At 46.0% G+C, this 72,089-nt stretch overlaps 2 protein-coding genes across 5 annotated transcripts; one reads left to right on the top strand and one right to left on the bottom strand.

Annotated features, from left to right (window-relative positions):
• Positions 1-42,582: 42,582 nt before the first annotated feature.
• On the top strand, positions 42,583-44,141 carry LOC147976333 (peroxidase A2-like). The gene is made up of 3 exons (XM_087518707.1): positions 42,583-42,955; positions 43,049-43,403; positions 43,525-44,141. Exons 1-3 carry the CDS (start codon positions 42,725-42,727, stop codon positions 43,953-43,955), a joined length of 1,017 nt encoding a protein of 338 aa, XP_087374833.1. The 5' UTR covers positions 42,583-42,724; the 3' UTR covers positions 43,956-44,141.
• A 390-nt stretch (positions 44,142-44,531) lies between these two features.
• On the bottom strand, positions 44,532-58,924 carry LOC125552386 (uncharacterized). Of its 4 annotated transcripts, XM_087518704.1 has the most exons (14): positions 58,611-58,924; positions 57,602-57,678; positions 57,468-57,516; positions 56,730-56,806; positions 56,596-56,644; positions 55,966-56,024; positions 55,832-55,880; positions 52,712-52,860; positions 52,580-52,628; positions 51,744-51,827; positions 51,054-51,173; positions 45,816-45,878; positions 45,221-45,297; positions 44,532-44,916 (listed from the first exon to the last, which is right to left on the bottom strand). In XM_087518704.1, exons 1-14 carry the CDS (start codon positions 58,728-58,730, stop codon positions 44,823-44,825), a joined length of 1,116 nt encoding a protein of 371 aa, XP_087374830.1. In that variant the 5' UTR covers positions 58,731-58,924; the 3' UTR covers positions 44,532-44,822. The 4 variants fall into 4 exon arrangements, with proteins under 4 accessions (XP_087374830.1, XP_048571876.2, XP_048571877.2 ...); XM_048715919.2 differs by lacking the exons at positions 55,832-55,880; positions 55,966-56,024; positions 56,596-56,644; ... (2 more) ...; positions 57,602-57,678; positions 58,611-58,924 and adding an exon at positions 53,297-53,859; XM_048715920.2 differs by lacking the exons at positions 45,816-45,878; positions 55,832-55,880; positions 55,966-56,024; ... (3 more) ...; positions 57,602-57,678; positions 58,611-58,924 and adding an exon at positions 53,297-53,860.
• Between the last annotated feature and the right edge of the window lie 13,165 nt (positions 58,925-72,089).

The following is a 72,089-nucleotide window of genomic DNA, read 5'->3' as shown; positions in this document are numbered from 1 at the left end:
TGCTACTTTGAAGCACAAGTGTGGTAAAAGGATAGTAGCATTGTCCCTTCTCTCTTCTATACCTACCATTAAAGGGATTAAGGCTTCTTCCTCTATAAATTTCGTCCGTCAAAAGTGAATTTCGTTCGTCCGTCGTTAGACCTTTTGTTTCCTCCGAACGTAAATTTCGTGGTTGCTTCGATCCGAGTTACACGCCCAACGCGTATGCATAGTGGGATTCTCGGCCCAACTTGGCGCTGTGGCCCAAGAAAGCAAGCGCACATAAGCAAGGCAAAAATATCTGCTCTTGTAGGGAATTGAACTTGCAGCCTCCGCCTCACAGATCCATTGATGCAACCAATTGAGCTATCCCAATGTTTTGTGTAGGAAAAATTCACATACGCACAGTGGGATTCTCGGCCCAACTTGGCCCTGTGGCCCAAGAAAGCAAGCCCATATAAGCAAGGCAAAAATATTTGCTCTTGTAGGTAATTAAACTTGCAACCTCCCTCTCACAAATCCATCGATGCAACCAATTGAGCTATCCCAGTGTTTTGTGTAGAAAAAATTGTTCTGTCTACTCCCTTCGTTTCTAAATGTAAGTCTTTTTAGAGATTTCACTACAAACTACATACAGATGTATATAGACATATTTTAGAGTGTAAATTCACTCGTTTTGCTCCGTATGTAGTCCATAGTGAAATCTCTAAAAAAGACTTATATTTAGGAACAAAGGGAGTATTAAATAGCATAGTTTCACCTGGCCTTCTTTTGTCCAATCCTCTCAATTTATATACGTTTTAAGCTTCAATGTATCAAGGAGATATCTCGGGAATAAATAAACAAAGGAAGGAAAGAGAACGACATGCATAGAAAGAATGGAAGGAAATAAGAGGACGATATGCATAGAAAGAAAGGAAGGAAGGAAATAAGATGCCGGCGTGTGAGAGAAATAAGGAAAGAAATGAATTGAGTTCTCGTGACAGAGTAAGAAAAGAAAGGAAAGCAATAAGCAAGGAAGGAAAGAGGACGACATGCATAAAATGCAAGGAAGGGAAATAATGATTTCAACCGACGTGCAGAGAAATAAGGAAGGATGGGCAGCCTTTCTAATCCTCAATTTCACAGACAAAATAAAGATCAACTTTGAGTCTATGCACGTTGTGATTTTTTTAGGATGTCTATGCACGTTGTGATTGGTGGTTGTGTATAATGCATGGGAGTATGGGCCTACATAATAGTCCAGCGGATATTGCTTAGAGCTCCAACTGCGTGGGATTATGGAATGGCTTATGCTGTGAATGTTCTCTTTCAGTAAGTATGTGGTTACAAACACCCCTGACAATAGCTGAATTGGTGAAAAAGATTGGTGGTCTGCTTTTGCTTATCAGCTCACAACGCATGGTTTAGTGTTTGCCTGATTATTCAAGTTGCGGCCATGTGTTACATTAGGATCAAATAGCTAACAGAAAGTTAAATTATCAAAGGTGGACACTGCTATGATTTCTTAAGCTCTCCCTTTATATGTGATAAAATCTGTACTGTATTCAGTATGATGCCCCTTACTCATATTCATATTTCTAATTTCATTTCTAAAATGGAGTTTTTGTGTTAACCGTGTAGTTCTTTCTAAAGAATACTTCTATATTCTTTTCTTCTTTCCACCACAACTCAGAATATATTGGTGTGCTGAATAATATGTGTCTCAATCCGAAACTTTCTATCTCAGTGTTAACAGCTAATAAAAGTTTTGTTAACTTAAAAATATTTCTTAATCTCTTCTCTATCTCTACTACCTAAAAGAAACGGAACGTTCCATTTCCCCTCTTACGTCGCAGGCTTCGTCCGACCTCCTTTGATATCCCCGCCCCCCGCACCCTTACGGTTTTTTTTCACCCCTTCCATCTCTGGTTTTCCTTTCACATGTTTTCTATAAAACCAGCCTTAAATTACGCTCTAATTTGTCTCCCTGATTGCCTTGGGTTGGGTGAGCCATACTAGGGTTTCCCGTCGCCGTCGTCTAGCCTAGCTAACTCCTGCCGCATAGATCTGGAGCCACCCTCCCCTAGAAGCGCAAAGGCCATGTGGAGAGTTCCAGGACGGCAACATCTTCCTGCGGTTGGACCTTCGATCGTGCGCTCCAATTCTCTGCCGGATGTTAGCACAGCCTCGACCTTCATGACGCTGCCCGCCGCCGAGTTCTTCCGGCGGGTACGCGCACGTACAATGCTTAGGCCAAACCAAGCTACTGGATCGATCTTTGGAGTTCACGTAGGAAAGCTAGCTAGCTAAACCAGCCATCGGATACGTCCAACGGCCGCCCAGGAAACTCAGGTACACGAGATCGTATTCTTCCCACCACCCCTCTGCCGCCATGATCTTGATTGTCGCTCCATGCAGTCGCAGCTCATACCTGTCGATGAGAACTTGGCTCAGATGCCATGCCACACTTGGTCTCCTGTTCGGGCTTACTCCTCCTCACGCCATTGACCTCCTCATTGCCTAGATGAACATATACATACCTTCAGTTTGTGTCATCAAATTGTTACATAGTAGATCCGAGGATATGCCCAGAGCAGGCACCAGAAGGTTACAAACGATTCGAATGCCCACTGCAGCCTTTAGGAAAATTCGAAGTATTCTCACTTACCATTTTCTGTTGTTGTTTTTAATGTGCCGACAGCAAGAACTTTTTCTTCTTCAAACATGCCCATTTGTTTGTGTGTTTCTTGATTGATTTCCATGGTTAATATTATTTTGATGTTGTTTCCATGGTTAGTATTATTTGTTGCATAGAAAGTAATGAGTTATGATTTTGTTCCATGCAAGAGCAAGGAGGCAAAAGCAACCCCCAAAAGCAAGCAGAGTCTGAACATTTGGTTCCTGACCAGCTGAACTTCTTTGTGATATCCTAATTGACGTTGTACAGGTTTGCTTCTCCTATGTTATGAGCCAAATCGAAATGCCATGTGGTCAATGTCGACGATTCCTTTATATAGTTCAAGTAAGTAGCACCTTGCTAGATAGAATAACTTCTACATGGGTGCGCAAGTAGTGAGAAAGCATTTAACACCAACCATTTGGAATTTCAGATAACACTCTTTAAGATCACTACTGTTGAAACTTATGAAATTATAAACGAGATGGTCACAGTCTCACAGATTCAGTTTGTAAAGGTATATATGAAGATTTTAAAGGTAAATGTACATAATTGATGTACATAACTGGGCATGAAGATTTTAAAGGTAAATGTACATAATTAATGTTGAACCATTCGAATATATATGCCCCATTGCAACGCATGGGCAATTACCTAGTATAGCCAAAATTTAGCTAGCATAGACCACATAATTTGGCTTGTTAATTGCAACAAACTATTAGGTACATATTTATCAGTTTACATGTATTCTGTTTTTTAGAAGGAGTGTGGGGAACAAGATCAATTGCTACTAGAGGGGCTTGCGAAATCAATTTTATCTCGTTTGTCGTGAATAGGTGGAGAATATGACCATGGTGGCGAAGAGAGTAGTAAGACGGGTGGGTCGCTTGGAGCATGCGACGATTTGCTTTTCCCGTCGCAACGCACTGGCCTATGTGCTAGTTTTCTCTCTCATATATATATATATATATATATTATTTGAGCCTTTTCCCTTCTTTTTATGGCCTCTTTTTTGGGGGCTTCTTTGGCCTCTTTTTTTATTTTTATTTTTTTATTTTTTGTCCGGAGTCTCATCCCGACTTGTGGGGGAATCATAGGCTCCATCATCCTTTCCTCACTTGGGACAATGCTCTAAAAATGATGATCATCACACTTTTATTTACTTACAACTCAACAATTACAACTTGATACCTAGAACAAAATATATGACTCTATGTGAATGCCTCCGGCGGTGTACCGGGATATGCAATGAATCAAGAGTGACATGTATGAAAGAATTATGAACGGTGACTTTGCCACAAATACAATGTCGACTACATGATCATGCAAAGCAATATGACAATAATGAAGTGTGTCATAATAAATGGAATGGTGGAAAGTTGCATGGCAATATATCTCGGAATGGCTAAGGAAATGCCATGATACGTAGGTATGGTGGCTGTTTTGAGGAAGGTATATGGTGGGTGTATGGTACCGGCGAAAGTTGCGCGGTACTAGAGAGGCTAGCAAAGATGGAAGGGTGAGAGTGCGTATAATCCATGGACTCAACATTAGTCATAAAGAACTCACATACTTATTGCAAAAATCTACAAGTTATCAAAGCAAAGTATTACGCGCATGCTCCTAGGGGGGTAGATTGGTAGGAAAAGACCATCGCTCGTCCCCGACCGCCACTCATAAGGAAGACAATCAATAAATAAATCATGCTCCGACTTCATCACATAACGGTTCACCATACGTGCATGCTACGGGAATCACAAACTTCAACACAAGCATTTCTCAAATTCGCAACTACTCAACTAGCACAACTCTAATATCATCATCTTCATATCTCAAAACAATTATCAAGTTTCAAACTTCTCTTAGTATTCAACACACTCATAAGAAAGTTTTACTAATATTCTATACCTAGCATATTAGGATTATTTCAGAAAATTACCATGCTATTTAAGACTCTCAAAATAATCTAAGTGAAGCATGAGAGATCAATAGTTTCTATAAAACAAATCCACCGACGTGCTCTAAAAGATATAAGTGAAGCACTAGAGCAAAAACAGTTTAACTCAAAAGATATAAGTGAAGCACATAGAGTATTCTAATAATTTTCGAATCATGTGTGTCTCTTTCAAAAGGTGTGTGCAGCAAAGATGATTGTGGAAAACTAACAAATAAAGACTCAAATCATACAAGACGCTCCAAGCAAAACACATATCATGTGGTGAATAAAAATATAGCTCCAAGTAAAGTTACCGATAGAAGTAGACGAAAGAGGGGATGCCTTCCGGGGCATACCCAAGATTTGGCTTTTAGGTGTCCTTAGATTATCTTGGGGGTGCCATGGGCATCCTCAAGCTTAGGCTCTTGCCACTCCTTGTTCCATAATCCATCAAATCTTTACCAAAAAATTGAAAACTTCACAACACAAAACTTAAAGTAGAAAATCTCGTGAGCTCCGTTAGCGAAAGAAAACAAAAGACCACTAAAAGGTACTGTAATGAACTCATTCTTTATTTATATTGGTGTTAAAACTAATTTATTTCAACTTCTATATGGTTTATAAACTATTTTACTAGCCATAGATTCATCAAAATAAGCAAACAACACATAAAAAACAGAATCTATCAAAAACAGAACAGTCTGTAGTAATTTGTAGCTAGCGCAAGATCTGGAACCCCAAAAATTCTAAAATAAATTTGTCGGTGTACTAGAGTAGGGGTACCCTAGTATCCCGAACTTGTGCACGGGCAGTCGCAGCATCCCGCGGCAAGACTTGCCGGGTGACCGCCAAGGTCCTCCGTGGTTCCTTTGGAGCCATTCAAGAACAAAGTATCCAAGTCAAGACCCCGGCAAGAGGAGCTTGCCGGGAAGGCCAACCAAGGCACCTCAAGACCCCGACAAGAGGAGCTTGCCGGGAAGGCAACCCAAGGCATCTCAAGGAACTTGCCGCGGCGCGCCACACGTCCCGACAAGGCCCGGTGAGCGACAAGCTCCCGGACACGACAAGACAACGACCGCGGCAAGGCGCTTGCCGCGGCAAGCCACCACTCTGTGCCCGCGCTCCAGCACATCCACCAACGTGTCGCTCTGGGACCCTTCCAGGCGTGCGTGGCAGGAGGCTGTGCAGCCAGCGGTGAGCGGTGGCAAGCGGCGCTGACAAGATTGCCATCATGGCGAGCGGTGGCGTCCCTGACGGTCCCTTTTACACTGTTTAGGCGACGCAGACGGGCATTTAAGGCCCTTGTCCCCTGCCGTCAGGGTTAGGTATGATACACTGTAGCAGGTAGCTGTACCTACCGCATCACCTTTTTCATTTTTACCCTTTGTCTCCGTTGCCACCTGTCGGTGACCCCTTGAGCATATAAAAGGAGGCCCATGCGCAACGTAGGGAAGGGTTAGGGAAAACAGAACACTGACGCTCGGTCTCGTTAGCTGCTGGTGTGTACTGTAGCACTCGGCACTCCCGAGCAAGAACTCAATACAAACCACAAAGTAGGAGTAGGGTTTTACGCATCCGTGCGGCCCGAACCTGGGTAAACTGCTCGTGTGCTTCGCCTCGATCCGCTCTTTGCACGACCTCCGCCCCTGCCGAACCGAAAGGGACTCGGTCCGCCGGTCCCATAGGTGTTCGTGGATTAGTCCCCCGACATCTTTGGCGCGCCAGGTAGGGGCGTCGAGGTTGTGTGAACCAGATCCGGCGTTCACACGAGCTAGATCTCCATCATCTTCATCGACATGCCGCCAAAGAAGAAGGCTTCGGAGGCGGCTGCTCCGTCCGCCCCGCTACCACCGAAGCAAACGGCTGATGGGGCGGACGCCGGCGGAAGAACGGGCGTCGACGAGGGAGCTCACGGTGCTGCCAGGTCCAAGGACAAGGCTGCGCTGCCCATCGGCGGTGTAGCCGGCTCCCACAACGACCGGGCGCACTCCAAGACCTCGGCGTCCGTACATGCACCGCGCCCACCTCATGAGGCGCGGGACCGGCAGCGTCACGGTGCTCACAGTACCATGCGTTTGCTGGACCAAGATCGAGCTGGTGGATCTCGGAGTGCTCAAGACCACCATGCACGCCAACCTGCTGGCGCGAGCGAGACACGGTCGCCTGGACGGGATACTGCTCCTTCTAACATAGTTAGAAGTCCGAGCATATCCCGCTCCTCGCACCGTTCGCCACCACCACCCGCCACTGCAGCAGAAGCTTTGGCGCGAGCTCAACTGCTCCTGGACTACCCTCCGACGGCAGACAAGATCGACGACTGGAGGGCCACCATTCAGAATCTCATCGGCTTCGCCAACGGCGACACTCAGCGGCAGCCGAGCACGTCGCAGCCGCGGCAAGTCAGCCAGGCACGAGCCGGTGGCGACAAGACCGGTGGGGGTGCAACTACTGTGCACTCTCCGCCCCGAAGGCCAAGATCGCCGACTCGCCGGATCCACCTCGACAGCGACTCCACCGCGTCATCAGATCCACGAGCTCGTCGAGATCAGCGCCAAGTTCTTCACGAACGACAGCAAGAAGACGCTCGTACTCGCATCGAGTGCCGAAGAGAAGCGCGACGTCAATCAGACCAGCGCGCTGGGCCCTCTGTTGACATGCATGCGCTAGGGGAACTAGGCGACTTGCCGTATGCGGTAGGTTGCCCTGCGTTTACTCGTGAGCTGCGGCAAGTCCAGTGGCCCAGCATGAAGAATATCAAGCCAGACGTACCAGAGAAGTACGATGGCAAGTCGCATCCGTCGGAGTTCCTCAGCATCTACACCATCGCGGTGCATGCTGCCGGGGGGGCGGGACGACAAGATCCTTGCCAACTACTTCCCGCTGGTGCTCAAGCCAAACGTCAGGTCCTGGCTCATGCACTTGCCGGACAACTCCATATCCTCCTGGGCAGACCTATGCCATCAGTTTGTCGGCGCCTTTACAGGCGGCCACAAACGTCATGGCCAAGAGAGTGACCTTCATCTACTTGCCCAGAAGGAAGGAGAGCCCCTGCGCAAGTATATTCAGAGATTCAGCCGTGTGCAGCACAACATCCCAGATGTCCACCCTGCCGCGGTCATCAGCGCGTTCCATCAGAACGTGCGTAACCGCAGGATGCGGGAGGAGATGGCGATGTGCAAGATCAGAGACGTCAGTGAGCTGTATGCCCTGGCCGACAAGTGTGCACGTCCTGAGGAAGGGAGGAAACTCCCTGGAGAGAATACAGGAGCAGGAGGATCTGACAGTGAGGATGCTGCCCCGGCAAAGAAAAACCGGCGGCGGAACGGAAGAAGAAAGGCAAAGATGTGCTAGTCGTTGAGCAGTCCGGCAACGAAGGTGGCGCCAAGAAAGCCAAAGTTGGTAGCTCCGGCAAGGAGATTGCCGCATGCACCAACTGCCAGGCTGTGGCGGTCGCCGACAAGCAGGACGGCACCGACAAGCAGTACTGCAAGATCCACCGCACCAAGGGCCACGACCTCCAGAGCTGCAAGAAGGTCGAGCAGCTTGTCCAGCAGCAAAAGGCTGAATACGAGCGACGCGACAAGGAGAGGGCCCAAGAAGGCGCTAGAGAATCTGGCAAGAAGCGCGCCGGCCGGGGAGGACGCCGCGGCAAGGCCAAGCAGCGGCAAGGAGACAAACCTCCCCGCGGCCGCGACAAGGATGAAGACGACGACGCCGACGAAGACATGGATGATGTTGAGACCAGTGAGCAGGAGTTCCAGAAAGCCACAGAGGTCTTGTGCGTTGACGGCGGTGCTTCTTTGCATACTTCGCACCGCCAACTCAAGCAGTGGGTGCGGGAAGTCAATGCAGCGGAACCACCTGTCGACTCGCGCAAGCTTCTGAAATGGTCCAGCACGCCTATCATCTTTGATATTGAGGACCACCCTGATCGCACAACTGCGGTCGGGTGCTTGCCGATGTTGGTTTCACCAACTATCTGCAACCTCAAGGTCACTAAGATGCTAGTTGACGGCGGGGCCGGCTTGAACCTGATCTCCTCCGCTGTACTCCAGAAACTCCAGATCCCTGACAGCGAGCTCGAAGAGACCGGCACATTCCAAGGAATCAACCCGGGAAGGAGTAAGCCGAAGGGGAAGGTCACGTTGCCAGTAACATTTGGCAGCGAGCTGAACTTCAGGACTGAGAGGGTCACTTTTGATGTTGCCGATATTCCATTGCCTTACAATGGGATACTTGGCCGTCCAGCACTCGCCAAGTTCATGGCAGCCTCTCACTACGCATACAACATGCTGAAGATGCCAGGCCCGATAAGCGTCATCTCTGTCCCCGGCGACAAGAAGGATGCTCTTATCTGCGCCGACAAGATCTACCGGGAAGCGGCAGCCGCAACAGACCGCAAGTCACTTGCCGTTGAAGCTCCCGGGGGAAAGAAGAAGACCGAGTCCGGCAAGAGTTCTGATGCCCACTCCGGCAAGCGCACCTCTTCGGAGTGGTGCGCTGCCGTCGAGGACGCACCATCGAGCTCCACCGGCAAGTGTAAGAAGACAATGGCAGCTCCGCCAGAGACCAAGAAGGTGTCCGCCAAGGAGGACGACACTGGTGGTACCTTCACCATCAGTGCCACTCTCGACCCCAAATAGGAAAGCGCGCTCATTGCTTTCCTGCGGGCGAATGTCGACGTCTTTGCGTGGCAACCGTCTGACATCCCCGGTGTTCCCAGGAAAGTAATTGAGCATCACCTTGCCATTTGTCCTCATGCGCGGCCCGTCAAGCAGAAGGTCAGGAAGCAAGCAGTGGAGCACCAAGAATTCATTGCAGAAGAGATCAAGAAGTTGGAAGCAGCAGGCCTTGTCAGAGGAGTGCTCCATCCTACGTGGTTGGCCAATCCTGTAGTCGTGCGCAAGGCGAACGGGAAATTGAGACTTTGTATCGATTTTACCGATGTTAACAAAGCTTGTCCCAAAGACCCATTTCCTTTGCCGCGCATTGACCAGATTGTTGACTCCACAGCCGGATGTGATTTGCTTTCATTTCTTGACGCATACTCAGGATACCATCAGATCTTCATGGCAGAAGAGGATGAGGAGAAGACCGCATTTATTACTCCATGTGGCACGTACTGTTTCATACAGATGCCTTTCGGTTTAAAAAATGCTGGTTCAACATTTGCAAGAGTAGTCCATGTCGCTCTTGAGCCACAAATACACAGAAATGTGGAAGCCTACATGGATGATATAGTGGTCAAGAGCAAGGACAAGGCAACTCTGATCCAAGATTTAGACGAGACCTTTGCAAATCTGCGCAAGATCAGCCTCAAGCTCAACCCAGAGAAGTGTGTGTTTGGACTCCCCTCCGGCAAGCTTCTCGGGTTCTTCGTGTCTCAGCGGGGAATTGAAGCCAATCCCGACAAGATCAAGGCCATTGAATAGATTGAAGCACCAAAGCGCGTCAAGGATGTACAAAGACTTGCCGGTTGCGTGGCTGCTCTCAGCAGGTTTATCTCTAGGTCTGCTGAGCGCGCCCTGCCATTTTTCAAATTATTGAAAAAGGCAGGTCCAGTGAAATGGACTCCGGAAGTGGAGGTTGCGCTGCAAGACTTGAAGAGATACCTGTCCTCCCCTCCAATACTTGTCGCACCTAAACCACAAGAGAAGTTGCTGCTGTATATAGCAGCAACCAATCAAGTGGTTAGTGCTGCGTTAGTAGCGGAGAGGGAGGCAGATGACGAGCCAACAACCACGGCAGGCACATCCAGCGACAAGCAGGGGGCTTCCCCGACAAGCTCTGGTCCCGACAAGGATGGGTCTGCGCAGGCGCGCGAGGAGATACAGAAGAGAATGGTGCAGCGCCCAGTTTACTTTGTCAGTTCCCTTCTGCAGGGGGCTAGGTCAAGGTACTCTGGCGTGCAGAAATTGCTTTTCGGCCTTCTCATGGCCTCGAGAAAGCTGCGCCATTACTTCCAAGCACATGAGGTCACAGTTGTCACTCGCTTTCCGCTGAAGAGGATACTACAGAATCCAGAAGCGACAGGTAGGATTGTTGAGTGGGCACTGGAACTGTCAAGCTTTGGCCTCAAGTTTGAGAGTACTTCAACTATCCAAAGCAGAGCATTGGCAGAATTCATAGCAGAATGGACGCCAACACCAGATGAAGAAATTCCAGAAATGAGCATCCCCGTCGACGAAGCAAGCAAAGAGTGGCTGATGTACTTTGACGGTGCCTTTTCGCTGCAAGGCGCCGGCGCTGGTGTGCTGCTTATCGCACCCACCGGAGAGCACCTCAAGTACGTAGTCCAGATGCACTTTCCCAAGGAGCAAGCAACTAACAATACTGTAGAGTATGAAGGCTTGCTTGCCGGCCTCAAGATCGCGGCAGACCTTGGGATCAAGAAGCTCATTGTCAGGGGTGACTCGCAGCTTGTCGTCCGCCAAGTGAACAAGAGCTATCAAAGTCCGTTGATGGAAGCCTACGTTGACGAAGTGAGAAAACTAGAAGAGCACTTTGACGGCCTACAGATGGAGCATGTTCCAAGAGCTCAGAACGCCATTGCCGATGGCCTGTCAAAGTGCGCCGCACTTAAGTTACCTGTGGAACCAGGGATCTTTGTGCTCAAGCTGACTCAACCGTCCGTAACGCCATCAACTGGACAGAGCAAGAAGAGGAATTTGATTTCTGGTGACTATTTTCCGGCAGAGCTTTCCGAAGCCGCCACCAAGAAGGTCCCCAAGATCAACGCTAAAAGCGCTGAGGAGCAGTCTGCTCCGGCAAGCCCTAGGGTTTGTTCCATTGAAGCAGAAGCTCCCGACAAGTTTTGCTCCAGCAAGCTTGCCGGGGAGCGTCAAGCTCCGGCAGGGCCCATGTTCCGCTTCTACAGAGCGCCCATGTTCCCGCAGCAGCAGATTTGCCTTTAGTCCTTGTTGTCGAGCCACAAGCTCCAGCATGGGCGCAGCAGATTGTCCGTTTCCTGCAGACAGGGGAACTTCCCGAAGAGCAAGAAGAAGCGGAAAGAGTAGCCCGGCAGTCAAGTACATACCAGTTTGTCGACAAGACACTGTACAGAAGAAGACTCAACGGTGTGAAATTGAAGTGTATTCACCGGGAAGACGGACAAAAGCTGTTGGCAAAGATACATGGAGGCATATGTGGTCACCACATTGGCGCAAGAGCACTTGTCGGCAAAGCGTTCCGGTAAGGTTTCTTTTGGCCGACAGCCCTCTAGGATGCAACTGCACAAGTAACCAAGTGTGAAGCGTGCCAGTTCCATTCCAAGCAGATACACCAACCAGCTCAAGCTCTCCAGACGATCCCTTTATCCTGTCCATTTTCGGTCTGGGGGCTCGACATCCTCGGCCCCTTTCCCCGAGCAGTCGGGGGCTTTGAGTACTTGTATGTTGCAATCGACAAGTTCACAAAGTGGCCGGAAGTGGAACCAGTGAGGAAGGTGACAGCACAGTCAGCAGTCAAGTTCTTCAGGTCGATTGTTTGCCGCTTCGGGATCCCTAACAGGATAATCACCGACAACGGTACGCAATTCATGAGCCGCACCTTCATGCAGTACGTCCAAGATCTTGGCGCCAAGGTCTGCTTCGCTTCTGTTGCTCACCCGAGAAGCAACGGTCAAGCGGAGAGGGCAAATGCTGAAGTGCTGCATGGGCTCAAGACCAGAACTTTCGACAGGCTGCACAAGTGCGGAAGAAACTGGATCGAGGAGCTGCCGGTGGTTCTTTGGTCGATCAGAACGACGCCAAATCGAGCCACTGGACAGACACCTTTCGCTCTAGTCTATGGAGCAGAGGCAGTTCTCCCCACGGAACTCGTATACGGGTCACCTCGAGTGCTCGCTTATGATGAGCTTGAGCAAGAGCAGCTGCGACAAGATGACGCGCTGCTCCTTGAGGAAGACCGTCTTCAGGCTGCTGTGCGAGCTGCTCACTACCAGCAAGCTTTGCACCGCTACCATAGCCGCAAAGTTAATGCCAGAAGTTTCGAGGAAGGCGACCTTGTTCTTCGGCGTGTTCAGTCCGCCAAGAATTCCAACAAGTTGACGCCGAAGTGGGAAGGCCCTTACCGGATGAAACGAGTCACTAGGCCTGGCGCTGTCCGCCTTGAGACCGGAGATGCCATTCCGGTGAGCAACTCCTGGAACATTGAGCATCTTCGTAAGTTTTACCCGTAAGGCGCGGTTGCCGGAACCTGTTCTGGCAACCACCTTTTGTACAAGTCTTGCCGCTGCTGCATGTAATCCTTTGTACAAAGCTGGGCGCAGACCCCGTGCATAAGTAAAACTCATGTGCACCGCACGCCTTGTCAATTTCATGCTTTCTATTTTTTGCATATGTTATCTGACACTTTGTGCAGCACCTACTCCCGGTAAGCAATAACGAGCCGTAAGGCTCCATATCTTTATTTTCTCTTCTTTCTTTCTTCTCAAGGAAAGGAAGGTTCCCTCACCCACAAGTTTGCCGGGGGGGAAGGAGAAGATAATGGTATGGACCAGGCGTCGTTCAAGAAAGTTTCGCCTTGCCGGGAAGCAAACAACAGAAAAGCTAAGTTGCCAAAGTTTGAGCAATCAGATTTTTAAAATTTTTAAGTTATCTCCCTTGAACGACCGCACTTTGTATGGAAAACCTGTGCGCGGAGGAACCAACTCGTAGCTAGTTGCGCCCTTACTTTGTTTCGAGTCCGCTCAACAACTTAAGTGAGCTGCGACTAGTTGCGACAAGGTTTCTTGTCGGTAACGGCACCGCCAGCAGGCTGCTGACGTTCCGCACTCAGCGCTCGTGGCTAAGGTGCCTGCACCGGCAAGTTCCCTAAAAGCGTAGGGCAAAAACATACAAAGGGAGGAATCAAGTAAAGGGAATAACATTGCAATCATTACCCAGAATAGAGCTATATTACAAGATAGCTTGTCGCGGCTCTAACGGATTATTTTCATAACATGATAAACAGCGACAAGGAAAGAAGAAACAGGCGGCCTAGTCTACGCGATCGCCTTCAATCCTCTTGATCCCGCTCACCTTGTCCACAATGGGTGCGACAAGGGTTTTGAGCGCCTCCAGATCAGCATCCGACAGCAGGGTCTTGAGGACATTGGTGAGGTTGAGGCCCGGATTGCGGAAGGCCACCTTCACCAACACTTTCTGAAGAGCTCCCGCGCAGATCTTGCGCGACTCGTCGGCCAGCTGCCTTGGGATCCTCTCCAGGAGTCGCTGGAGGGCCGTCGCCACGCCTTTGAAGAACAAGATGAGCTTGGCGCTGGGTTGGAGGTTCTCGTCGGAGGGATACCCGAGGTCCTCCATCCCCAGCTGCGCCAACTCCGTGTCAATGTCTGCGGCAACATTCACAAGACTCTCCGTCCAGTGTTCCACAGTCTCCTTGAAGGCATTCTGGGCGGCGGCAGCACTCTCCAGCAGCGCCTTGTCGGCCTTGATCTCCTCCTTCAAGGCCACCTCCTGCTCCTTGGCGCCGTCCAGCGTCTTGGTCAAAGTAGTCAGCTTCAACTCAAGATCCGCGTTGGAGTCCTTGGCGGCGCTGAGCTCTTTGCCCTTCTCGGCGAGATCGGCCTCCAGCTGCGCCACCTTCGCCTCCAGCTCCTTCTTGGCGGCTTCGGCAGCTGCGGTAGCATCCTCCGCTTGCTTGAGGGCTCCGCCGAATGTTCGCTCGCGCGCGGCAAGCTCCTCCTCGTGGGCGTCAAGATTGACCTTCCGCTGCGCCAGCTCGCCTTCCTGCGCAGACAGCTTCTCAGCGGCAAGCCGCTGTTGCTCTCTGACTTCAGCCTTCTCGAGGAGGAAGGCCTTCTGCGCTTCGGCGAGCTGCTCCCGCTCCTCCGCCAGGGACCGGAGGGCTTCTTGGTAGAAACCCCCCACGATCTCTCCCACGACGCCGCATTCAACGCGTGCCGTACGGGGAGGGCGCGGTGGATGCGGAGAGAGATACGGCGTAACCTAGGCCGCGCGTGCCCGTGCCCTGTTTTGGGCCTGGCCCAACAGCGCTCGGCACCGTGTATGGCCCAGGCCCGGGGGCTTCTGTCGGTGTACTAGAGTAGGGGTACCCTAGTATCCCGAACTTGTGCACGGGCAGTCGCAGCATCCCGCGGCAAGGCTTGCCGGGTGACCGCCAAGGTCCTCCGTGGTTCCTTTGGAGCCATTCAAGAACAAAGTATCCAAGTCAAGACCCCGGCAAGAGGAGCTTGCCGGGAAGGCCAACCAAGGCACCTCAAGACCCCGGCAAGAGGAGCTTGCCGGGAAGGCAACCCAAGGCATCTCAAGGAACTTGCCGCGGCGCGCCACACGTCCCGACAAGGCCCGATGAGCGACAAGCTCCCGGACGCGACAAGACAACGACCGCGGCAAGGCGCTTGCCGCGGCAAGCCACCACTCTGTGCCCGCGCTCCAGCACATCCACCAACGTGTCGCTCTGGGACCCTTCCAGGCGTGCGTGGCGGGCGGCTGTGCAGCCAGCGGTGAGCGGTGGCAAGCGGTGCTGACAAGATTGCCATCGTGGTGAGCGGTGGCGTCCCTGACGGTCCCTTTTACACTGTTTAGGCGACGCAGACGGGCATTTAAGGCCCTTGTCCCTTGCCGTCAGGGTTAGGTATGATACACTGTAGCAGGTAGCTGTACCTACCGCATCACCTTTTTCATTTTTACCCTTTGTCTCCGTTGCCACCTGTCGGTGACCCCTTGAGCATATAAAAGGAGGCCCATGCGCAACGTAGGGAAGGGTTAGGGAAAACAGAACACTGACGCTCGGTCTCGTTAGCTGCTGGTGTGTACTGTAGCACTCGGCGCTCCCGAGCAAGAACTCAATACAAACCACAAAGCAGGAGTAGGGTTTTACGCATCCGTGCGGCCCGAACCTGGGTAAACTGCTCGTGTGCTTCGCCTCGATCCGCTCTTTGCACGACCTCCGCCCCCGCCGAAACGAAAGGGACTCGGTCCGCCGGTCCCATAGGTGTTCGTGGATTAGTCCCCCGACAAAATTTCTGGACGTGAGGAATTTATATATTAATCATCTGCAAAAACAATTAACTAAATATCACTTTCCAAATAAAAATGTCAGCAGTTCTCGTGAGCGCTAAAGTTTTTGTTTTTTACAGCAAGAATAACAAGACTTTCCCCAAGTTTTCCCAACGGTTCTACTTGGCACAAACACTAATTAAACAACAAAACACAACCAAAACAGAGGCTAGATAAATTATTTATTACTAAACAGTATAAAAAAAGCAAGGAATAAAAATTAAATTGGGTTGCCTCCCAACAAGCGCTATCGTTTAACGCCCCTAGCTAGGCATAAAAAGCAAGGGTAAATCTAGGTATTGCCATCTTTGGTAGGCAATCCATAAGCGGCTCTCATAATATATTCATAAGATAATTTAATTTTATTTCTAAGAAAGTGTTCCATGCCTTTCCTTAACGGAAATTGGAATCTAATATTTCCTTCCTTCATATCAATAATTGCACCAATCGTTCTAAGGAAAGGTCTACCAAGAATAATAGGACATGAAGGATTGCAATCTATGTCAAGAACAATAAAATCTATGGGCACATAATTCCTATTTACAACAATAAGAACATCACTAATTCTTCCCATAGGTTTCTTAATAGTGGAATCCGCAAGGTGCAAGTTTAGAGAGCAATCATCAAAATCACGGAAACCTAGCAAATCACATAAAGTCTTTGGAATCGTGGAAAAACTAGCACCCAAATCACACAAAGCATAACATTCATGATCTTTAATTTTAATTTTAATAGTTGGTTCCCACTCATCATAAAGTTTTCTAGGGATAGAAACTTCTAACTCAAGTTTTTCTTCATAAGATTGCATCAAAGCATCAACGATATGTTTGGTAAAAGCTTTATTTTGACTATAAGCATGGGGAGAATTTAGCACGGATTGCAATAAGGAAATACAATCTATCAAAGAGCAGCTATCATAATTAAATTCCTTAAAATCCAAAATAGTAGGTTCATTAACATCTAGAGTTTTGATCTCTTCAATCCCACTTTTATCAAATTTAGCATCAAGATCTAAAAACTCCGAATTTTTGGAACGCCTTCTAGGTAAAGGTGGATCATAATCAGTCCCATCATTATAAAGATTCATATTGCAAAACAAAGATTTAATAGGGGACACATCAATAACTTTTAGATCTTCATCTTTATTATCATGGAAACTAGAAGAACACACTCTTATAAAGGAATCTTTCTTAGCATGCATCCTAGCGGTTCTTTCTTTGCACTCATCAATGGAAATTCTCATGGCTTTGATAGAATCATTGATATCATGCTTAGGTGGAATAGATCTAAGTTTCAAAGAATCAACATCAAGAGAAATTCTATCAACGTTCCTAGCCAACTCATCAATCTTAAGCAATTTTTCTTCAATCAAAGCATTGAAATTCTTTTGTGAAGTAATAAATTCTTTAATATTAGATTCAAAATCAGAGGGCATCTTATTATAATTACCATAAGAATTGTTGTAGGAATTACCATAATTATTAGCGGAATTACTAGGATACAGCCTAGGATTAAAGTTTCCTCTATACGCGTTGTTACCAAAATTATTTCTACAAACAAAATTCACATCCATAGATTCATTATTATTCTCAATCAAAGTAGACAAAGGCATATCATTAGGATCAGAAGAAACACTTTTATTAGCAAATAATTTCATAAGTTCATCCATCTTTCCACTCAAAACATTAATTTCTTCTATCGCATGCACTTTCTTATTAGTAGATCTTTCAGTGTGCCATTGAGAATAATTAACCATAATATTATTTAGGAGTTTAGTAGCTTCTCCTAAAGTGATTTTCATAAAAGTGCCTCCCGCGGCCGAATCTAAAAGATTTCTAGAAGCAAAATTCAATCCGGCATAAATTTTTTGTATAATCATCCACAAATTCAAACCATGTGTTGGGCAATTACGTATGATTAATTTCATCCTCTCCCAAGCTTGTGCAGCACGTTCATGATCAAGTTGCTTAAAATTCATAATATCGTTTCTAAGAGAGATGATCTTAGCGGAAGGAAAATACTTAGAGATAAAAGCATCCTTGCACTTATTCCAAGAATCAATACTATTTTTAGGCAAAGACGAAAACCAAGCTTTAGCATGATCTCTAAGCGAAAAAGGAAATAGCTTCAATTTAACAATATCATTATCCACACTTTGTTCTTTTGCATATCACACAAATCAACGAAGCTATTTAGATGGGTAGCAGCATCTTCACTAGGAAGGCCGGAAAACGGATCTTTCATGACAAGATTCAACAAGGCAGCATTAATTTCACAAGATTCAGCATCGGTAAGAGGAGCAATCGGAGTGCTAATAAAATCACTGTTGTTGGTATTGGTAAAGTCACACAATTTAGTGTTATCTTGAGCCATCGTGGCAAGCAAGCAATCCAACACACAAGCAAACGAGGAATGGGCAAAAAGAGGCAAATAGAGAAAGAGAGGGAGGATAGAGAGAGAGGGCGAATAAAATGGCAAGGGTGAAGTGGGGGAGAGGAAAACGAGAGGCAAATGGCAAATAATGTAATGCAGGAGATAAGGGTTTGTGATGGGTACTTGGTATGTTGACTTTTGCGTAGACCTCCCCGGCAACGGCGCCAGAAATCCTTCTTGCTACCTCTTGAGCACTGCGTTGGTTTTCCCTTGAAGAGGAAAGGGTGATGCAGCAAAGTAGCGTAAGTATTTCCCTAAGTTTTTGAGAACCAAGGTATCAATCCAGTAGGAGGCTACGCGCGAGTCCCTCGCACCTACACAAAACAAATAAATCCTCGCAACCAACGCGATAAGGGGTTGTCAATCCCTACACGGTCACTTACGAGAGTGAGATCTGATAGATATGATAAGATAATATTTTTGGTATTTTTATGATAAAGATGCAAAGTAAAAATAAAAGCAAAGTAAAAAAGCAAAGGAAATAACTAAGTGTTGGAAGATTAATATGATGAAGATAGACCCGGGGGCCATAGGTTTCACTAGTGGCTTCTCTCAAGAGCATAAGTATTTTACGGAGGGTGAACAAATTACTGTTGAGCAATTGACAGAATTAAGCATAGTTATGAGAATATCTAGGTATGATCATGTATATAGGCATCACGTCCAAGACAAGTAGACCGACTCCTGCATGCATTTACTACTATTACTCCACACATCGACCGCTATCCAGCATGCATCTAGAGTATTAAGTTCATAAGAACAGAGTAACGCCTTAAGCAAGACGACATGATGTAGAGGGATAAATTCATGCAATATTATGATAAAAACCCCATCTTGTTATCCTCGATGGCAATAATACAATACGTGCCTTGCTGCCCCTACTGTCACTGGGAAAGGACACCGCAAGATTGAACCCAAAGCTAAGCACTTCTCCCATTGCAAGAAAGATCAATCTAGTAGGCCAAACCAAACTGATAATTCGAAGAGACTTGCCAAGATAACCAATCATAGATAAAAGAATTCAGAGAAGATTCAAATATTGTTCATAGATAAACTTGATCATAAACCCACAATTCATCAGTCTCAACAAACACACCGCAAAAGAAGATTACATCGAATAGATCTCCACAAGAGAGGGGGAGAACTTTGTATTGAGATCCAAAAAGAGAGAAGAAGCCATCTAGCTAATAACTATGGACCCAAAGGTCTGAGGTAAACTACTCACACTTCATCGGAGAGGCTATGGTGTTGATGTAGAAGCCCTCCGTGATCGATGCCCCCTCCGGCGGAGCTCCGGAACAGGCCCCAAGATGGGATCTCGTGGATACAGAAAGTTACGGCAGTGGAATTAGGGTTTTGGCTCCGTATTTGATCGTTTGGGGGTACGTAGGTATATATAGGAGGAAGGAGTACGTCGGTGGAGCAACAGGGGGCCCACGAGGGTAGAGGGCGCGCCTGGGGGGGGTAGGCGCCCCCCACCTGGTGGCTTCCCTGTTGGTTGCTTGACGTAGGGTCCAAGTCTCCTGGATCTTGTTCGTTCCGAAAATCATGTTCCCGAAGGTTTCATTCCGTTTGGACTCCGTTTGATATTCCTTTTCTTCGAAACCCTAAAATAGGCAAAAAACAGCAATTCTGGGTTGGGCCTCCGGTTAATAGGTTAGTCCCAAAAATAATATAAAAGTGAATAATAAAGCCCAATAATGTCCAAAACAGAAGATAATATAGCATGGAGCAATAAAAAATTATAGATACGTTGGAGACGTATCACTAGGTTGAGCATCAACATGAACATTATCATTTACATTATCACTAGTTTCACGTTCATTACCAGATTGTGTTTCAGCATCAGAAATAGAAATATCATTTGGATTCTCAGGTGTTTCAATAACAGGTTCACTAGAAGCATGCAAAGTCCTATCATTTTTCTTTTTCTTCCTTTTAGAAGGACTAGGTGCATCTATATTATTTCTCTGAGAATCTTGCTCAATTCTCTTAGGATGGCCCTCAGGATACAAAGGTTCCTAGGTCATTTTACCACCTCTAGCCATAAATCTAACACCATTATAATTTTTCTTACTATTTAATTCATTGAGCAAATCATTCTGAGCTTTAAGTACTTGTTCTACTTGAGTGGTAACCATAGAAGCATGTTTACTAATAAGTTTAAGTTCACCGTTGACATTGGCCATATAATCACCCAAGTGTTCAAGCATATCAGCACTGCGTTTTAATTCTATACCAAAATAATCATTGAAGTCTTCTTGCTTAACCATAAATTTATCAAACTCATCTAAGCATGGGCTAGCAAACTTCGTGAATGGGATTTCAGCTTTATCATATCTATAGAGAGAATTTACCTTTACTACCTGTGTCGGGTTATCAAGACCATGTGTTTCTTCAATAGGTGATGGATTAAAACCATATATTTCTTCAACAGGCGGTAAATTAAAGACCATGTATTTCTTCAATAGGAGGTAAATTCTTAACATCTTCAGCTTTAATACCCTTTTCTTTCATGGATTTCTTTGCCTCTTGCATATCTTTAGGACTGAGAAATAGAACACCCCTTTTCTTCGGAGTTGGTTTAGGAATAGGCTCAGGAGTTGGCTCAGGAAGTGTCCAATTATTTTCATTTGTCAACATATTATTCAATAGAATTTCAGCTTCATCCGGTGTTCTTTCCCTGAAAACAGAACCAGCACAACTATCCAGGTAATCTCTGGAAGCATCGGTTAGTCCATTATAAAAGATATCAAGTATTTCATTTTTCTTAAGAGGGTGATCAGGCAAAGCATTAAGTAATTGGAGAAGCCTCCCCCAAGCTTGTGGGAGACTCTCTTCTTCAATTTGCACAAAATTATATATATCCCTTAAGGCAGCTTGTTTCTTATGAGCAGGGAAATATTTAGCAGAGAAGTAATAAATCATATCCCGGGGACTACGCACACAACCAGGATCAAGAAAATTAAACCATATCTTAGCATCACCCTTTAATGAGAACGGAAATATTTTAAGGATATAAAAGTAGCGAGTTCTCTCATCATCAGTGAACAGGGTGGCTATATCATTTAATTTAGTAAGATGTGCCACAACAGTTTCAGATTCATAGCCATAAAAAAGATCAGATTCAACCAAAGTAATTATATCAGGATCAATATAGAATTCATAATCCTTATCAGTAACAAAGATAGGTGAAGTAGCATAAGCAGGATCATATTTCATTCTAGCATTTAGAGTTTTTTGTTTAAGCTTAGCTAATAATTTCTTAAGATCACTTCTATCATTGCAAGCAAGAAAGTCTCTTTTAGTTTCTTCACCCATAACATAGCCCTCAGGCACAATAGGTAATTCATATTTATTAGGAGAGCCTTCATAATCACTTTCATCAGTATTATTAGTTTCAACAATTTCATTCTCTCTAGCCCTAGCAAGTTGTTCATCAAGAAATTCACCAAGTGGCACAGTTGTATCAAGCATAGAAGTAGTTTCATCATAAGTATCATGCATAGCAGAAGTGGCATCATCAATAATATGCGACATATCAGAATCAATAGCAGAAGCAGGTTTAGGTGTTGCAAGCTTACTCAAAACAGAAGGTGAATCAAGTGCAGAGCTAGATGGCAGTTCCTTACCTCCCCTCGTAGTTGAGGGATAAATCTTAGTTTTTGGATCTCTCAAGTTCTTCATAATGATAAGCAGATATAAATCCCAAGTGACTCAAAGAATAGAGCTATACTCCCTGGCAACGGCGCCAGAAAATAGTCTTGATAACCCACAAGTATAGGGGATCACAACAGTTTTCGAGGGTAGAGTATTCAACCCAAATTTATTTATTCGACACAAGGGGAGCCAAAGAATATTCTCAAGTATTAGCAGCTGAGTTGTCAATTCAACCACACCTGGAAACTTAATATCTGCAGTAAAGTGTTTAGTAGCAAAGTAATATGATAGTAGTGGTAACGATAGTAATAGGTAACGGTAGCAAAAGTAATATTTTTGGTGTTTTGTAGTGAGGATAGCAATAGCAACGGAAAAGTAAATAAGCGAAGAACAATATATGGAAAGCTCGTAGGCAATGGATCGGTGATAGAGAATTATGCCGGATGCGGTTCATCATGTAACAGTCATAACCTAGGGTGACACAAAACTAGCTCCAATTCATCAATGTAATGTAGGCATGTATTCCGAATATAGTCATACGTGCTTATGGAAAAGAACTTGCATGACATCTTTTGTCCTACCCTCCTGTGGCAACGGGGTCCTAGAGGAAACTAAGGGATATTAAGGCCTCCTTTTAATAGAGTACCGGACCAAAGCATTAACACATAGTGAATACATGAACTCCTCAAACTACGGTCATCACCGGAAGTGGTCCCAATTATTGTCACTTCGGGGTTGCCGGATCATAACACATAGTAGGTGACTATAGACTTGCAATATAGGATCAAGAACTCACATATATTCATGAAAACATAATAGATTCATACTTGAAATCATGGCACTCGAGCCCTAGTGACAAGTATTAAGCATAGCAAAGTCATAGCAACATCAATCTTAGAACATAGTGGATACTAGGGATCAAACCCTAACAAAACTAACTCGATTACATGATAAATCTCATCCAACCCATCACCGTCCAGCAAGCCTACGATGGAATTACTCACGCACAGCGGTGAGCATCATGAAATTGGTGATGGAGGATGGCTGATGATGACGATGGCGATGGATTCCCCTCTCCGGAGCCCCGAACGGACTCCAGATCAGCCCTCCCGAGAGAGTTTAGGGCTTGGCGGCAGCTTCGTATCATAAAACATGATGAATCTTTCTCTCTGATTTTTTTCTCTCCGAACACGAATATATAGAGTTGGAGTTGAGGTCGGAGGAGCTCCAAGGGGCCCACGAGGTAGGGGGGCGCGCCCCCCACCCTCGTGGCTAGGGTCTGGGCCCCTGGTCTTGATTTTTTGCCAGTATTTTTTATTATTTCCAAAAATAATCTCCGTGAAGTTTCAGGTCATTCCGAGAACTTTTGTTTCTGGACATAAATAACACCATGGCAATTCTGCTGAAAACAGCGTCAGTCCGGGTTAGTTCCATTCAAACTATGCAAGTTAGAGTCCAAAACAAGGGCAAAAGTGTTTGGAAAAGTAGATACGATGGAGAAGTAACAAGAACTTGTCCTTGGGGGCACTTGAAGACGACATGACGATGTAGATCTGTTAGAAAAACAGCTCGAAACAAAGACGAGAGATATTTGCGTGATACAGGAGTCAAAACCTCCGGGAGATTATATAATGAATTTGTACCGACCAAAATACATAACGTGCAAGAAAACGGAGTCCGGAGAGCGCACGAGGTGCCCACGAGGCAGGGGGCGCGCCCTCCACCCTCGTGGAATCCTCGTGTCCTTCCCGAACTGCTTCTTATTTTTCTATTTTTTTAATATTCCAAAACAGAGAAAAATTGCCATTAGAACTGTTTTGGAGTCGGTTTACTTACCGTACCACATACCTATTCCTTTTCGGAGTCTGAAACATTCCGGAAAGTGTCCCTTATGTATTCCTCCGGGGTTACGGTTTCAATAACATTGGTTTCAACATTTATAGGATTACCTGAGATATAATGTTTGATTCTTTGACCGTTCACCACCTTCGGATTTGTGCCTTCGAAGTTGTTGATTTTTATGGCACCGGAACGATAGACCTCCTCGATAACGTAAGGACTTCCCATTTAGAGAGAAGTTTTCCTGCAAAAAATCTTAAACGAGAGTTGTATAGCAATACATAGTCACCTACATTAAACTCACGCTTTTGTATCCTTTTGTCATGCCATCTTTTAACTTTTTCTTTAAACAATTTGGCATTATCATAGGCTTGGGTTCTCCATTCATCAAGTGAGCTAATGTCAAATAACCTCTTCTCACCGGCAAGTTTGAAATCATAATTGAGCTATTTAATAGCCCAATATGCCTTATGTTCTAGTTCGAGAGGTAAGTGACATGCTTTTCCATAAACCATCTTATACGGAGACATACCCATAGGATTTTTATATGCAGTTCTATAGGCCCATAATGCATCATCAAGTTTCTTGGACCAATTCTTTCTAGATCTATTAACAGTCTTTTGCGGAATTAATTTGAGTTCTCTATTACTCAATTCTACTTGACCACTAGACTGTTGGTGATAAGGAGATGCAATTCTATTATTAACATCATACTTAGCAAGCATTTTCCGGAAAGCACCATGAATAAAATGTGAACCACCATCAGTCATTAAATATCTAGGGACCCCAAACCTTGGAAAAATAACTTCTTTAAGCATCTTAATAGAGGTGTTATGATCATCACTACTAGTTGGAATAGCTTCTACCCACTTAGTAACGTAATCAACAGCAACTAAAATATGTGTATATCCATTAGAGGCAGGAAAAGGTCCCATATAATCAAAGCCCCAAACATCAAATGGTTCAATAACAAGTGAATAATTCATAGGCATTTCTTGACGTCTACTAATATTACCAATTCTTTGACATTCATCACAAGATAAGACAAACTTACGGGCATCCTTGAAGAGAGTAGGCCAATAAAAACCGGATTGCAATACCTTATGTGCAGTTCTATCTCCAGCGTGGTGTCCTTCATAAGCTTCGAAGTGACACTTGCGTAGGATTTGTTCCTGTTCATGCTCAGGAACACAACTATAAGGACATATTTATCCCTAAGTGTTTTGGTGATTGATGACACCGCATTTGCGGACTAATCATGTGCCATGAGTATTCCAGACACTTCTTTGCTAGGCACAAGACGATTGGGTGCCCCTCGAAGACTGACGAAGACGGCGTCTTTTCTACGTTTCTTTTTGGGGGATTTGAGTCGTAGGAAAACCGTACTATTAAGAGGGGGTCCGCGTTGGAAAGGTTTGGGTGGAATCATCACGTACACGTCTCCTTCTTATCCCCTCCTTCTTCCTTGGAGCTTCCTCCATTTTCTTGCCTCCCTTGTCTGGCTGCCGTTGTTGGTTGCGGTAGTACTGCTCCCAGGTCAACGGTAGTACCGTGTGCATTCGCGGTAGTATCGCGCGGTAGCGCGGTAGTACCGCAGGTGCCCACGGTAGTACCGCGTTCGCCGAGCGGTAGTACCGCGCTATGCAGTCAGGCAGTAGTACCGCCCCTCGGCAGTACTACTGTGTCGGGTTTTTGCTACTTCTGTTTCTTTGCGGAAGTAGGCACGGAAGTTTCCCTTCTCCCCTGGCTGGGATTTTTGCCTCGCGGTAGTACCGCATGGGGAGCGCGGTAGTACCGCGCGTGCGGAAGTACCGCCCCCAGCTCCTGTGCGTCTGTTTATCGGTTCTGTGCTGGGGTTGCGGCAGTACCGTGGGTCGGTACAGTAGTACCGCGCGGCCTTGCGGTAGTATCGCTGGCCAGGCGCGGTAGTACCGCTGGCCGCGGGCTGGTTGGTGGGTAACGGTTGGATCTTTTCCACACACTATATAAGGGGTCCCCTTCTTCCCCGTTGACTTACCTCTTCCACCACTAAGCTCCATTATTGCTCCAAGCTCCATTTTCGCCCGATCTCACTCCCTAGCCAACCAAACTTGTTGATTTGCTCGGGAGTGGTTGAGAAGGCCCCGATCTACACTTCCACCAAGAGATATTTGATTCCCCCACTAATCCCTTGCGGATCTTGTTACTCTTGGGTGTTTGAGCATCCTAGACGGTTGAGGTCACCGCGAAGCCATAGTCCATTGTGGTGAAGCTTCGTGGTGTCGTTGGGAGCCTCCAATTGAGTTGTGGAGATTGCCCCAACCTCGTTTGTAAAGGTTCGGTCGCCGCCTCCAAGGGCACCAATAGTGGAATCACGGCATCTCGCATTGTGTAAGGGCGTGAGGAGATTACGATGGCCCTAGTGGCTTCTTGGGGAGCATTGTGCCTCCACACCGCTCCAACGGAGACGTACTTCCTCTCAAAGGGAAGGAACTTCGGCAACACATCCTCGTCTCCACCGTCTCCACTCTTGGTTATCTCGTGCCTTTACTTGTGGAAGCTTATTTGTTTCATATATCTTGCTTGCTTGTGTTCCTATCTGTGTTGCATCATATAGGTTGCTCACCTAGTTGCATATCTAGACAACCTACTTTGATGCAAAGTTTAAATTTCTAAAGAAAAGCTAAAAATTGTTAGTTGCCTATTCACCCCCCCTCTAGTCAACCATATCGATCCTTTCGATTGGTATCAGAGCCTCGTCTCTTTATTAAGGACTTTACCGTCCAAAGAGTATGGTTGATACCATAGACGGTGTGGAGGAACACTCCGGTGTGAATCCGATCTCGTCTACGGGCAATGGGGGAACCTCGATCTCTCGTGAGGAGTTCAATGTGGCCTTGGAGACATTGAAAACCTCCATGACGACCGAAGTTGAAAGCATGTTTACTAAATTTCTTGAGGGGCTTAAACTATCCACCGCACGGTTGAAAGTGGGTGACCCCACCAACAAGGTGACGGATGCTATCCCCGACAAGGGGGAAGCTAGTAGTGAAAAGGCTCCTTCTTCTAGTGGTAAGAATGGCACCGGCATCTTTGCCCATGTGGAACCACCACTTGTTTATGGTGGACCGGTTCCTTCCACTCATTTGAATCATGCCGGTCCTTCCCCTAAGATTGTGAAAAATGAGGACTTTGATTCTTGGGTTTACCGCTTTAAACGTCATTTAAATCATGTGAACACTAACCTTTGGAGAATCATTGAAGAAGGTTTTTATCCGCATGATCCAAGCAACTTCACTCCTCGAGAAGCCGCGGATAATCAATTCAATGAGAATGCTCTCTTCATCATTCAAGATGCAATTCCACCCGAAGACCTACCTCATCTTCGTCCCTTCGCCTTGGCCAAAGATGCATGGCATTGTGTTGTCTCTCTCTACCGGGGAAGCACAAGCATTCAATGCTCCAATTATGAAGTGGTACAAGATGAGGCCGATGAGTTTGCAATGAAAGAAGATGAAGAACCTCGTGAGCTTTATCGGAGAGTAACCAAACTCGCGGTCTCACTACGAGATCACGGGAGCAAGGACACGGATGACAATTGGATCAAGCGCAAATTCCTCAAGGCAATGATGCCCTATCACAAGGCCATGTCCTCCGTCATTCGTCAAAGACCGAACTTCCACACTTTGGCCTCAAGCGAAGTGTTGGATGAGTTTGTGGCCATGAACATTTTGGACAAGACCGCCGACAATGCGGTGCTCCGTTCTCAACGGGCAAAGAAGCCTAACCTTGCATTGAAGGCCAAGCTCACCGTGGAAGAAGAAGAAGAGGAAGAAGAGGAGAGCAACCCCGAAGATACGAAGTATGCATATCATGAACACATGGCACTTGCTTCAAGGCAATTTTGGAGCAAGAAAAACTCGAGGCCAAACTTTAGCAAAAGCAACTCGAGTGGCACAAGGGGCAAGCAACATGTAAGGACTTGCTACAATTGTGGCAACGTGAGTCATTTCGTTGCGGAATGCCCGTATGAGAAGAGGGAAGACAATGGTGGCAAGCTCATCCGAAAGGACAAGGCCAAGTCGTTCCCCAACAAGAACAACTTCACCAAGAAGACTCCTCCCAAGGCTTTGGTTGTGCAAGAAGAGTACAATGAGGATGATGACGATGATGAAGATGGTGAGTTGGTTGCTATGGCCTTCGTTGCCATTGCAACAACTTCACGGGTGTCTCTCTTCGACTCGCACAACAAGAGCATCACCGCCAAGTGCCTCATGGCTAAAGCCACCAACAAGGTAACCTCCAACATCAAAACTACCATCATTAATCATCCTTCCTCGACGGATAGCATTAATGAACTTGAGGGAGCTAATGTGGAGGCTAACGAGTTTGAGGCCTTTATGGGCAAACTCAAGGGAAAATCCAAGAAGCACTTTGTTGCTCTCTTGGAACAACTTGGTGAAGCCAATGACATGATCGAGGCTCACGAAGACACCATCTCTAAGATGGAAGGGCATAGTCATGACTATGCCGATGAGATTTCGGATCTTTCCGATGCTCTTGAGGAAGAGCGTGGTCTTCGTTTGGCTCTTGAGGAGTCACACAACGTTGATCATGCTAAGTTAAAGAAAGATTATGATCATGTCCTCATTGTTTCTCGTCTGCTAAATTCCGAGAAGGCCAAACTCGGGGTTGATCTTGCTAGACTCAAAGAGAAGTTTGATATACTTGACAAGGCCCACAAGGCCTTGAAGGGTATTCACGCTAGTCTCAAGGAGTCTCATGATCAACTCCAAGTGAAGCTAACTAAGGAGAAAGCAACTTTTCCTCATATGGTTTTAATTGATAATGCAAATGCTACTAACCCGTGTTGTGAGCATATACATCTTGTTGAGGAAAATGCGAAGTTGAAGGAGCAACTTGAGAGAGGTCTTGCGACTTGCATACAAGGCAAGAAGAACCTCAACGATCTCTTGATAAACCAAAAGGGAGGTGTGGCCAAGGAACGGGTTGGGTACGTGCCCGACTCCAAGAACAAGAAGAAGAATGACAAGACCAAACGACCTCCTCCCCTCATGCAAACCTTTGTGAGGGAGGGAGAGAGTGCCCCCGAGGAAAAGAAGAAGAACAATGTCAAGAAGGGCAATGTCACCCCTCTCAACAAAGCCGGCAATTTTAACCCTTCTTGTGTGTTATGTCGTGCTAGTGATGGGCATGTTTATGCCAAATTTGTTGGTTCTCTTCATGAGTACATTGAATGGTCTATTTGGGTTCCTAAGACCCTTGTTACTAACATCAAAGGACCCATTACAAAATGGGTACCTAAAACCAAGAATTGATCTCTTGTAGGTGTTTGCTTCCGGTGGTGGATCATGGTTGCTCGATAGCGGAGCTACAAATCATATGACCGGAAGCAAGGACTTGGTGGTGGACGTGCACAAAGTTCCATCTATGCCCACCAATGTCGAGTGGGGTGACGCCTCATCTTCTAAGGTATTGGGACTTGGCAAGGTGGTCATCTCTCATGATCTCACGATCGAGAAGGTCATGCTTGTTGAGTCCCTTGCATACAATTTACTTTCCGTTCGTCAACTTGCTATCATGGGCTTTGCCACTTTCTTTGATATCAATACCGTGGCCCTCTTGTGGAGCAAGACTCTTAAAGTAGCTTTTGTTGGGCATGTCGAGAACGGTCTCTATGTGATTAACTTTTCGGAGCGACCCACTAAGACCGCGACATGCCTAATGGCTAAAGTTGATGTGGGATGGCTTTGGCATCGCCGTTTAGCCCATGTCAACATGAGATCTTTGCAAAGTCTCCTCAAGGGGGACCATGTCCGTGGACTAACGAATGTTAGTTTTGCTAAAGATCGTGCTTGCAGTGCCTGTATCGAAGGAAAGCTACATGAGAAGGCTCACCCTCCCACGACTATCATTTATTCAAAGAGGCCTTTGGAGCTCCTTCACATGGATCTCTTTGGGCCTCCATCCTTCGATAGTCTTGGAGGTAGGAAGTATTGCTTGGTGATTGTGGATGACTACTCAAGGTACACGTGGGTGTATTTCTTCAAGAGGAAGAGCGAGACCCAACAAACCGTCATTGACTTTTCAAATGAAGCACAACGTCAACACAATGCAAAGATCTTGACAATAAGAAGTGACAACGGCACCGAGTTCAAGAACTACACCTTGGATGAGTTTCTTAGTGATGAGGGAATCAAGCATCAATATTCAGCACCCTACACCCCTCAAAAAAACGGTGTTGCGGAGAGGAAGAACCAGACGTTGATGGATGCGGCAAGGACCATGATGGTGGAGTTCAAGTCTCCGTACAACTTTTGGGCCGAAGCCATCAACACCGCGTGTCATGCATCAAATCGTCTCTACCTCCGCAAGGGCTTGAACAAGACTCCATATGAGATACTCACCGGTAACAAGCCCAACCTCAAGTACTTCCGGGTATTAGGGTGTAAGTGTTTCATTCTCAAGAAAGGTGTTCGGTTGTCTAAATTTGAGGCTAGAGCTTATGAGGGCATATTTGTTGGCTATGCTACAAACTCTCATGCTTATCGTGCCCTCAATAAATCCACGGGACTTATTGAGGAGACGTGTAACGTGGAGTTTGATGAGAATAACGGCTCCCAAGTGTAGCAAAGTGGCACTTGTGATGTAGGTGATGAAATTCCTCCCCAAGCCATAAGAAGAATGGGTGTTGGCTTTATCCTACCCATTGAGGAACCCCTTGTGGCCGAAGGAGAAGGACAAAGCTCCACTCAAGTGGAGCCATCACCAACCCAAGGCCCACATGCTTCTGAAGAACAACATGAAGGCTCTCATCCTCAAGAACATGACCAAGGGCAAGATCACGCTCAAGACGGTGTTGACACATCAAGTGATGCCCAAGGTCAAGTTCTCTCATCCTCCGAGCAAGTTCAAGAACAAGAACAAGCCCAAGACGACACTCAAGATGATTAAGTGACCACTCCTCGTCTCACCCCCGAGGAGGAATTAGAGCGTCGTGCCGCCAAGGTTGCTTCCAAGCTCCTCACCAAGGATCATCTCATGACGAATGTGCTTGGAAGCTTAAGAAAGGGGGTAAGCACTTGTAGACAATTAGCAAATTATTGTGAGCATCACGCATTTGTCTCTTGTGTGGAACCCCACAAGGTCTATGAGGTGCTAGAAGATTCGGATTGGCTCAATGCCATGCATGAAGAACTCAACAACTTCGAGCGCAACAAAGTGTGGAGATTGGTGCCAAGACCGACCGGGAATCACAATGTCATAGGAACCAAGTGGATATTTAAGAACAAGCAAGATGTCCATGGGATCATCATTCGCAACAAGGCTCGTTTGGTAGCACAAGGCTACTCCCAAGTCGAGGGTATCGACTACGGTGAAACCTTTGCTCCCGTTGCTCATCTTGAATCCATTCGCATGTTGATTGCATATGCTTCTCATCACAACTTTAAGTTACAACAAATGGATGTGAAGAGTGCTTTTCTTAATGGTCCTATTAATGAATTGGTTTACGTTAAGCAACCCCCCGGGTTTGAGGATCCCTACTTTCCCGATCATGTGTATCAACTCGATAAGGCACTCTATGGCCTTAAACAAGCCCCACGTGCGTGGTATGACCACCTTACCGAGTTGTTACAAGACCGTGGTTTTGAAGTTGGGCTAATCGACCCCACTCTTTTTACTAAGAAGGTCAAAGGGGAGTTGTTTGTGTGCCAATTATATGTTGATGATATTATCTTTGGTTCCCCTAACAAAGCTTTCAATGAGGAATTTGCCGCTCTCATGACCTCAAAGTTCGAGATGTCTTCCATGGGAGAGTTGAAGTTCTTTCTAGGGTTGGAAGTGAAGCAAAGAAGAGAAGGAACCTTCATCAATCAAGCCAAATATACTCAAGACATGCTCAAAAGATTCAAGCTAAGTGATGTCAAGCCGGCTTCCACTCCCATGCCTACCAAGTGCCAACTTGACATAGATCCCAATGGTAAAGCGGTGGATCAAAAGGTATATCGCTCCATGATAGGTTCATTGCTTTACCTTTGTGCATCTAGACCGGATATCATGTTGAGTGTGGGAATTTGTGCATGTTTTCAAGCCGCACCTAAGGAAAGTCACTATGTGGTGGTCAAACGAATCTTTCGATATTTGGCTCATACCCCAAACTTTGGCCTATGGTACCCAAAAGGAGCAAACTTCAAGCTTGTAGGGTATTCGGATTCCGATTGGGCGGGAGACAAAGTGGATAGGAAGTCCACTTCCGGAGGGTGCCAATTTCTTGGTTGCTCTTTGGTAAGTTGGTCCTCCAAAAAGCAAAGTTGTGTGTCTCTCTCGTCCACCGAAGCGGAGTATGTGGCGGCCGGTAGTTGCTGTCCACAACTCTTATGGATGAGGCAAACTCTAAAGGATTACGGTGTCATTTGTGACAAAGTGCCTCTTTTGTGTGACAATGAAAGTGCCATCAAGATCTCTCTCAACCCGGTGCAACACTTCAAGACGAAGCATATTGAGATTCAGTATCACTTCATCCGGGATCACATTAGGCGAGGAGAGATCGAGCTCAACTACGTCAACACTCATGATAACCTTGCAGATATCTTCACGAAGCCCTTGGATGAAGCAAGATTTTGCGAGTTAAGGCATGAGCTAAATATCATCGATTCGAGCAATGTTGCTTGAACCCTTGCACAACCCACCATACTCAACGTGTTGTCCTATTTAGATGTAGGCATGGACATAGGGGGAGTGATGTTCTCTCAATGAACTCTCCCTCCCCCCATTATGCATAAATCAATCAAGTCTTTCACATTAGCCATGCTTGATGGTACTTGTGCTTCAAAGACGAGTTTTGGTCATGGACCCAAGGATAATTCTTCGCGGTGCCATACCAATTGACTCAAACATAGGTGGCTACGGCCACCGCCCTCTCTTTTGGAGAGGTGGTGTCTCGTGGTTGGTTCGTTTGTTGTGTGCCTTTCTGGTTTTGTGTGTTGCATGGTCTTGTGGTGTCGTGTTGGCTCGGAGTGTTTTGTGCAAAGATCCAGTTTTTCGTTTGCTCGAAACGTGCATCTTCTTGAGCTCACGGTACTACCGCGTCTGGCCGCGGTACTACCGCTTTGGGAGGCACGGTACTACCGCGCCACAGCATGGTACTACCGCTCTGGTGCGATACTTCGAAAGTACCGCGTCGGGCGGTACTACCGTGTCTGGGCACGGTACTACCGCGGCGTCGAGGGCGCGTGGGGGTTATCACTCGGGCAGGGGAGTTCCAACTCCCCATACCCATTCTTTTGTCTCTCTCTCCACGTCTCTCTCTCTCAAGAACGGTGCCGGAGGCCCTCGCTGGATCTCCGTCTCCGGCCACTCTCCTCGGATTCCGACCGGTGGGATCGTTCCCCACCACTTCCTCTTGCCATGGACCAAGGTTTTTCCCCAAATCCCTCTTTTTCTTGGCCGTTCTTTTGCTTCTAGGTTTTTGGGGAGAAACTTGTCATTCTTGAGATTTTAGGCCAAATCTGTGCAAGAGTAGGATGTAGGAGAGTCGTGATGCGTAGGAAACATTCTTGATATGCTGTCTTGTGGTAGCTTTGTCCAACCGTAGTACCGCCGTGGTTTCGCGGGCTTTTTTGGATTTGAACCTGTTCAGATCTGACGCGGTGCGGTACTACCGTGCCTAATGTGCGGTACTACCGTACCGTGCTGTACTACCGCTCTGCAGACGCGGTACTACCGCACCCGCCGCGGCGCTAAGGTCGTACTACCACTCCTACACCCGGTACTACCGTGATCTTGCATGGTACTACCGCGTCTAAGAGCCGTAATACTATCTTAGCTCCGCAGCACTTGGCAGTACTACCGTAGGGATCAAATCTCTCTCTAGGCATTTATCATGTGTGCTTTCTGCTTGTTTAACTTGCTTTGTTGTGGTCTTTGCATTAATCTCTCTTGGCTGTTGTGGGTGTTTTTGCGTTCTGTGTCTCAGGTGGTGGCTCTCGCCGTTCCAATCCCAGTCGTGACACTGGCTCCAAGCGTCTGCGCAACCCCCAAGATGAAGCCCCAGAGGGCTCCAATGCCCCCAAGCGCAATGTCAAGACCACTGCCAGCAAGCAAAAGGAACCTGCTAAGGGCATGGACGAGATTTCTGTCACTGAGTATGTCGAACGCCGGAGGGTCAATCCCTATGTGACTCCTCGGGCTGTGCTCAGAGGCACTGAGATGTTCTGGAACAAGCAACAGGTTCTCATCTATCTGGACGTAATCAAGAGCAAGCAGAATACATTCGTGGAGGTCAAGTGGATAGACATGCATCACATGCGGAAGGACAAGTTTCGTGACTATTTTGGAGAGGCTCTGGACTTGGTGGAGCAGTTTGCTATTGAGCCGGTGATCTCTTTTCACCATGACTATGACCCTGAGCTCATCTGTCAGTTCTTTGCCTCAGTGTTCTTTCATCCCGGGGAGGAGTGGAGGATGACCTGGATGACCAATGGCTATCAGCTGTCTGCTACATGGAAAGAGTTCATGGATCTGCTGCACATTCCTGATGACGGGCTTCACACCCCCGTTGGTGTTCGCCCCCATGCCAACTCTGAGTCTGCCAACAAGAACCTGCTTCAGTCCTTCCTTGTTGAGAAGGTACTCCCCAATGGCAAGTCATCTTGGGTGTTAAACTCCTTTCTGGATATCATGCATCGCATCTTTCGCAACACTCTGTTCCCACGCATTGGCGACAAGGACAAGGTACATGCATATCTAGTGGACATGTTGCTCTTGTGTGCAGAGGCACGTTCTTCTCAGACTCAGCCACTTGATATCTCACACATCATGTGGTGTGAGCTTCGGTTTGCGGTGTTCACTCGCAAGGTACCTATCTATGGACCGTACCTGTTTCTGCTGCTCTCCACCACTTGGGAGAAGATGTACCCGGGTGATGAGTTCCTTGCTCCAGACTGGATTCGCCATGAGTCCATCAGCCTCCGCGTCAAGCCCAACTGGGCCAACACCACTACCCGTGCTGAGGCCTCTTCTGCTAGGAGGGCTGCTGGTGAGGGGGAGGTTGCTGCTGTTGAGAATGTTGCTGAGGACCGTGCTGCTAGGTCCACCACTTCTTCCTTTGAGCCGTCATGGGCCAAGAAGCTAAAGGACAAGATGAAGACTCTCTTCTGCATGCAGGCGAAGGGACAGTACAGGGCTCACGTGGCTGACAAGGAGAGTCGCCGCCGTGACAAGAAGGTTATGAGGCTCTTTGGAGAGGATGTGTCTGGCGGGTCTGAGGACGTCATCACACCTGAGGCTGCCTGGATGTCAAAGCAGGGATACAAGTGGACCAGTTCAGAGGATGACCCCGAGGAGACTATCCCCGCCGCTGAGTCTGACGAGGAGCACGAGGAGCAGTGGGACGACTTCTCTGCCTGAGCCACCCCGTGTGTGTAGGTGTCCTCTCTGCCTTTTTGGCGTCTCGATGCCAAAGGGGGAGAGAGTGTAGGGATTTGCGTTGTGTCGTGCTTGTTGCGTTTATTTGCTTTGTCTTTTGGACCTCGTTTGCGCCTTGGTTGCTCTTGTTTGGTTTGTGCTTTCAAGTCCTTTCCTTCATATGGTGTAAGACATATGCACTTTATCTATTGTAGTTAACTTATATGTGTGCTATCTTGTCTAGTGATAGATATGCCTTGTCTCTATAATATAGGGGGAGCTCTGTTCCTAGTATTCGTGTGCCATGCAGTCCATAGCACTCATCTAGGTGGCACACATCTAGGGGGAGCCCGTCTCTATTATAGAGAGGAGGGGTTTGCATTTACTTAATAGTATTTTCTTTGTGCAAATCCCGTTTTGTCATCAATCCACCAAAAAGGGGGAGATTTTAAGGACATATTTATCCCTAAGTGTTTTGGTGATTGATGACAATGCATTTGCGGACTAATCGTGTGCCATGAGTATTCCAGACACTTCTTTGCTAGGCACAAGACGATTGGGTGCCCCTCGAAGACTGACGAAGATGACGTCTTTTCTACGTTTCTTTTTGGTGGATTTGAGTCGTAGGAAAGCCATACTATTAAGAGGGGGTCTGCGTTGGAAAGGTTTGGGTGGAATCATCACGTACACGTCTCCTTCTTATCCCCTCCTTCCTTGGAGCTTCCTCCGTTTTCTTGCCTCCCTTGTCTGGCTGTCGTTGTTGGTTGCGGTAGTACTGCTCCCAGGTCAACGGTAGTACCGTGTGCATTCGCGGTAGTACCGCGCGGTAGCACGGTAGTACCGCAGGTGCCCACGGTAGTACCACGTTCGCCGAGCGGTAGTACCGCGCTATGCAGCCAGGCAGTAGTATCGCCCCTCGGCAGTACTACTGTGTCGGGTTTTTGCTACTTCCGTTTCTTTGCGGAAGTAGGCACGGAAGTTTCCCTTCTCCCTTGGCCGGGATTTTTGCATCGCGATAGTACCGCATGGGGGGCGCGGTAGTACCGCGCATGCGGAAGTACCGCCCCCAGCTCCTGTGCGTCTGTTTATCGGTTCTGTGCTGGGGTTGCAGCAGTACCGTGGGTCGGTACGGTAGTACCGCGTGGCCTTGCGGTAGTACCGCTGGCCAGGCGCGGTAGTACCGCTGGCCGCGGGCTGGTTGGTGGGTAACGGTTGGATCTTTTCCACACACTATATAAGGGGTCCCCTTCTTCCCCGTTGACTTACCTCTTCCACCACTAAGCTCCATTATTGCTCCAAGCTCCATTTTCGCCCGATCTCACTCCCTAGCCAACCAAACTTGTTGATTTGCTCGGGAGTGGTTGAGAAGGCCCCGATCTACACTTCCACCAAGAGATATTTGATTCCCCCACTAATCCCTTGCAGATCTTGTTACTCTTGGGTGTTTGAGCATCCTAGACGGTTGAGGTCACCGCAAAGCCATAGTCCATTGTGGTGAAGCTTCATGGTGTCGTTGGGAGCCTCCAATTGAGTTGTGGAGATTGCCCCAACCTCGTTTGTAAAGGTTCGGTCGCCGCCTCCAAGGGCACCAACAGTGGAATCACGGCATCTCGCATTGTGTGAGGGCGTGAGGAGATTACGGTGGCCCTAGTGGCTTCTTGGGGAGCATTGTGCCTCCACACCGCTCCAACGGAGACGTACTTCCTCTCAAAGGGAAGGAACTTCGGCAACACATCCTCGTCTCCACCGTCTCCACTCTTGGTTATCTTGTGCCTTTACTTGTGGAAGCTTATTTGTTTCATATATCTTGCTTGTTTGTGTTCCTATCCGTGTTGCATCATATAGGTTGCTCACCTAGTTGCATATCTAGACAACCTACTTTGATGCAAAGTTTAAATTGCTAAAGAAAAGCTAAAAATTGTTAGTTTCCTATTCACCCCCCTCTAGTCAACCATATCGATCCTTTCAACAACGCCTAATAACACCATCTACTCCTTCTTTAGAGATGCGGGTCATCCCAAAAGTAATGTCTTAAATCATAGAAAACCTTTTTCTTTTGCTGGTATGTGAAACTAGGTGGTATAAATTTAGCAACAACGTAATTAGCATAATCAGCATACCATGGAGCAGCATGAGAAGCATGTATAACATTTAATTGTTCATTAGGAAAGCTATCATCAATAGGTAGTGGGTCATCAAGAACATTTTCTAACCTAGACAAGTTATCTGCAACGGGGTTCTCAGCTCCCTTTCTATCAATAATATGCAAATCAAATTCTTGTAGCAAGAGAACCCATCTAATAAGTCTAGGTTTAGCATCTTTCTTTTCCATAAGATATTTAATAGCAGCATGATCAGTGTGAATAGTTACTTTAGAATCAACAATATAAGGTCTGAACTTATCACAAGCAAATACAACTGCTAAAAATTCTTTTTCAGTAGTGGCATAATTTCTCTGGGCATTTGATGATCCACAAGTATATGGGATCTATCGTAGTCCTTTCGATAAGTAAGAGTGTCGAACCCAACGAGGAGCAGAAGGAAATGATAAGCGGTTTTCAGCAAGGTATTCTCTGCAAGCACTGAAATTATAGGTAACAGATAGTTTTGTGATAAGATAATTGGTAACGAGCAACAAGTAACAAAAGTAAATAAAGTGCAGCAAGGTGGCCCAATCCTTTTTGTAGCAAAGGACAAGCCTGGACAAACTCTTATGTGAAGTAAAGCGCTCCCGGGGACACATGAGAATTATCGTCAAGCTAGTTTTCATCACGTTCATATGATTCGCGTTCGGTACTTTGATAATTTGGTATGTGGGTGGACCGGTGCTTGGGTGTTGTCCTTACTTGGACAAGCATCCCACTTATGATTAACCCCCATTGCAAGCATCCACAACTACAACAAAAGTATTAAGGTAAACCTAACCATAGCATGAAACATATGGATCCAAATCAGCCCCTTACGAAGCAACGCATAAACTAGGGTTTAAGTTTCTATCACTCTAGCAACCCATCATCTACTTATTACTTCCCAATGCCTTCCTCTAGGCCCAAATAATGGTGAAGTGTCATGTAGTTGACGTTCAAATAACACCACTAGAGGAGAGACAACATACATCTTATCAAAATATCGAACGAATACCAAATTCACATGACTACTAATAGCAAGACTTCTCTCATGTCCTCAGGAACAAACGTAACTACTCACAAAGCATATTCATGTTCATAATCAGAGGGGTATTAATGTGCATATAGGATCTGAAATATGATCTTCCACCAAATAAACCAACTAGCATCAACTACAAGGAGTAATTAACACTACTAGCAACCCACAGGTACCAATCCCGGACTTGGAGACAAGAATTGGATACAAGAGATGAACTAGGGTTTTGAGAGGAGATGGTGCCGGTGAAGATGTTGATGGAGATTGCCCTCTCCCGATGAGAGGAGCATTGGTGATGACGATGGCAATGATTTCCCCCTCCCGGAGGGAAGTTTCCCCGGCAGAATAGCTCCGCCAGAGCCCTAGATTGGTTCCACCAAGGTTCCGCCTCATGGCGGCGAAGTCTCGTCCGGAAAGATGGCTTATGATTTTTTCCTCATCGAAAGACTCCATATAGCAGAAGATGGCCATCGGAGGGCCACCATGGGGCCCACGAGGTAGGGGGCACGCCCAGGGGGTAGGGCGCGCCCCCACCCTCGTGGGCAAGGTGTGCCCCCCCTGGTGAACTTCTTGCGCTCAGTATTTTTTATATATTCTCAAAACGTCTTCCGTGTAGTTTCGGGACTTTTGGAGCTGTGCAGAATAGGTCTCTAATATTTGCTCCTTTTCCAGCCCAGAATCCCAGCTGCCGGCATTCTCCCTCTTTATGTAAACCTTGTAAAATAAGAGAGAATAGGCATAAGTATTGTGACATAATGTGTAATAACAACCCATAATGCAATAAATATCGATATAAAAGCATGATGCAAAATGGACGTATCAGCATTGTCTAGAGTTTTACTAGCATATTGAATAACATTTAATTTTTTATCAACTCTTTGCCCTAGGACAACACCTAGAGCATAATCACTAGCATCACACATAATTTCAAAAGTTAAATTCCAATCAGGTGGCTGAAAAATTGGTGCAGAGATCAATGCTTTCTTAAGTATTTCAGATGCTTCTACACAATCATCATCAAAGACTAATAGTATATCTTTTTGTAATAAATTAGTTAGAGGCCGAGAAATTTTTGAGAAGTTCTTAATGAACCTCCTATAAAAGTCGGCATGACCAAGGAGACCGAGCATAAAGTTTTTGAATAATCATTTCTCTTGAGAGCTCATGATTGGGGCATGAATATAACATTGATTTAAGCCTCCCCAAGCTTGAGCGATGCTTTCTCCTTCGCGAGGCCAAAAATTATATATATAATTGCGATCATGATGAACAAGATGCATAGGATAAAACTTTTGATGAAATTTCAATTTCAATCGTTTGTAGTTCCATGGTCCCATATCATCACATAGCCTATACCATGTCAATGCATCTCCCTTCAAAGATAAAGGGAAGACCTTCTTCTTGATAACATCATCGGACATACCTGCAAGCTTAAATAATCCACAAACTTCATCCACATATATTAGGTGCTCATCAGGATGTAATGTTCCATCTCCTGTAAAAGAATTAGCTAACATTTTTCTATCATACCCGAAGGAATTTCAAAGTAGACATTTTCATTTTCAGTAGGTTTAGTAGGTTGAGGATCAACTCTTTGCTCTACTTGTCGGGGTGAAGATACCCCGAACAAGCCCATCAAAGGATTATTTTCCATAGTAACAAGTGACAGTAAATTTCAGCACACTATATAAAACTTTTTCCTTACCAAATTCCACCTACCAAAGGCGCTTCACTCCCCGGCAATGGCACCAGAAAAGAGTCTTGATGACCCACAAGTATAGGGGATCTATCGTAGTCTTTTTGATAAGTAAGAGTGTCGAACCCAACTAGGAGCGGAAGGAAATGATAAGCGGTTTTCAGCAAGGTATTCTCTGCAAGCACTGAAATTATAGATAACAGATAGTTTTGTGATAAGATAATTTGTAACGAGCAACAAGTAACAGAAGTAAATAAAGTGCAGCAAGATGGCCCAATCCTTTTTGTAGCAAAGGACAAGCCTGGACAAACTCTTATATGAAGTAAAGCGCTCCCGAGGACACATGAGAATTATCGTCAAGCTAGTTTTCATCACGTTCATATGATTCGTGTTTGGTACTTTGATAATCTGATATGTGGGTGGACCGGTGCTTGGGTGTTGTCCTTACTTGGACAAGCATCCCACTTATGATTAACCCCCATTGCAAGCATCCACAACTACAACAAAAGTATTAAGGTAAACCTAACCATAGCATGAAACATATGGATCCAAATCAGCCCCTTACGAAGCAACGCATAAACTAGGGTTTAAGTTTCTGTCACTCTAGCAACCCATCATCTACTTATTATTTCCCAATGCCTTCCTCTAGGCCCAAATAATGGTGAAGTGTCATGTAGTCGACGTTCACATAACACCACTAGAGGAGAGACAACATACATCTCATCAAAATATCGAACGAATACCAAATTCACATGACTACTAATAGCAAGACTTCTCTCATGTCCTCAGGAACAAACATAACTACTCACAAAGCATATTCATGTTCATAATCAGATGGGTATTAATATGCATATAGGATCTGAACATATGATCTTCCACCAAATAAACCGGCAAGCATCAACTACAAGGAGTAATCAACACTACTAGCAACCTACAGGTATCAATCCCAGACTTAGAGACAAGAATTGGATATAAGAGATGAACTAGGGTTTGAGAGGAGATGGTGCTAGTGAAGATGTTGATGGAGATTGGCCCCCTCCCGATGAGAGGAGCGTTGGTGATGATGATGGTGATGATTTCTCCCTCCTAGAGGGAAGTTTCCCTGGCAGAACAGCTCCGCCGGAGCCCTAGATTGGTTCCGCCAAGGTTCCGCCTCGTGGCGGCGGAGACTCGTCCCGAAAGCTTGCTTATGATTTTTTCCTCAACGAAAGATCCCATATAGCAGAAGATGGGCATCGGAGGGCCACCAGGGGGCCCACGAGGCAGGGGCGCGCCCAGGGGGTAGGGCGCGCCCCCCACCCTCGTGGCTGGTGAGTGGCCCCCCTCTGGTACTTCTTGCACTCAGTATTTTTTATATATTCTGAAAATAACTTTTGTGAAGTTTCAGGACTTTTGGAGCTATGCAGAATAGGTCTCTAATATTTGCTCCTTTTCCAGCCCAAAATCCCAGCTGCCGGCATTCTCTTTCTTTATGTAAACCTTGTAAAATAAAAGAGAATAAGCATATGCATTGTGACATAATGTGTAATAACAGCTCATAATGCAATAAATATCGATATAAAAGCATGATGCAAAATTGACGTATCATGGTGCGGTAGCGTAGGCCGTGTCTAGCATCTCTGACCTTTAATATGTATGTGGAGTGTACGAACTTATTATGCGAAGAAGAACCATCTATGCGAGCGAGATCCGGCGAGCTGCTGCTTAAATTTCTCGCGCGAAACAACTTTTTTAAAATATTAGGGGTCTGTTTGCGGTTTCTGTTCTGCCGCCGCATTTTTCAGCCTGCATAAGCGCCCCCATGCGACCTGCAAACACAGTTTACGGATCGGCAAAATGCGAGGTCTGCTAGAGTTGCTCTAACAGGGATATAATGTGATAGCTTATAATCCGAACTAAAAAATCTTTGCCGACACCTAACTGTAAGCATGAGCATCCTAACAAAATAAGAAAAATTGTCCAACAACAATAACTGAATTTGGGATGTCATTAATTGGATGTAGATTTACTGTGCTGCCAATAATAACTTTGTCGAAAAGTACAATCATTTGTTGATAACCTTGTCATTAATCGGCAAAAATTGTTCTTTGCTGGTGTTTTTGTGTGTGTGCGCGTTAGTGTTGGTTGTGTTCATTCTAACTATGTAGAAGCTTGTGTGTGCTTACTGTGCCTGTATGCACTTGATGTTTCATTTTGAGTAAATAAAATCCATCCTTTGTCGAAAAGTACAATCATTTGTTGATCACGCCTGCACTAACTCGATCCTCGGGGAAATTTCCCAGCACACGGTGATGGCCAGCTTCATTTCGATCACGTGTGATCTTTGCTGCAAAGATGTCCTTGCAGATGACATCAAACGATAGAATTTCATCCACCTGAAGTGCATACTTCTATCTGTTGCCTGCAGTGCGCCCCCCTCGTGGTATACAGACTAATTCTCTATCTGGAAAATTCACTCCCTGCATGCATAGACTAATTCAGGAGCTAAGGAGTATCACCAACAATGAGCGTGTCAAAGAAAAGCACCGCCCAACCGCATCATCAACACACAAACGTACTCCCACACGCCTTCTGAGTATACGCTTTTTGGAATAAATAAATTATTATAGGGTTATTAGTTGAGTGTGGACCCAGTGCTAAACCGTATCAGCACATGGTTTATGGTTTTACGGACCCTTTCAACCACAGTGCCAAAACTACCAGATCAACCTCCGCGTTGCGTCCCAAGAGCGAGTCCACTCATATTCTAGGAAGCCTCGCGCTAGCTTTGCTATAAGTACCGCCGTATCGGCATTGCCCGCTCCAAGAATCACAAGCACAAGCAGAGCAGATCAGCACACCAACAAGCTAGCTAGCGCGACCGAGCAAGCGAAAGAGAGATCGAGATCGAATTGATTGATCTTGTTGGTTCTACTTCTCGGTAGCAAATCAAGATGGCGCCTCCTTCTCCCTTGCCAGCGGCGCTGCTGGCCGTGTGCGCCCTGCTCGCCGCCATGGCGCTCCTCCAGGGCGCGCGGGCGCAGCAGCTGAGCCCGGCCTACTACGACGAGTCGTGCCCGCACGTCTACGACACGGTGCGCCGCGTCATCCAGGCGGCGCGCACCGCCGACCCGCGCATCCTCGCCAGCCTCGTCCGCCTCCAGTTCCACGACTGCTTCGTCAACGTAAGCACCGTCTACCTCCACCGTGCGTGCATGCGCCGCCGCTGCTAGTAGTATATGATTTGAGCTGAAGCTAACGTGCGTGTTCGCGTGCAGGGCTGCGACGGGTCGCTGCTGCTGGACGACGGCCCGGCGATAAACAGCGAGAAGAACGCCGCCCCGAACAACAACTCGGCGCGCGGGTTCCCGGTGGTGGACGACATCAAGACCGCCCTGGAGAGCGCGTGCCCCGGCGTCGTCTCCTGCGCCGACATCGTCGCACTCGCCGCCGAGGTCTCCGTCGAGCTGGCGGGAGGGCCCTACTGGAGGGTGCTGCTGGGCCGGAGGGACGGCACGACGGCCAACTTCGACGCCGCCGACAACCTCCCCGCCCCCACGGACGCCCTCAACGTCCTTCGGCAGAAGTTCGCCGACGTCGGCCTCGACGACACCGATTTCGTCGCCCTCCAAGGTACCACGACGCACTCCATTGCTGATCCACCATCAGCTCCTCGGATCAAACCTCGGTCTCTATATGTTATGACACGACTGGAGCGGTTCAAATGACACGTACGTCTCGCTTCATCTTCCAGGAGCGCACACGATCGGCCGGGCGCAGTGCAGGTTCTTCCAGGACAGGCTCGACAACTTCGCCGGCACCGGGCAGCCGGACCCGACGCTGGACGGGGCGTACCTGTCCGCCCTGCGACAGAGCTGCCCGGCGGCCGGCGCCGCCGACGCGCGCCTCAACAACCTCGACCCGGCCACGCCGGACGCGTTCGACAACAGCTACTACCACAACCTGCTGCGCAACCGCGGCCTGCTCCGGTCCGACCAGGTGATGCTCTCCGCGCCGGACGGCGCCGCGGCCTCCACGGCGCCCATCGTCGAGCGGTTCGCCGCCAGCCAGGCCGACTTCTTCCGGAGCTTCGCCACGGCGATGATCAAGATGGGCAACATCGCCCCGCTGACCGGAAGCATGGGGGAGGTCAGGAGGAACTGCAGGGTGGTGAACAGAAGCTGATCGCGCCGGTGCTGTTTGTTGTTCAAAGGAGTCATTCATTTGATTTATTGATTTTCTTTTGAAGGAATTCATTTTTTCACGAATGGTCATTGAAGAGTTTATGTAAAAAAAAAATTCGAAATGTTCTGAATAAATGTCCCAACTCTGGGAGAAATAACTTGCACAAAGACAATAACTGTCTCAAAATTTTCTTACGTGTAGTCAGTGAAACCCGCTCAAAGACAATAACTAGTCACCTAGGATGTGCATACGAACTACCAGCCAGCAATATGTTATTTATCCTAGCTAAGCAAGAGAAACTCAAGCATGCTTCGAGTCTAAATCTTCACGTTATTTACGTTGAGCCCATACCCTAGCTAGGCATGCTTCGAGTCTAAATCTTCATGTTTCTGATGGCTGATAACATCTCAATCGTCACAAAAAAACAGGTTAATTAGCTGACAGATGACAACTGTAATAACTACTCCCTCCGTAAAGAAATATAAAGGCATTTAGTTTAGATCACTAAAGTAGTGATCTAAACGCTCTTATATTAGTTTACAGAGGGAGTACATAAAGAGCAGAAATTATACCATGCTAGAGAAATAGTTCAATTGTTGGTCTAGAAAGATTCTCGACACACATTTACATGGAGCAAATGTTCCAAAAAGAAAATGCTAAATTCTCCGGAAGAAAAACATTCCAAGCAAAGATGCAAAGTTTAATGTTGATTATTTGGCGGCTGGAATGAATTCTAAAACAGAGTAACAGTACAACATCTGGAATTGTCTCCGGTTCTACAGATTCTGTAACTTAACATGACAACACAAAGGCAACATGGAAGCCATGGCACTTCCAATCTCATCAGTTGGTTTGTATATAAGTCCATCATGGCTCGCTAGGTGGGGGTGGTGGTGGAGGTAAAAGAAGTGCAAGGCGCTGCTTGTATCTCTCGATCCGGACTTGCCGCTCCTTGCGCAATCTGCCAAACAAAATTACGTTAAAATGAAAGACTAACTCAAAATCCAGCCAAGATCATATTGGCATGCTCACATTTTTAATGCATGCTTGAGAGCTTGCCAATACAACAAGCTGACAGATCTGAACATGGAAAAAGGCACACCTAATTATCAAACTTAATGACAACTCACCAAAGACAAAAATGATTACATTGGTCACATTTTGAAAAACATTACTGTCTGCACATTATTATTGGCCTAATCTTCTACTGGTGATTGATTCAACCTCTAGTAAAAAGACAGAAGAGGTCTGGGAGAAGTACATACTTGGCACGTATATTTTTTGCACGAGTTACATGCTCCCTCAACAAGTCAGCCACAGTATATTCAGCAGCAGTATCATTCTGCGCAATAAAACATCAAATATAATGGTATCAGTCTAAACACCCCAACTAGTGTTTTTGGTGATAGAAAAATAAGATAAGAGGTAAAATTAACCAAAGCAGGGTAAACATACTGGGTAATAAAAGGTCACAAAACAAGTAAACTCCATCCTAAAGTCGCATTTTAAAATTGATCCTTTATCCATTTCGTCTCAACAAATGAGAAATAATCTACGGAATTTAACATATTTTGGTAAGGTACAACAGATGTGCCCAATCTTGCCAACAGGTTAGGTGTGGAATGTTTAGCTAGATGCTATTTAATGCAATGCTCACCAACCCAATTTAAACCTTCAACATGAGCAAATGAGACACAAGTTTCACTTTCCAGAACAGACAAATAATGGACCCATAATAAGGATTAAAAGCAATCACAAGCAACAGTTAGCATATGCAGGATATAAGGCTTCAAACACTTATATAAACGGAAAAAAAGGTAAAGGGTACGGAATGAATGAAACACTGCTCATCCACATTACATTGGTCAATACTCTGTCCATCGCGTCTCTGGTGCTCAGGGCGTTCCTTTCTTGGGCATATCTCTGCAAATTGTGAGGGGATTAATACTGCCAAATATTTCTAGAAGCCTAAGATACAGATTTCTAAAGTGAATGCCAATCAGTCCATGAAAGGAAGGATATATGAGCACAGCAAGCAAGGAAATGTTCAAGGATCTTTGATATGGAGGAAAAAACAGATTTATACATCTCAATGTAATTTCAGGGCGGATCGTCAGCATTTGATTTGGCAACCCAAAATGAATAGGCAACAGGCTCCTACAGAGAACCAAATCGTGGGGTTCCGGAAAGAAATGAGCTCCTCCAGCACACCACCACCACCACAAAGCTTGGAAGCCATGGCCATCTTTCCTGTGACACCCTACCAATTCATCCCTAGGCCTTTCAACCAGCTTCACAGGAACTTCAGGGTACTGCCCTTCAACCAGCTCATTGATTTCTTCAGGTCTTACATCTATAAAGCTATGCCTTTGATGATAACTTATGAACCAGGTATGGATCAGAATGCTACTCTTTTCTGCAAGAAACTGCAGTTCTTGTTTGTTGCTCATGCTCTGAAAACTACCTGGCCGACACTGGTCCCTCTGAACATAATGGAAGTGGTTAGAGTTGACCAAATGAATTGGAACACTGCCTTTGCTACTCTATCATACTCTGATGAAGCTTGTCATGAATTAGATACCAAACCTGTTGCTACAGATATAGTCTGATAGCCTGGGGAATGATATTGTAATGAGTGACACCACTGCAATGATCTCTGACAGACCCACCGCAAACAAGGGACGCAAGACTAAGATAGTTGCTGAAATTATCACTACCCAGCTTCGTCGTAGTGACCGGGGGAACAAGTACGACGGATTCAAGGCCCCTCCCTGGCAGAGACTCGCACCACCAAAAGCAAAGTCAATCCTAGGATGATCCCAGCTGCTCCAAACCAGGCCAACACCACCTCTGCTGCTGCTCCCATCGCCAAGACGGCAGCGATCCTACCCCGCTTCCAGTACTCCAACACATTGGGACTGTCAGATGTGGGATTCCAGACGAAGAGCTCTCCACTTCCAAGTTGACGGCTGAGCCGCCGGAAGAGACTTCTTCCTCCTCCACTACATAATCATCCATGTCTGGTAAGAAACAATGGAAGGTGCTTGTTTGGAATGTGCGCGGAATAAATTCAGATGATAAGCTACTAGCTATAAGAAACGCCATTTCTATCAGTGGTTGTGATGTAATATGTTTGCAAGAGACCAAGCATATGCACTTTGATTTGAACTTCATCAAGACCTTTGTCCCCGAAAATTCGATAAATTTGCTTCCGTGTGGAATAGTTCAGTCTGTGATGGAGTAACTACTTTCTCTGATATTTTTGCACTGGGTATTGAATTTACTTCTAAGTTATCTGGAAATGTTTGGAAGCTTTTCAATATATATGGCCCATGTCGTGGCGAAGACAGGAATTCTTTCGCTTCTTGGCTTTATGACCTAAACATCCAGAACTCCTCTTGGGCGATTTTAATTTCATAAGATCCGTAAGTAACAGGAATAAACCTGGAGGAGACCTAAATGATATCATGTTATCCAATGACGTAATCCGCAGTCAGGCACTAGTTGAAATTCCCCTAAAAGGGCACTCATTCACCTGGAGCAATATGCAAGAGGATCCCTTGCTGGAACAACTTGATTGGGTTTTCTCTTCAAGTAATTGGACTCTCTCGTATCCAAACACTACGGCGATGGCTCTAGGAAAACCTGTCTCCGATGGGCTCGAAGACCTACGGCCACTATCTACCCCAGAGAAGAACATCAGAAGGATTGTCAAAGCCCATCTCCTCACCCTCCTGCAGCACCAAAACGCCTACTGGAAGAAGCGTTGCACTATTCGACGGATTAAATACGGAGAAGAGAACACCAAGCTTTTTCAAGCCTTGGCAACTGAACGGTACAGAAAAAACACAATTGCATCTCTCAAGCTCCCTGATGGCACTGAAGTGCATGATCATGCTGCCAAAGAGGCTGTCCTTTTCCAAGCCTTTAAACAGCGACTAGGTGAATCATCCCCTCCGGCTATGAAATTTGATTTACCATCCATAATCCAAAAGGTACATGGTTCGGAAACATTGTCTTTTCACACATGAGGAAATTGACGAGGTTGTCAAAAAAATGCCTGCTGATCGCGCTCCTGGACCGGACGGGTTCATTGGCATGTTTCTGAAAACCTGCTGGCACATCATCAGAAACGATTTCTATCAGATGTGTGGTGATTTTTACCATGGAGCCTTCGATCTGAAAAGCATCAATTCGGGATTCATTACTCTTATCCCGAAAACTGGATCGCCTCAAACAACAAATGACTACAGGCCAATTACACTATTGAACTGCTGTTTGAAGATCATTACAAAACTCCTTGCAAATCGACTCCAAAAATTGATACTGAAAATTGTTCATAGGAACCAGTACGGCTTCCTACGCAACCGCAAAATCCAGGAGTACATCTTTCAATGTCAAAACTCTGGAAAAGAAATAGTTCTGTTAAAGCTGGATTTTGCCAAAGCCTTCGATACAATTGAACACTCTGCTATGCTGGAAATTATGAAGAACATGGGCTTCGACGCTCGCTGGCTTGGGTGGATTGAGTGTATCTTCAACTCTGGGACGTCGTCGGTGCTGTTGAATGGCGTGCCCGGCAGACAATTCATCTGTCAACGCAGTGTCCGTCAGGAGGATCCTCTTTCCCCCCTCATTTTCATTCTTGCGGCAGATCTTCTCCAGTCGGCTATCAACGAAGCACATCGGCCCAACATAATTGAACTCCCCATCCCTGCACGAGGATCACCAGATTACCCAGTGATACAGTACGGCGATGACATGATACTTGTCATGCCAGCGTGCCCTACAAAAGCTAGCAAAATGGATTATGCTGATTCCATTGGTCTGAAATTAATTTTCAGAAATCTGTCCTAGTAGCCATCAATACTACTGGAGCTCTGGCTGCTGAATTAGCTCAAATCTTTCGGTGCTCGATCGTTCGATGCCATTCACCTATCTGGGATTGCCAATGGGAACTACAAGACCAACGATGACAGATCTTATGCCAGTGGTGAACAGTGTTGAGAGGCGATTGTCTTCATCGCACAGCATGCTCTCTGATGGCAGGAAACTTCAGCTCCTGAATTCAGTCCTGACCTCTATGATAATCTACCCAATGTGCACCATTAAATTCCCTCCAAAGCTGATTGAGCACCTCGACAAGATCCGAAGAAGATGTCTTTGGCGTAAGAAAATGGAAAATGGAGAATCATGCAACTTTCTTGCTGCGTGGGGAAATGGAGAATCATGCAACTCTCTTGCTGCGTGGGGCATTGTTTGTCGCCCGAAGAAGAAAGGGGCCTTGCCATAATAAATCTTCAGGTGGAAAACACGGGTCTGCTTCTCAAACACCTACACAACTTCTACAACAAAAAGGACGTGCCTTGGGTCGACCTAGTGTGGGCTACGTACTATGCTGACAAGGTCCCTCACGCTTCGGAAATTTACGGCTCGTTCTGGTGGGAAGACATAATGCAGCTGAATGATATTTACAGAGGATCACGAGAGTTCAGATCGGGGATGGATCCACTTCTCTGTTTTGGAACGATTTATGGCCAGACGAGATCATTGGTGATACACACCCCGAGCATTCTCTAAATAAAATCGAGGACGCCTCTGTGGCAGAATTACTTGGTATTGAGGACATCAGTCAAGGATTCCACCCGCCCCTCTCCGTGGAAGTGTATGAGGAGGTCCAAGACATGCAACTGTTGACTGCCTCGACGTCACCCGATAACGCAACGAGAGACAAATGGGTCTGTACCTGGGGGGAGAGCTTTTCGTCTGCCAAATACTACAAATTCTATTTCAAGGTCATCACAGCCGACAAGGCGTTTGTGTGGATCTGAAAGTTGGCCTGTATAATGAAGCTCAATGTTTTTTGAGTGGCTGATCCTAGCTGACAGAATCAATACGAAAACTTCAATGTGGACGAGAACGTGGACTGTGTCCTATGTGACTCGGGGTCTGAAGAAATGGTGGAGCACTTGTTTTTCACGTGCCCATTCAGCAAGAAGTGTTGGGAAGACCTGCAAATGACCTGGCTCTCAGATGGCAACAGACTAAATTTGATTCATTCCACTAGGGATGGATGGTAAAGCTGCTGCCTTGTGACCATGAGGTCACGGGTTCAAGTCCTGGAAACAGCCTCTTACAGAAATGTAGGGAAAGGCTGCGTACAATAGACCCAAAGTGGTCGGACCCTTCCCCAGACCCTGCGCAAGCGGGAGCTACATGCACTGGGGCTGCCCTTTTTTTTTGCCACTAGGGATGGATGGTCGAGACCAATGTTCATGGAGGTTTTCACGACAGCGTGGGGTATATGGAAAGAGAGGAACGGCAAAATTTCCCAACGAATCCCTCCAACTCATAGATCCTGGACCAACAGATTCAAGTTAGACTTTGCCCTCTTAGCCCATAGAGCTAAGCCTAGACTTGGGCCTTTTATTGATTCTTTGATTAGCACCCTTGTGTAGGCGGCATCTTCCCCTTCACTGTTTTCCCTCTTTTAGCCCCCCTTCCCCTATCATCCAACCCATGTCTCCCTCACTCCCTTCTCTGGGATGGGAGATGTAGGTGGATGATGGTAGTGGCTTGTTGTACATGTAATACAGAAATTTAAATACAAGACAGTAGGAGCCTCTCCTACTGTCCTTTACCGCTCAAAAAAAAAAGAATGAATGAAACAAGCCAGAACTGAAACTCCCGCTCTAATCAATTCGAGTCCCAAACAAGAAAGTGGAAGGGAACTCTGTACTTGGGTAGAGGAAAATGGATCAAAACATGAATAAATGAAACTATAGCTCCATCAATCCTCTTTTTGACAGAACACAAGACTTGTATCAGAGTATGAAACAAACTGCGCCAATTGACCTACTATTCAGTGGTATTGATAACGAATTAGCAAATACCCTCCCGTCTCTATAAAGGAATGTTTCAGAAAACAGATATTGCTACTGATGGAAGCAAGTTTAACTGTTCAAAAACCTAAAACTGGCTATAGGATTGGGAAAATATAGATGTCATTTACAATCCAGAATTGCCAGGAAAATATTATAACTAAGAGGTATGTCGAATCAACGTAGCAATGTTGTAAAGATGATTTTTACAAGATACCTGCTCTTCTTCTGAAACTTGATTCTCAACATCATTGTCCTTTTCTGACATCCTAGAATCTACAACTGAAGCAGGCAAAGGTCTTGGAAGAAGTGGTGCAACGTTTCCAACAAAGCTTGGCTGAAAACAAAAATGACACAAGTGATAAGAAATTTGAATAAGAAAATACAAATATATAACCTCTGAAAGTAATATGAGGGGAGCCCCAAAACACACAACAATAAATCCAGTCCTACAGTAGGACACAGATATCTATGGATGATCTTTGTGGACAGAAAGTGAAGGTCCTGTTTAACTCAAATCATGTTTTGGTGTACAGAATACATAGATGCAATTAAAGCAAATAAGAGTGAGCATTACCAGGATTAATGAATAATAATTTCAAGAAAATATATGGGTCCTAGAATAAAAATTCCTAGATTTACTTTGACCAATACCCATAGACCAAATTTCCTAACATAAAATTACCTAACTAATAACATGTTTTCTTTCTCAGCGAGCATATAGAATATTTATCTAAGGAAAATCCATAGATTTAATCAAGGAGTCAAAGACAGCATTTTGAAGTGCAAAAACCACCAGAGAGACATCTGAAGCGTGTTCAAACATAAAAGAAGCTGATGCAGAGAATGCCAGAGTAAAGAAAATGTTCAACAAGCAGGAAAGGTGAAAGAATGGAAGTATGCCAACCTGAATTTCATGTGGAACACCATTGCGTAGCCAAGATCGACAAAGAGCATACAAGGATCCTGACTCACTGTCTAACACGTTAACCTTTGGAACAATAAAAAAGATCAGAAGAAATGTCAGTTCTAGTACGATATCGAACTCGCCTATCTAGATGACAAACAAGGAATTGAGAAATTTGATCGACATATACTTGTCCTTCCTGAGCCGAAGGTCTACTTTGTTACGACTCAGGTACTAAGCTTATCTGATTAGTACCTAAACATATAATCTCAGCATCATGACCCCTCATAAAATGAATTAGGAGCTTGCTTAAAATGGAATATTTTTAGATCATTTTTCATCTCGATGGTAAAAAAGACTACACCCCATAAGGTCATATTACCATAGGAACTAAAATAGCATTTCAATAATCAGTACAAAGTGCAAACTCATGTCATGCACACATCTGATGAGAGTCAGAAATTTAAAGGCAACTAAAGATCCATTTGCATTTGCAGTAGTAACTGGACATGTTAAAACTAGTCAAATAGTATAACCATTCTCCTCTTACTAGACCATTAACCATAGCACAAATGAGCACAAATATTGCATATGTCAACTCTAATCAGTACAATTACAAATTCCACCCAGGCACCCACCATACATCTTCCGTGCATCACAAATATACAGGTAACTGGAGATCCATTTGCATAATTGCATTTGCAACAGTAACTGGACATGTAAACTAGTCAAAAAGTAGAATCGTTCCCCTTTTACTAGAGTGTTAACCATAGTACAAGATATGACATCTCTCAACTCTATGTGTAAAGAGGAAGTTTTAATAAAGATGGACTTACTTTGCGGTCATTGATCACCACAGTTGAAGCGTTTTCTTTGGTACTTTCTCTGCAATAAATCCAAGTTACAAATTTTCACTTAAAACTTTCAGTCCGAGAGACAAACTATAAGCTTGCAGTTTCGTTATTTACCTTTCCTTTGTGGTGACATGCTCCTGAGGAAATGGAGTAAAAGCTGGAGATGGGGTAACAGCTGGAGATGGAGTAACAACTAGAGATGGAGTAACAGCTGGAGATGGAGTAGCAGCCAGAGATGGAGTAACAGCTGGAACAGCATTAACCTACATTACCCAAAAAACAAATGTTACAAGAGAACCTCACAAATCCTGACAGCATAATTTACAGGTAAGGAATATCCTAATCAACACAATGCCTGAAAGGCCATAAATCAGAACATGAAACAGCACTGTGTAAAATCAAATAACATGTGCTCAGACAACAAGATACTATGATTTCCTTTCTCCGATGATTTCACAGTCTATAAATCACCAGCGCCTGACCATTCACAAGGCGGCCCTATCTCAACAACAATACTTCATCCGATTGCCAAAATGAGTGCAGTAAACCTCAATCTGCGTATGAAACCCTAGCCGCATTACCGACTAGGCATTCAGTCGGCGAGATCCAAAAGCCTCAGGGTGAGAATTAAGGGAAGGGTCGAGGTTTAGTATAATTCCCTTCCAGTCGAAGCCCAGAAACTAAAAAATAGCCATTCACCTTGAGCTGAGGATGCGGGGCTATTGGAACCCCTCGGGGAGGGTGTTCTGGGCGCGGGGTCACGCCCGCCACCACCGCCCGAGGCACCGCTGCGTAGGACCGCTGCTGCGCTGGCGCCTGGGGCTGCTGAGACGTTGCTGTGACGGGGACAGCGACGGCGTGGGCGTGGGCGCGCGGGTACGCAACGCCGACGTGGGGGGCGCGGCGATGGTTCGCCGCGGCGGCCGCGGCGGCGGGGATGGTGGACGATGTGCCGACGGGGTAGAGGATGCCGTGCGCGGGGGAGGGGTGGCTAGGGTTAGGGTTCAATGGGCGGCCGGTGAAGAGCGGCGACGGGGTCGGGGTCGAGTTGGCGGCACGCTGCGGCGCGGCGGAGGTGGCGAGGAAGGCGCGCGGCAGGGGCTGCGGGGCGGTGGCCGGAGGAGGAGGGGGCGTGGCGGTAGGCGGGGGAGCAGTGGTGGTGGGTGGTGGCCGCTGTGGTGGTGGGGACGACATGGCGCTGACTCGCGAGGATCGAGAGACAGGGGTTTGGTGGGGTCTCCGCTTTGAAAAATGGCTTTGAAAACTGACACGCGCCTCTCGGCTGGGGATTTTATTTCGAAATTTTTGGGCTGGGCGGGGGCGGGCCGCTTTGCGGCGCTGGGCGGCGCGGCCGAATGTTCTGTAGCTATTTCTTCTCAAGAAAAAAAAAAGACAGAAGCTTCTCTTCGGTAAAATAAAAAGGAATTGGTTGGTCCATTTGTGAAGCCCGCACGTTCTAACAGCGTCAAAGAAACAGTACAAGCTGACTGCTGACATGTTACCGAGAGCGTAAAATAAAAAGGAACTGGTTGGTCAATTTGTGAAGCCCTCGATGCTTCATTTTAAGTCAATAAATCCCACCCTTTGTCAAAAATTTCATTAAAAGAAGCGTCTGGAAGTTAACATATTTTAAATCTTCACCAGAGTCCATCCTCCAAGTCCTTGTTGTTTCCCTTCGGGTCCATGTTCAGCAGCCATGAGCCGCGCGAAGTAAAGTTGCAGTCTCCGGCGAGGAAGAGTGAAACATTGGACACGGACAGGCCCACATGGGACACGAGGCAGCGTTGTCTCCCATGCCCTATCCTTCCTCATCAGAGTTTGCGCCTGGCCATCGCCGTTGGAGGTGAGGTCAACAATGGACGTGAACGGGTCGGCCTCGTGGTAGTAGCGGTGCCAATGGCACACAACTGTTTGGCGTCCCCGTTGCATACCGCTTGCGCTTTTGATGCCACCGCGCGCCCGCTGCATGTGGCTTCGTCGAGTGTCCGCTGCTCCTCGACGAAGTTCGGGTTCACCGCGGCCATGGCTGCCACGGCCTCCTCGCTCGTGAACTCACCGTAGATTTGGCACTCCACCAGCCGGTGATACGCGAGGAGTGAGAGGTTGTAGTGTTGCTCCTCATGTGCTAGTTGGAACGCCGACACACGGTGTTGGTTGCTCCTCCGCCATGACGGCGGCGAAGTGTGCCTACTGCTCCTTCATGGTGAGGCTGACATGGATCGGCGCATGCAGGGGTGCCGGCTCATCGTCGAGTCGTCGTCGCTCACCTCCGGCGAGGTCGCTGGCATGCTTACTTGTATTCACCGAGCATGACGGCCCTGCCAGCCAGCCACAAGGACGGCCACCTCATTCTTCTCCTCGTCGCTCTAGAGAGCTCGCGATCATGGCAGAGGTGGTGCACGGAGGAGGATTGGAAGCAGACCTAGTGTGGCGCGAATGGTATCGGGCGAGGCCATGTTCAAATAGCGGGTACCGGCAAGGCCAAGCGGTGGATTGTGTCAATGCGGGCGTTGGAGTGGGTTTCTGGGCCGTCATGCCTATTTAATGTTGGCTGGCTGGCGGACGGGCAATCGGTTTGAATGTGGTACATAGTCGTCCCGTCCAGTAACGTCGCTGCGGTATTAAACAGGCGCGGAGACTGGGACGCGGTGCAGGTGGCGCTCTCTGACGGTGTTCCACTTCAATGTCGGCTCTAGTGAGAGGTCGTGTCCGCTCTGAGCCATCATGGCGACGCTCACCAGCATGAATGTGTGACAACCGCTTCATGCGAGAGAGGGCGTGGGAGAGGATTTGAGTGGGTCCGGGGTGGCGAACGTGTAGGTGGCAGTGGTCTGGACACATGCAAAGCCACCTGGTTTGTGTCTGATTTGTGGGATTTCGGACAGGTCCATACACCAATGGGATACCATGTTGGATGGTAAACTATGCCGGGGCAGCTACGTACAAACGAATGTGGGCATTTTTAGGGTTCACGTTGAAGATGCCCTTACGGTGTACGTAAGACTCTTTTGGAATAATTACACAATGGCATGACAGGCATTGCAAACTCATGTCACACATGCACCTTACATGGTGACAAATATATAGGTAACTAAAGATCTAATTGCATTTGAGCAGTAACTAGACAAGTAAAACTAGTCAAAAGTGTAATTATTTTCCTCTTACTAGAAAAATAGCCATAAGATACTACACTTTCTCAACTCTATGTCTAAAGAGGGGTTTTAGTGCACTTACATTGAGGGCATTGATCACCACAGTTGTAGCATCTTCTTTATTACTTTCTCTACAATGAGTTCAAGGTTATAAATTTTTGCTTGCAAATTTTCATCACGAGAGACAGATTATACACTTATAGTTATGTTCTTTACCTTTCCTTTGTGTTGGCATGCTCTCGAGGAGATGGAGTAATAGTTGGAATCGGAGTAACCTAAATTACCCGCACACAAAAACCTTATAAGAGAACCTCACACTCATATACAACAAAACTTATGGCTAAGGAATACCCTAATCAACACAATGTTGAAAATAGTATATATCAGAATGTAGATCAAGCGAGTTCACAACTCCCAAGAAACACTCGCACGGTCATCATCGCCTTGTCATGCCAAAGAGAAAAATGATCGTCACTGAGAAAGAGGCCAAGTCTACTACGAGAGAGGTGCAAAACAGTACCCCCCCCCCCCCCCCCCCCGATTGGCGAGGAAGTATACTCTCTGCTAGAAGCTCGTTATTTGCAACGCTAGACACGTCACCGACCAATATCTCTGGGAGCACTTTCATGCATACCCGATGTGAGGCAAATCGGGTGTATGCCAACAATAATTGGACATGGGTTTGAAATACATGGTAACTCAAGATTTTGTCGCATTTGAAACAGTAATTGGACATGTAAACTAGTGAAAAAGTAGCATTCCTTTAGTCTTACTGGACCATTAACCATAGTACGAGATGCTGAACCTCTCAACTATATGCTTGCAGAAAGGTTTTAATGCACTTACATTGCGATCATTGGTCACCATAGTTGTACCATGTACTTTGATACTTTTTCTGCAATGAATTTAGGATTACAAATTTTCAGTTATAATTTGTCATTAGGGAAGACAGATTATACACTTTTAGTTTTGTTCTTTACCTTTCCTTTGTGATAGCATGTTGTTGAGGAGATGGAGTAACAGCTACATATGGAGTAACACTTGGAACTGGAGTAACCTAAATTACCAAAAAAAATGTTACAGAGAACCTCACAAGTCTTATATGGCAAAATGTATGGCTAAGGAATATCCTAATTGACACAATGTGTAAAGTGGTATAAGACATAATAAAAAGCAAGTGAGTTTGACTACTCCCAACAAACACTTGCCCAACTAGTCGTGCCTTGTCGTGCCAAAAAGAAAATGATCGCCATTGAGAAAAGGACCAGGTCCACTACGAGAGAGGGGCAAACCAGGATGCCCCCCTTGATGAGGAAGTCGACTATCTGCCTGCAGCTCGTGATTTTGAACGCTAGCTACATACGTTACCAACCAATATCTTCAAGATCACTTTCATCCATATGACGCAAGTCAGATCGAATGTATGCCAATAATTGACTAGTATATTTTTCCTATGATCTTACGATGTACCTAAGACTCTTTTGGAATGATTTCAAAATGACGTGTCAAGTATTGCAAGCTCATGTCACCCACACTTCCAATGTATGTGATAAATATACATTTATCTGAAGATCCAGTTGCATTTGAAACAACGATTAACATGTAAAGTAGTCAAACAGTATAACTATTCTCTATTACTAGACCATTAATCATAGTACAAGATACTGCAACTCTCAACTTTATGTCTAAAGAGGAGGTGTTAATAAATGTGCACTTACTTTGCGATCATTGATCACCATAGTTGTACAATCTTCTTTAGTGCCTTCTCTGCAATGAATTCAAGATTACAAATTTTCACTTCCAAATTTTTGTCATGGAAGATAGATAATACACCTGTAGTTTTGTTCCTTACCTTTCCTTTGTGTTTACATGCTCTTGAGGAGCTGAAGCAACAACTGCAGGTGGAGTAACAACTGGAATTGGAGTAACCTAAATTAACCCAAGAAACAAACATTATAAGAGAACCTCAAAGTCCTGACAGAGGAATATCCTAATCAGCACAATGCCTAAAATTGTATAATAGATCACAAATCATCACTATGTAAAATCGGATAACATGTGCTTAGACAACAAGATACTATGATTTTCTTAGTGATTTCATAGTCTATAAATCACCAACGCATGACCATGCACATAGGCATCCAAATAGTGAGATCCAAAAATCTTAGGGCGAGAAACCTAGCTATTCACCTTGAGCTAGGCCACAGAGCTATGGGAACCCCTCGGGGAGGTTGCTCGGGACATGACATCACGCCTGCCACCACTACTCGTGGCACGACACCGGGGATGGAGGGTGATGTGGCCTTATCGTGCAAAAAAATGGTTGCCATTGAGAAAGAGACGCTTCCAATTGGTGAGGAAAGTCACTGCCCCGATAAAAGCCCATTATTTGCAACGCCACACACATCATTGACCAATATTGTCGGGACCACTTTCATCCATACGACGCAACGCAAATCGGGTGTAAGCCAACAGTTGACAGTACACTTACTTAAGATCTGATGATGTACCTAAGACTGTTTTGAAATGATTCCTTAATGGCATACCAGGCATTGCACCCTTTAAGCAAAAAATGTCTTCATATACACCAAAGAAATATAGATCTATATCCATACCCCATGTTCAAAGGAGATATGTCAAGGGTAAGAAGGAACATTAATTGGCGCACTCATCGACGCAAATGTTCGATGTTATTCATATGATTTAAAAGTAACACGAGATTTGAAAAGGTATGAGATAAAGAAGATAGACCAACTAAAGCTCACACGAGGAGCAAAATCCCCTAGCACTTTTGGTCTCATGTCTGCATTAGAGGCGATGAAAAGGGGTGGGGAGGGGTTGAAGGATTCAAGCAGACCAACCTCTATAGGTGTTGCCTTCTTTGCTCGCCCTTTCTGTTGCCGTGGTCGTTGACTTCTTGGTACCCACTCATCACCGCTACTATTGGAGTTATAGTCGCGACCAGATCTACTCGACGACATTAGAGACAAGTTTCTTACCGTGTTGAGATTCGTCGATGCTCGTTTTTTCAACGCTTACTGGTTGCTAGATCTTCGTTGCCTGACCCGATGGTCGCAACTTGATCCCAACCCCGTCAAGTGGAGCTATTCCTTAGTCGCCCTTTTCTACCATGATTCTCCCATGTCTTGCCTACCGCCGCCACTTGGTAGAGGGGGAAAGGGGATGGGATCTAGGTTGGTCCAAATCAGGGCCAGGTGGTTTATATATAGTAGGGTACGGGACACATCAGAGGGTGTGGGGGATGAACATATACACTAAGGTGGACCCACCTGACAACAGAGACATCAAAAAATTGAATGGCCCTTTGGCATGTTTTTTCACTTAGTCCATGTTTGCAATGAAATTAGTTTTAAACCCCTTCCAATATCAAACAAATCAAATAGAGAAAAGTAAATGAAATATTTTCCAAAAGGCAGTACATAGTTGTTTCCACTCTATGTCAAAATTTTCTAAAGAGGCACACACCATGCCAAAAACACGCCATTTCAAGTAAAGACATCCACGCGTTCAAAAATGTTCACAGCTACACGACAACACGATGAGTCAACTAAGACAACTCAACTTACACCCCATCTTTCATGTTTTGTAGAGGATTTCCTCATGGAAGAATGCTTGTCTAGATAGTGGCATGCTCAAATAATTTTGATGCATGATGTATCTTGTGGACCAACCTTGCGATGCAATCGGAGCACCTGAGGTCCAGATTCTTTGCTATATGTAAAAAAACTCTGAAAACATTTGAGTACATGGATATGAGTATATGGCTCACATATAATGTACTAAATATTTATTTTAAATTCGACCCACAAACTCAATAAACTAAAGATAAAATCATGTTATGAATAATAGTAAATCTAATTTGAGGTATAAGTTTTTTTAAAACTCCCCATGTTATAGTTTGAAATTGGGTTATTGGGATGTGGCACATACATAATTTCTATGTTATTAGTTATTCATATATATTTTTGGTACCCTTTAGCAATGTATTTGACCTCGAGTACATGGATTACACTTAAGAATTTCTACGATACATTCTCTAGCCCGGGGGTGGGCGGGCTCAACTAGCTATAAAAAATGAGAAACACTTTCCATTAGTAGTCTGATGTAAACAATTCGTTAGACCAGTCCTACAACGTCCATTTCTTGTTTCATCCTACAGTCAAGATTTTCCATCAAATCCCGCTCTAACCTCCCGTTCTTCACGCCCCCATCTCCCCTATTCCCTCCACCGTTAGGGTAGTTGCCTTCTTCCCCGACTAATCACCGCTAGCTATCTACGGCTTCATTTTCCTGCTCAAGAACTAAGGTGGGGCCCGACTCATGATCCACCATGTCGGCCAGTTCTTATACCCTCCGGTGCCTCCACCTCGATTGACTGACGCGTCGCCAACACCACCACCCGATGCTCCTTCAGTTTCACTGCGTCAAAGCACCACCGACTTGATAGGTGGTCGTGGTGCGGGTTCCCATCACTACAAAAAAAAACACTTCCGTGACGATACATGTTTGTCACAGTAGGTCACGTTTTCTGTCATGCATGTACATCCATGATAATTTTATGACAGAATCAAGATATTCATACCTGTGTTATCGTAGAAGTGTTCCATGACATTACCAAAATTATCATCACGGAAGTGTCCACTTCCATGACGATAAATCGCGCGTCATAGAATTGCTTTTGTCAACGGTAATCGACACGTGGCATCCACCGTAACGGGTCGCCGTTAAGCTATTGGGTTCCAGTTTGGATCCGATAACCCGTTAACAGCCCGGACCAATGGGGATTTTCCACGTGTAAAATTCTCAATGGCGAGAGGAACCACGTGTCGGCTCACTGTTGGGACATATGTCATCCACTCATTGGACCGAAGGCGCCTATGATACGTCGACACATGGCACGGCCCAACAGAGGCCCATTCCGATGAAAAGGCCGACCCGTTTGACTTGGTCAAAAGGTAGCGGGCCGGACCACAGAAAGCCTGTTAACGACATGTTCACATATAGCCCATTTACAGCCCACTAAGTCACGACCCGTTACGGCCTATCCGAATTAGGCCCAGTAGCGTCATCTGGGCTGTCCAATATGATTCCAGCCCGTTGTAACTTCCGGCCCATGATGTCTTTCGGCCCATATGAGGCCCTTTGTAACTCTTGGCCCATTAACGGCCCGTGGTGAAACTAGCCCGTAATGAACAATGTATCGCTTTATACCCATTAATGGCCCATTATTCCATTGGGCCGTTTCCAGCCCGTGTTATCTTTCGGCCTTCTCAAGGCCCATTTATTCTTGGGCTCATTTCCAGCAGTCGGTTACTTACAACCTGTTACTGGCCTTTTCTGCTTATGGGCCAAATTCAGCCTGTGGTTACAGTCGGCCCGTTAATTCGCTGGGCTATTTTCATAGCGTCATCAAATACGACCAATTAAAGATGACCCATTATGGTCGGCCCAGGAACGGACGATTCCAACTCTAGCCCGTTTACGGCACATAATACGGTCCATTATTGGCCCATGTTTGGCCAATCGATCATACGGCCCGTAGAAGGCCCATTGATGCTACGCCCCGTAGAAGGACCATGGTCACTACAGTAAATATGTAGCCCATGGTTATCGTGGCCTAGTTTAAAAAAATAGGTTATTGCGGCCACTAGCAAACCGCGAAAAAAGAACTGCACTAACTACAAGCAAACAAATAAACAAGACAACAAGGAAATAAAATAAGCAAGCAACTTACGCTAGGCTATCACGACTATTAAACATATTACATCCACTGGGCATCAAGGTTCGCCACCAGTGCAAATGTAGGGAACAAAGCAGCATATCACATACACTCGTTGTCAAAGTTGGCGACTAGTGCGAATAAACTCCGCAGCAAAACAAGTCCAGAACTGAAACCACTTCAGAAGATCTCAAGAAAAAATATCCTGGGTACCCATAATGTTGGCAAGATGTTTAGCAAGCTTATTAACTTTCTCTTGTTTGGCGCTTAAATCCTCCAGCGCTTGCTGTTGCACCAGAAAGTATGCATCTGAATTCTGCAGGGACATCCTCAGTCCTTCGGCTTCCTATCGTAGAACATCTGATCGATGTCTTTCAACTTGAAGTTGAGACTCAAAAAGCCTAACTGATTCAGGTAGCGAGTTCAAAGAGCTGGTGCCAGCAGTAGTGGCCAGTAACTCGAACACTACATCAAGACAGGACTTTGGGGTTGTCTCAGTGTCTTCAGTATAGTTTTTATCAGCTTTCTTGGAGACCAACAGGGATGTCTCACTATCTTGAACCATGTCTGCATTACTTCCTTTACCATTGCATAACGGGGTAATCTTCTCCAATATTTTATCCGCATTCTAAAAGAGAAACAAACAGACACATCACAGGTTTACCATGTTGTATATGAAACTCATTTTGGTAAACCAGTTCAGTAGTAAGGTGGACAGGATAACACCATAAAACAAACATATATCTATGTAGTATGGTCACGGTATGGTCTATATCATTCTAGTTTATGTTGCCAAATCAAGATAGAGACAGTTCAAATCATATCTATTTAAGACAAAGCAGCATAGACATAATATAAGTGTGGGAAACTACACAACAATAACAACACTTGTAATGTGAATGGCATGAGAAGACAACTGTTTATTTAATTGAAACTGAAATCAACATAGAGGAAGTTACAACAGCGAACACGTTAAAGAAACAGGTTTAAAACATACCTGTTGCGCCATTGGAGTTTCAGTTGCATCCTTCAAATTTGAAATCAGCTGGTATAAGTAAATACAATGATGCAAGAGCAAAGGAGTATGAACCATAGCTACGGAACCTGACTTGAGAATAATTCTTCTTCTGCTTTAAGCGTTGACTTGGGGTTTGGAGTGGTGGTCCTCGTGCTTTGGGCACTGCAGTTGCCTTACTAACTGCTCGTGTTTGGGTGCTCTGTGGTGGAGACGGTGTTGTGTCAACTGGAACTGGGTTACTATCTACTGGGGTTGGGGTTAGAAGGGGTGTAGCTGATTCTCTATCCAACTGGGTAGGGGTACAATCTGCGTGAGTCTGGGTTATGTGTGGTGGGGCTGGTTCTTGGGCAAGTACAACCATAGTTCTATCTGCATTGACAGGTAGCATGATTTTTTCTGAAGACCGTGTTTTTTGTTGGAAATATGCCCTAGAGGCAATAATAAAGTGGTTATTATTATATTTCCTTGTTCATGATAATTGTCTATTGTTCATGCTATAATTGTATTAACCGGAAACCGTAATACATGTGTGAATACATAAATTGTAATATGTCCCTAGTAAGCCTCTAGTTAACTACCTCGTTGATCAATGGGACAATTGCATTTTTACCCCTAGTTGGTTCCTACCCACGGGTTTTTCCCTTACTTTTCGATCTTGCTCAGTTTTTCCCTTACTTTTTCCGTCATGGTCCCTCGAATGCCCTATGACCATTTGAACAAAACATTGAAAATTCATAACTAATTCATATGAACTCAAAAAAATGCAAATAAGATATCAAAATGTTCAGATAAACACTACCTTTATGTACATATCATTTGCATTCAGGACAAAAGTACCCTTTAAACTACCTGAGGTAATTAATGTTATTAACATTACTAAAAATAAAAAGGTATGAACCATATTTTTTCATGAATAAAAATTACATGCAAATGTAGGTGATGTTTACTGAACATCCAGATATCTTATTTGCATTTTTCTGAGTTCGTATCATCTTGTTATGAATGTTCTAACGACTTTGACCATTATTTGGAAACTTCATAACAAATTGATACGAACTCTGAAAAATGCAAATAAGATATCAGGATGTTCAGAAAACATCACCTACTTTTGCATGTAATTTTTATTCATGGAAAAAAATATTGTTTGTACCTTTTTATTTTTAATAATGTTAATAACATTAGTTACCTCGGGTAGTTTAAAGGGTGTTTTGTCCTGAATGCAAATGATATGCACATAAAGGCAATGTTTATCTGAACATTTTGATATCTTATTTGCATTTTTCTGAGTTCATATGAATTAGTTATGAATTTTCAAAGTTTTGGTCAAACGGTCAAAGGGTATTCGAGGGACCTCGGCGGAAAAAGTAAGGGCAAAACTGAGCAAGCTCGGAAAGTAAGGGCAAAACCCGTAGGTAGGAACCAACTAGGGGCAAAAATGCAATTGTCCCTTGATCAATAGATGGTCATGGTTTCCTCACCATGGACATTGGATGTCATTGATAACGGGATCACATCATTAGGAGAATGATGTGATGGACAAGACCCAATCCTAATCATAGCACAAGATCATGTAGTTCGTTTGCTAAAGGCTTTTCCAATGTCAAGTATCATTTCCTTAGACCATGAGATTGTGCAACTCCCGGGTACCATAGGAATGCTTTGGGTGTACCAAATGTCACAACGTAACTGGGTGGCTATAAAGGTACACTACAGGTATCTCTGAAAGTGTCTGTTGGGTTAGCACGAATCGAGACTGGGATTTGTCACTCCGTATGACGGAGAGGTATGTCTGGGCCCACTCGATAATGCATCATCATAACGAGCTCAATGTGACTAAGGAGTTGGTAACAGGATCATGTGTTACGAAATGAGTAAAGAGACTTGCCGGTAACGAGATTGAACGAGGTATGGGGATATCGACGATCGAATCTCGGGCAAGTAACATACCGATGGACAAAGGGAATTGTATACGGGATTGATTGAATCCCCGACATCGTGGTTCATCCGATGAGATCATCGTGGAACATGTGGGAGCCAACATGGGTATCCATATCCCGCTGTTGGTTATTGGCTGGAGAGATGTATCGGTCATGTCTACATGGTTCTCGAACCCATAGGGTCTACACACTTAAGGTTCGGTGACGCTAGAGTTGTTATGGGAAATAGTATGTGGTTACCGAAGGTTGTTCGGAGTCCCGGATGAGATCCCGGACGTCATGAGGAGTTCCAGAATGGTCCGGAGGTGAAGAATTATATATGGGAAGTCTAGTTTCAGTCACCGGAATGGTTTTGGGGGTTACCGGTATTGTACCGGGACCACCGAAAGGTGTCCGGGGGTCCACCGGGTGGGGCCACCTGCCCCGGTGGGCCAAGTGGGCTGAACAAGGGTGGGAACCAGACCCTAGTGGGCTGGTGCGCCCCCCTAAGGGCCCAAGGCGCCTAGGGTTGAAAACCCTAGGGGATGGGGGCGCCTCCCACCAAACTTGGGGGGCAAGTTCCCCCCTTGGCCGCCGCCCCCTCTCCCTTCACCCTATAAATAGAGGGGGTGGGAGGGCAGCCGCACCCTTCCCCTGGCGCAACACATCCTCCTCCTTCGTAGTGCTTGGCGAAGCCCTGCCAGAGAACCACGAGCTCCATCACCACCATGCCGTCGTGCTGCCAGAGTTCTCCCTCAACTTCTCCTCTCCCCTTGATGGATCAAGAAGGAGGAGATGTCCCCGGGCTGTATGTGTGTTGAACGCGGAGGCGCTGTCCGTTCGGCTCTTGATCGGATCTGGAGCAAACTTCTTCTAAATCCACTTTAGATGATAGTATTATTCATACTCCAAAAGATATAAGTGAAGTTCATGGAGCATTATACAATTAATATAGACTAACCAATATCCAAGCTCAAAATATATAAGTGAAGCACACGAAGCATTCTAGAAAACCATACTCAAAAGATTTAAGTGAAGCACAAAGAGCAATTCTATAAGATCATACTTAAAAGATATAAGTGAAGCACATGAAGCATTCTATAAATCAATGAAGGGCTATCTTATACTAGCATGATTCTTAAAGGAAAAAACACAAAGGACCCAAATCATGTGAACAAAACAAAAACCGAGGTATACCGATAATTGTTGAAGAAGAAAGATGGGATGCCAACTGGGGCATCCCCAAGCTTAGATGCTTGAGTATCCTTAGAATATTTACTTGGGGTGCCTTGGGCATCCCCAAGCTTGAGCTCTTGCCTGTCTTTATTCTTCTCATATTGATAGCTCCTCGATCTTCGAACACTTCATCCACACAAAACTTTAACAAAAACTTTGTGAGATCCATTAGTGTAATAAAGCAAATCACTACCTTTAGGTATTGTTGCAAAATTATTCCAATTTCATATTAGAACTATATATACTGTATTCCAACTTCACCATGGTTCATACCCCCCGATACTACCCATAGATTCATCAAAATAGACTCTCACTTCTCCAATGCATAACCTTCCAATCACTTCTCTTATTGAAAAGCTTTTTAGGCATGAGAGGCAAGTAATTTTTTTGTATTTTCATTCTTTAATTTTTTTGTATGTTTCACCCTCAACAAAACAGAAACAAAAAGGAAAAACAAAATCTACTTAGTGAAGAAAGCAAACAAGCACACACGAGAATATCAACCCCACGCTATTGCTCCCCGGCAACGGCGCCAGAAAAGAGCTTGATAATCCCCAAGTGTAGGGAATCATTGTAGCAATTCCCAATGGTGGAAGTGATAAGTATGGAGTGTCGAACCCACAAGGAGCTAAAGGTAAGATCAATATTCTCTCAAGTCCTATCTTCCACTGATACGACTCTACGTACACCGAACGTTTGCTTCCAACTAGAAACGAGAAATAAAACTACGTTGCGGGTATGAAGAGGATAACTTTGCATGGTATCAGAGAGATAAAATATAAAAGTAGGTGCTGTTATCATAAAGTTAGAATATATTCCTAAATATTATAAATAGCGAGTGTGGAATAATGGTGGATCGGTGTGCGGAATTGTCTTAGGCAATTGTTAACAAGATCGGTAGTCGTCATTGCAATTTCATATGAGGGAGAGGCATAAGCTAACATACTTTCTCTTCTTGGATCATATGCACTTATGATTGGAACTCTAGCAAGCATCAACAACTAATAAAGATCATTAAGGTAAAACCCAACCATAGCATTAAAGCATCAAGTCCCCTTTATCCCATACGCAACAACCCCCTTACTCGGGTTTATGCTTCTGTCACTCAAGCAACCCACTATAAGCGAATCAGTAATGTATTGCAACACCCTACAACGAGAATCCCTCACGTTTGCGCGACACGGAGGGTACAATAGGACAACATCAAAATAAAACATACAACTCGTACCAATCTAGAGCATCAATCAACCCATAGACGAAGGAAATCTACTCAAAACATCATAGGATGGCAACACATCATTATATCATAATATGTGGCATAAAGCACCATGTTCAAGTAGGGATTACAGCGGGGTGCGAGAGAGTGGACCGCGTAAAAGAGATGAGGATGGTGATGGTGATGGTGATGTTGATGAAGACGATCACCGCGGCGATGATTCCCCTCCCGATGGCACTCCGGTGCCACCGAGAGAGAGGAGGAGAGGTTCTTCCCCTTGTGCTTCCTACTCCATGCTCCCCCTAGATGGGGAGAGGTTCTCCCTCTGGTCCTTGGCCTTCATGGTGATGATGGCCCCTCTGGGATCCTCCTCCATAGCCTCCGGTGATGATGGGCCCCTCCGGCAGGGTGCGAGAGAGGGCCTAGATTGATTTCTCGTGGCTATAGAGGCTTGCGGCGGCGGAACTTCCGATCTAGGTTAATTTCTGGAGGTTTGGGTATTTATAGGAGAGGTTGGCATCGAGAACAAGTCAGGGCCCCCCATGGGTAGTCCACAAGGCACAGGGGCGCGCCCAGGGGGGTGGACGCGCCCCCGACCCTCGTGGGGCCCACGGGACTCCCCTCCAGTAGATTTTTGTTCTAGTATTTTTTATATTTTCCAAAAAAATTCTCCGTTGATTTTCATCGCATTCCGAGAACTTTTATTTCTGCACAAAAACAACACCACAGTAGTTCTGCTGAAAACAGCGTCAGTCCGGGTTAGTTCTAATCAAATCATACCAAAAACATATAAAACAATAGTAAACATGGCATGAATACTTCATAAATTATAGATACGTTGGAGACGTATCACGTGTCAATGAAAACGCCATGTAATTACTTTACTTTATTGCTAACCGTTAGCCATAGTAGTAGAAGTAATAGTTGGCGAGACAACTTCATGAAGACACGATGATGGAGATCATGGTGATGGAGATCATGGTGTCATGCTGGTGATGATGGTGATCATGCCGCGCCTCAAAGATGGAGATCAAAGGCGCAAGATGATATTGGTCATATCATGTCACTTTATGATTTGCATGTGATGTTTGTCATGTTTACATCTTATTTGCTTAGAACGATGGTAGCATAAATAAGATGATCCCACACTAAAATTTCAAGAAAAGTGTTCCCCCTAACTGTGCACCGTTGCGAAGGTTCGTTGTTTCGAAGCACCACGTGATGATCGGGTGTGATAGATTCTAACGTTCGCATACAACGGGTGTAAGCCAGATTTACACATGCAAAACACTTAGGTTGACTTGACGAGCCTAGCATGTATAGACATGGCCTCGGAACACGAGAGACCGAAAGGTCGAACATGAGTCGTATAGTAGATGCGATCAACATGGAGATGTTCAACGTTGATGACTAGTTCGTCTCACGTGATGATCGGACACGGCCAAGTCGATTCGGATCATGTATCACTTAGATGACTAGAGGGATGTCTATCTGAGTGGGAGTTCATTAAATAATTTGATCAGATGAACTTAATTATCATGAACTTAGTCTAAAATATCTTTACAATATGTCTTGTAGATCAAATGGCCCACGCTAATGTTGCCCTCAACTTCAACGCATTCCTAGAGAAAACCAAGCTGAAAGACGATGGTAGCAACTATACGGACTGGGTCCGTAACTTGAGGATCATCCTCATAGCTGCCAAGAAAGCATATGTCCTTGAAGCACCGCTAGGTGACGCACCCATTTTCCCAGCAACTCAAGACATTATGAACGCCTGGCAGTCCCTGGTTCAGTGCGGCATGCTTTACAGCTTAGAACCGGGGCTCCAAAAGCGGTTTGAGCAGCACGGAGCATATGAGATGTTCCAAGAGCTGAAAATGGTTTTCCAAGCTCATGCCCGGGTCAAGAGATATGAAGTCTCTGACAAGTTCTACAGTTGTAAGATGGAGGAAAACAGTTCTGTCAGCGAGCATATACTCAAAATGTCTGGATTGCACAACTGTTTGTCTTAGCTGGGAGTTAATCTTCCAGATGACTCGGTCATTGACAGGATCCTCTAGTCGCTTCCACCTAGCTACAAGAGCTTTGTGATGAACTACAATATGCAAGGTATGGATAAGTCCATTCCCGAGTTATATTCAATGCTGAAATCGGCGGAGGTGGAAATCAAAAAGGAACATCAAGTGTTGATGGTGAATAAGACCACTAGTTTCAAGAAAGGCAAGGGTAAAAAGAACTTCAAGAAGGATGGCAAGAGAGTTGCCGCGCACGGTAAATCAGTTGCCGGGAAGAAGCCAAAGAATGGACCCAAGCCCGAGACTCAGTGCTTTTATTGCAAGGGAAATGGTAACTGGAAGTGGAACTGCCCCAAGTACTTAGCGGAAAGAAGGCCGGCAATGCCAAAGGTATATGTGATATACATGTTATTGAAGTGTACCTTACCAGCGCTCGTAGTAGCTCCTAGGTATTTGATACCAGTGAAGTTGCTCATATTTGTAACTCAAAACAGGAGTTGCGGAACAAGCGGAGACTGGCGAAGGACGAGGTGACGTTGCGCGGCAGGAATGGTTCCAAGGTCGGTATGATCACCGTCGGTGCGCTACCTCTACATCTACCTACGGGATTAGTTTTAAACCTCAATAATTATTATTTAGTGCCAGCTTTGAGCATGAACATTGTATCTGGATCTTGTTTAATGTGAGATGGCTACTCATTTAAATCCGAGAATAATGGTTGTTCTATTTATATGAGAGATATGTTTTATGGTCATGCCCCGCTGGTCAATGGTTTATTTTTATTAAATCTCGAACGTGATGTTACACATATTCATAGTGTGAATGCCAAAAGATGTAAGGTTGATAATGATAGTCCCACATACTTGTGGCACTGCCACCTTGGTCATATTGGTGTCAAACGCATGAAGAAACTCCATGCAGATGGACTTTTGGAGTCTCTTAATTATGAATCATTTGACACGTGCGAACCATGCCTCATGGGCAAAATAACCAAGACTCCATTCTCCGGAACAATGGAGCGAGCAACCAACTTGTTGGAAATCATACATACCGATGTGTGCGGTCCAATGAGCGTTGAGGCTCGCGGTGGCTATCGTTATGTTCTCACCCTCACTGATGACTTAAGTAGATATGGGTATGTCTACTTAATGAAACACAAGTCTGAGACCTTTGAAAAGTTCAAGGAATTTCAGAGTGAGGTAGAGAATCAACGTGACAGGAAAATAAAGTTCTTACAATCACATCGTGGAGGGGAATATTTGAGTCACGAGTTTGGCACGCACTTAAGGAAATATGGAATTGTTTCACAGCTCATGCCGCCTGGAACACGACAGCGTAATGGTGTGTCCGAACGTTGTAATCGCACTCTATTGGATATGGTGCGATCTATGATGTCTCTTACCGATCTACCGCTATCATTTTGGGGTTATGCTTTAGAGACTGCCACATTCACTTTAAATAGGGCTCCGTCGAAATCCGTTGAGACAATACCGTATGAATTATGGTTTGGGAAGAAACCTAAGCTGTCGTTTCTGAAAGTTTGGGGATGCAATGCTTATGTCAAGAAACTTCAACCTGAAAAGCTCGAACCCAAGTCGGAAGATGCGTCTTCATAGGATACCCTAAGGAAACTATTGGGTACACCTTCTACCTCAGATCCGAAGGCAAGATGTTTGTTGCCGAGAATGGATCCTTTTTGGAGAAAGAGTTTCTCCCTAAAGAAGTAAGTGGGAGGAAAGTAGAACTTGATGAGGTACTGCTTCTTGAACCGGAGAGTAGCGCAGCTCAGGAAGATGTTTCTGTGGTGCCTACACTGACTAGCGAGGAAGTTAATGATGATGATCATGAAACTTCGGATCAAGTTGCTACTAAACTTCGTAGGTCCACAAGGACACGTTCCGCACCAGAGTGGTTGTCGGAGTAAATAGCCATGGGTAGCCTAGCCGGCTTCCCCTGGCCCTTCTGAAAAAGTTACGAGCCCGCCCGGCTCTCAAGAATCCAAGACATGGGGCCGCCTTCCCCTAGCTGGCTGCAACCCAGGCCGGCTTTCGGAAGGCGGTCCGACTTTAGCCCTCATGAGAAGGCCGACTCCAAGAAGCCGGCCATGAGAAGGCTGACTCCAAGAAGCCGGCTCCCCATAAAGCGGTCAACACCGTACCCACAAAGTTTGCACCCACCTAACGGCGGTGCGACGGGGCGTGGCTACAGTAAAGCCTGCCACCCCCGAATCCCGGAGCACGCCTGGCATGGTGCGCCGTGCGGGCTAGGCACGACCCGTCCGGCGCGGCACTGTTGCCATGTTGACCCTGGCGTCACCCACGACGGGCCGCCAGCGTGGCCCACAGACGGTGGGCCCCTTTGAGCAGAGAGACGCCCGAAGGCGGCCATGCCTCCAACTAGTCGGCCCAAGACAGAGCCGGCTCCCCGCAACCGGCTTGCCGCCTTCCTCGAAGAGGACGCCCTATTAAGGAGACAAGACGCGGTAAGGCTACAGCGATCGCCTGACAGGCGGCGGTACTGTAGCCGTGTTTACCACGATGAAGCTCACGTCAACAAGATGGAGCCACAGTAACCAGCCGCCGACCAGGCCCTGGACGGTGGGGCCTGCCTGTCGACCAAGGGGCCGGCAGCCGGCGGGACCCATCAGTCGGCGGGCCCCAGCAGCCGGCGCAGAAGCTGGCGAGCGCAGTCATAGACGGCTGGGCCCCGTGCCCAGTCGGATTACCATTGTACCCCCGGGGGGTAGGCCTATATAAACCCCCCGGAGCACCCATGCAAAGGGTTCGACCCCTGGCTAGTCCTAGACACCCCACAAGGAGAAGAAGCAGGCTTGCCGTGCCCTTATTCCTCCTCCCACTAAACAGCTCAAGGAGCGTTGTATTGCCACTCGATTCATCTAGTGAGTATGCGGAGACCCCGCAGAGCAGCAGTAGGGGTGTTATCTCCACGGAGAGCCCCGAAGCTGGGTAAGATCCGCCGGCGTGCATGTCTTCGCCTTATCCCGTTTCCAGGCACCGGCGATGTCTTATTGGCTCCCATAATGATAAGCCACCCGTTGGCATATGTCGCACCTACCACCCGACATTTGACGCCCACCGTGGGGCCAGGTGCACCGTCGTCCGGAGACCTGTTCTGGACGGGAACCTTATTCCTCCCCCGCGAGTGTAGCCAGCCCGGCACGCCCGATGGCGCTTGC

Source organism: Triticum urartu, chromosome 4A (assembly GCF_056163025.1).
Source record: "Triticum urartu cultivar PI428250 chromosome 4A, HENAU_Tu73, whole genome shotgun sequence".
Taxonomy (NCBI): domain Eukaryota; kingdom Viridiplantae; phylum Streptophyta; class Magnoliopsida; order Poales; family Poaceae; genus Triticum; species Triticum urartu.
Note: the sequence above shows the minus strand (reverse complement) of the source record. Positions and strands in the feature narration are given on the sequence as shown.

What these genes read in the sequence shown, in the direction of transcription:
- LOC147976333 (XM_087518707.1), top strand. Translation starts at nt 42,725, where the DNA reads ATGGCGCCTCCTTCTCCCTTGCCAGCGGCGCTGCTGGCCGTGTGCGCC. An exon ending in TCCACGACTGCTTCGTCAAC is followed by an intron (nt 42,956 to 43,048) that starts GTAAGCACCGTC and finishes GTTCGCGTGCAG; the next exon opens with GGCTGCGACGGGTCGCTGCT. An exon ending in CGATTTCGTCGCCCTCCAAG is followed by an intron (nt 43,404 to 43,524) that starts GTACCACGACGC and finishes TTCATCTTCCAG; the next exon opens with GAGCGCACACGATCGGCCGG.
- LOC125552386 (XM_048715919.2), bottom strand. Translation starts at nt 53,791, where the DNA reads ATGTCGTCCCCACCACCACAGCGGCCACCACCCACCACCACTGCTCCC. An exon ending in CATGTCACCACAAAGGAAAG is followed by an intron (nt 52,629 to 52,711) that starts GTAAATAACGAA and finishes GATTTATTGCAG; the next exon opens with AGAAAGTACCAAAGAAAACG. An exon ending in TGGACAGAGTATTGACCAAT is followed by an intron (nt 45,298 to 45,815) that starts GTAATGTGGATG and finishes TTTATTGCGCAG; the next exon opens with AATGATACTGCTGCTGAATA.